Source organism: Mesoplodon bidens (assembly GCF_964165515.1).
Source record: "Mesoplodon bidens genome assembly, chromosome: 17".
NCBI lineage: Eukaryota > Metazoa > Chordata > Mammalia > Artiodactyla > Ziphiidae > Mesoplodon > Mesoplodon bidens.
In genome coordinates this window covers 18691925-18764013 of record NC_138174.1, presented here as the reverse complement: position 1 = coordinate 18764013, position 72089 = coordinate 18691925, and the positions used below count along the sequence as shown (strand labels likewise).

Sequence of the window (72089 nt, the reverse complement as noted above, 5' to 3'; positions counted from 1 at the left end):
TAGTGTTTTTGCTTGGGGAGTGGGTACAGAGGTGGACAGGGGGGTAGGAAAAGTGGAAAGGAAAATCACCTTGTTGGAATAAATGAATGAGTCTTCCCACAGAGAATGAGTTCCTCAGCTTGTGAGGCTTAGGAGGTCTGTGGTGAGCTTTTGCAGCAACCCAAATCATCCTTTCAAAGAAGGCGCACCAGGGTTTAGCTTTCTGGCTTTCAGGGAAGGATTTGTCATGGTAGCCAAGTGTTTTGATTAATTAACTGAAAGCTGGGATTCTATATAAATGCAGATGGTCACACCTCCTCTCACCCACGAACAAAAATGGGGAATCGCTGAGGAAAATGATGTGGAGTTGCAATTACTGGCTGGTGGTGACTTGATCTGAAATGGTGGTCTCTCAGAGTAGGGGGACTCTGTTTGTGTTACTGCCTTGTCACAGTCTAGACATCACAGAAGGTGACCACCTGAGGTGGAGGCTCAGCTTTTGCCACCAAGGCCGGCTCATGACACTGTTTGAAATGGGAACACAGGGTGCCAGTGAGGACTCTAGATCAGAAGGAGAAAACATGTCACCGACTTTCTGATCTCTGTAGATACAGAGGAACACGGATTTATGGAGTTTTCTCGTGTATCAGATTCTGACCTCACTCTTACTGGAAACTGATGTTTATTTTTCTTTTCCATGCAGGGTAAAGTGTGCGGCGGGGCAAGGACTCAGAGAGTGACAGGAATAGATGCAGACTCCCCTCCTCCACCTCATCAGAGAAGTTGAGGGGAAGGCGGGCAGAGCCAGGCTTGGCGGTCACACCTCACTGGGCTGCCATTCACAGCTTGGTGAACTTGGGCGCCAAACCTAACCTCTGGGGCCACTGGACGTCAGTGGACACGGGGCTTGCCTCAGAGGGAGGCTGAGGGACCTCAACAGTATGTGTCAGCAAATTGCTTAGCACAACATACATAATAACTGCTTAACAAACACCAGCTTACACTTGACCATGACTTTGTTCCATTTGGTGTTTATCATTTATTTTCTTTCGACACTTTTCTCCCAGAACCTCAGCAGAGTGCTAAGGTAAGCTGTCCTTTCTTCCTGCCATTCCTCAGGGCCCATGAAAATGGTTTAATTGCTCTTCAAATCAGAAGAAGAAACACATTTTAATGAATACATAACAATGAATCCAGCCTGTATTATACTAATCTTTATACCAGTGTGCTCATCAAATATAATTTTTTTTATGAAGGAAGGAGCCACGAAGGTGAAGGGCCTTGGGTCCTCAAAAGTCGTAATTCAGTCCCGCAGGTTCTAGAACTCACAAGAGTTGGCAGCTTGGGCTGCTTTTTGGCAAAGGCCGGAGGGACCGAGCCAACAAAATATCCCTTGGGGGTATGTAGGAGATATTGTTCATCATTTATGGAAAAGCACAAATCTTTTCCTGGAGAAAGCGCTCAGCGTCCAGATATGCAGAGCAGTTTGCCCGGGTAACTGAATAGGTGGAGTGTGAGGGGACATCTCGTGGTGAGGGCTTGGGGACTCAGCATGGTGGACGACGGGGGCCACGTGCGGGCATTTTTCAAACAGCTGAAGCTTGCATCTTAAATCCTATATGGGTGCTTGCTGATGCCAGCCATTTTTGAAGGAAATCTCTTTATAATGCACCACATTCCCTAGCCATCTCTGGGCATTTGTAACTTTTATCAGTGGTATGTATACACACACATATTAAGTCCAATAGTACTAAGAGATAAAGAGAAATAACAGTGACTCCCTGCTTCACATTTCTGTCTTTCTGGCTCTGCATTCCTGCTCCTTGAAGGCAATCACCTTCAACTCCTCTAAGCCCCTTCTATTTTTCTGGTATTGAACTGAATATTTCTAAGGAATATACACATACAGCTATTTCCCGACTTGTCCGTTTCCGATGGTAGCTATTGTCGTCCTGTTGTGGTAGATGAAGATTTAGCTGCCTGGCATCCCCACCTTATTTCTCCTCTCTGCTCCAGCTGCCAATTAGGTTATATCATAAGCTCTGTTTTTTTTTTAAGTCTATATTTAGAATGTTCATTATTAGTGCTGTGGAAATGTCCAAGCTGGGTCAACCATTACATTCCTTCTTATACAATATTTAGATTGTCCAGAGTTAATATTTGTCTCACTTTGAATATTTGTTTGGTTATCTTTTTGTGCCACGCTTTAATGCTTCCTAAAGAGGCCAAGTAATCTGTAGAATATGATCAAAGACATCAGGCAATTTATCTGTTCCTTTTCTCCCTCTGGAGCCCTGTTGGGAAATGGGGTGATCTCGTGCCATTCGGGTGGCTCCCCTGCTGGCCTGCTGGTGCCCCTCTTTACTGCGCTCCTGTGTGGGAGCCTAGTGTTCTGGGTCTACTGCCTTGTCCTTTCTTCCTTCTGTATTCATTCTTTCCCCTTCTTCTCACATTTGCTCTCTTGATTGGTAGCTTCTTGAGAAAGCAGACATGAGACATAAATATTTTTGACTTACTGTGCACCTGAAAATGTCTCAATTCTACATAGCAATTGATAGATTGAGTTCCTAGAATTTTGAAACATCTCTCTGACATATTCTAGCTTCCAGTGTTGTTGAGAAATCCAAAGTCATTCTGATTCTCAGTTCTTTACATTTGATTGGAAGCTTTCAGGTAGTTCTCTTAACACCAGGGATCCTGAAATGTCATGATGCTGTGCTGTAGGGGTCCTTTTCATTCACTGTATTTCGTGGGCTCCTTTCAACCCAGAGACTTATTTCCTTCAGCCTGGTTAAATGTTCTTGTACTCGTTCCTTGAAATTTCTTTCCCTGTGTTTTCTCAATTCTCCCTTTCTCCCATCTCCTATTAATAAGGTGTTATACCACATGATACCGAATTTTCTTACCCCTTCCCAATTATCTCTTTTTCTTATTGTGCTACTTTCTGTGTCATCATATTAAGTTGATCTAAGTTCTACACAAATAAAAGTCTCTGGATCTCTACAATCTTTTAGCACCTTCTAAAACTGTGCGGACACTTCTTGTCCATCATTGTTTCCTCTTGTGTTCTCTTGATCCTTGTGCATTTATACTTTTAAAATTCCTTGACTATCACTTTGGTAGGGGTTTTCAGAAGAAGGATTTTGGGGAGCAGCGTTGGTGGGGATAGGGACAGAGTGGAGGTTTCAACACTGTGGCTACCGGCTGGTTTTGTTTCTATCTTGTTGCTGATCTCTGTATTCCATAGGACCTAGACACACCATTAGGTTCGGTCACTACCCTCCCCTTCATCCTCAGTTTATAGAGGGAGAGGATATAATGGAAGATTTCTAGATTCGGGTCCTACAAAATCAGCTCAAACTCCAGTTCTGTTCTTCATTAGCAGGGTCAGCTTAATCCAGGCACTAAATCTCACTGCTGCCATGTCCTCCTCTGTGACATGGCTGTCTCACCTCTATGCCAGGTGGTCATTATGAGCATCAGATCAAGAGATATCATGTGCATACAGAGAACACACGAGTGTTTACCAGAGGGGAGAGTGGTAGGAGGAGGGGCAAAATAGGTGAAGGATATTAAGAGGTACAAACTACAAGTATAAAATAAATTAGTTACAAAGACATAATGTACAGTGTAGGGAATATAGTCAATATTTTATAATAACTTTGTATGGAGTGTATTCTATAAAAATAAAGAATTACTATGTTGTACAGCTGAAATTAATACAGTATTGTAAGTCAACTATATTTTTTCCTTAAAAAATTTTTTTTATTAAAGTACAGTTGATTTACAATGTTGTGTTAGTTTCAGGTGTACAGCAAAGTGATTCAGCTATATATAAATATCTACATATACTATACTTTAATAATTAAAAAAAAGAGTGATGTCACGTGTAAGAGTGTTGTTAAACTGTTAAGAATTACGAACGTGTTAGTTAGACTTGACAGTGAACGTAGAGCTGACAGCTAGTTGCTCAGGAGGATCTCATGTTTGGAGGCAGAGTGTGGGGTGTTTTATTTCCTGGCTGCCTCCATGACTCCTTCTGAATACTTGCTACAGACAATGGCTAGACTACTGGGAGCCTTGAACTTGGAAACTCAGTTGCCCTTTGGGGAGGAAACAAGGATGAATCAACATATGCTGCAAAGGACTGACTCCCCCCAAGAGATACAAAGGAGCAGCTGGGGAGACTCTAGCAAGCCTCACCCACTCTCAAGCAAGATGACCAGGTGCCCAGGTGTAGTCACCAGGTGCAGTGATTGGAAGGTGTGTGCTAGAACTGGCTTGTACCTTGTCCAAAGAGAGAATGTGACACCCCAAGGGCAGATCTGCCAAGTAAAGGGAGGTCATGGAGCTAAGTGTTATCGGTGTCTTCAGCACCCTCCAGTGAAGATGCCAGGGGGGGCACGTGCCCATCACATCTGCTTGGCAGCTGTATTTTCTTAGCAGAGATGGCTGTATCACTCCACCTAAGCCTGTCACCGCCAATAGGGCAATTTTCCTTGTCCTAATTTTATGTTGATTACAGAATTCTTCATTCATTCAACAAATATTCATTGAGCATATGCTACGTGATGGGCATTCTTTTAGGTGCTTGGGATGCACTGGTGAAAAAGAAAGGCAAGATGCCTGTCCTCCCAGAGCTTACTTTCTACGAAGGAATAACTTTTTGAGTGATCATTCACAGTGCTAGGGGTTGGAGTGAGAGTAATAAGGGCTCATACTGGCCCCCTAGGGACTCACACTTAGTGGATATGGTTTTCCAATTAGATTTTCCCATAAGGAGAGAATGGTTGATGAGCTAATTCAGATACCCAGTCCCTTTGGTACACTAAATATTAATTACCTGCATTCTGGTCTCTTGTGAGTTTGGTTAGCTTGAGGTGATTTCAAGATTGGGTTTCCAGACACAAAGGACATATGAGAAAAGCCTGGAAAAGGCTGACCCCGTACTGTTGACTTTCCTTAGCTACCCCAGGCCTGGATGTCCCTCCGTAGTTTCTCTCTCGTGTCCCTTTCTCTCTCTAACCTCAACATAGATGTTCGTTAGGTCATCCGTAATCACACTGTCTCTTGCTGAGCACACAGAAGAAAAGATAGAAGAAAAGAGCTTTCATATATTTAATTCTCCAGTATTTCTTGAGATCTATTATATACCAGACACTGTGCCCATCAGATGAACACGGCAGTTTCTCTCCACAGGAGCTCAAAGTCCCGCTGATGACAGGATAGGTAGAAGAAAGCTCTCCTGATGGACGGAGTTGAATTCTAGTCCTGGATCTGCAGCTAACTTGGGAGAGAGACCTCTGCTTCCTGGGCCTTCGTGATCTCACTTGCAATGGAGAAGGTGGACTAGCTGAGCCCCTGACTTTCTGTGTCAGGAAGGTGGGACAGTCTGGAGAGTAACCAAGAGGGAAAACAGTATGCTGTGTGGAAGACAAGGGGAGAAGGGCAAGGATGCGGGGTTTTGCTCTTTCTGTATTTTTCCACCACCAGAAGCTTTCCTCTCTCCTCAGCAGTCCTGAGGAGTCACGGTCGGTCTGCCATGGAGCGCCTCCTGTCTTTGCCAACAGATGGTGGACCAGGTGATGGATAAACTGGGTGACGGATAAACTGAGCAGGGCTTCCAGGCCCTGACAACAAGTTAGGGTTAGGCGGAGGCGAACTGGAGTCTCCGAGGGGGGTTCCCGCCCCTTCCCCAGGCTCGGCTTGCCCTCTCAGCATCTGGATGGAGAAGGGAAACAGCTTCTTCACAATCTGCAGTTTCCCTCCGCTCCTTTACTTCTCTCCTCAAATGCCATTTTCTCAAAGCAGGTGCAGAGAGGAGGGTCCTTTTCCTTGACTTGTAGCCACCCAACAATTAGCCCTCTTCCTGTGCCCGGATCCTCTCGAAACACACAGACACACACACTACACACACACACTACGCATTACACAAACACACACTACACACACTATACACACATACTAGACACCACACACACTACACACACACCCTGCCTTGAACCAACATTTTAGCAAAATGTTATGTTTTCATCATTCATTTCCTCAGTCAGTAACTCTTAAGACCCTACCAAGTGCCAAGCCTGTTCTAGATTCTGGGGATCCATGGTGAACAGAAGAAATCGAAGCTGCCTTCATGGAGCTTACTTTCTGTGGGAGACAGACCATGAACATATAAGCAAATAATATACAATGCAACATCCAGTTGTGGTAAATGCTGTGAGATGAAGTAAAGCAAGGTTGGGGACTAGGGACCAGGGATGCAGGGGAGACTGGCTAAGGTGATGAGGGAAGGCTGTCCCGCCCCCCCCAGGCGATCTGTGTGCCGGGCTCCTTAGGAATGAATCTTCCCAGTTTCCAAACCTGACCTCTTTAAATGCCGAAAAGTTTTTATTCTAACTAGTTTTGACCACAATTATTTTAGATGCATCGTACACCTCTGCCTTATAACACAGGAACCTGGCATAATCGCATCTTTTCTTAAAAAGAAGCAATTACTGGGAACACCGGGTAATGCGCTGGGCTAGGATCTAGGTCAGCAGTTCTCAAAATGTGTCCTGGGTCCGCAGCATGAGCATAACCAGAAGAACGTGTTAGAAAGGCACATTCTCAGGCTCCCCCAGACCGACTGAAGCTGAAATTTTGGGGGTGGGGCCCAGGATCTTCTTTTTTAACCCTCCCCCCAGGTGATTCTGAAGTTCACTCAAGTTTGAGAAGGGCTGATATGGGGATGCCCTCGGGGGCCGCGTTGGGCTGCAGGAGCGGGAGGGAGGGCGGGGCAGCTGGTTCACCTTTTGCGGGAGGAGCTCCTGCCACCTTTCTGTAGGTTCTGTCTCACTGAGGGCTGTCAATGTTTATCCCTCAAGGCTGTCTGCAGAATGCCTCTGTCTAATTTGTATCCCTTCTATTTTGCTGCTTCAGTCTGCTCCGTACTGAGAAAGCAGATCACCAGCCTACTTCATTATGTAGAAAGTAGGAGTCAATTCCAGGGCTGCTGGAGCCTCTTGTTAGTAATTTGATCTTCTGCCTTCCTGACTTTTGGCAGAGTGGAGAGAACGCAGGCTCTGGAGTCAGCCAGGCCTAGATTTCAGTGCACACTCCCACTCACGTGGGGATTCTGTCAGCTGCTGTGTATGTCTATTCCAGTTACATACTCTGGAAATGAAATAACCACAGGATGGGTTTGGGGACTCACTGGACCCACTGTGAGACAGACCTGAGCTAAAATGTCATCAATCACCTGACCTCCATAAGCCTCCACTCTGACTGGAGAACCACAGTGATGTGTTAGGTCTCCTGGAATTAGTGTCAGTTGGGCTTTAGTGTCCAGTGATCCCTGAATGTCTGATTATTTCCTTTTCCCCAGTGCACAGTCACCTGGTAAAAGGCCAAAGGTCCCTTTGGAGAAGGCTGAGATAAAGAGTAACAGTATACATTTTTAGCAGCGTAGTAGGGTCCTTCCTCAAGGGGACCTGACCTTCCCTTTTACTGGTTGAGTGATCTCGGCAAAGTTAGAACAAGAATTGCCTGGCACCAATGGCTGGTGCCAGGTCTGTCTGACAGGCACCAATGACTGGTACCCATTGCCTGGCTCAACAAGGCTGGTTCTTTTCTCCTTGGCTGGGAGATATAGGGGAGGGATTAACTTATGTGATTTTTTTTTTGCATAAGTCACTGGTTTTCTGAAAAATTTGCTCAATCTTTGTTATTTTAAAAAGCAGCTTAGAAATAATTTTGAGGTATAATCACATTCTGTACAATTCACCCATTTAAAGTGCACTATTTAAGGACTTTTAGTATATTCACAAAATTGTGCATCCATCAGCATAATCAATTTCAGAATATTTTCATTACCCTAAAAATAAACTTCACATCCCATAGCCATCACCACCCCCCACCCTGCCCCCATTGCCCCACTTCCTCCAGTCCTAGGCAGTCTATCTAATCTATTTTCTGTCTCTATAGAATTGCCTATTCTGGGCATTTCATATAAATGGAATCATACAACATATGGTCCTTTGTGACTTTCTTCTTTCACTCAGGATGATTTTGAAGTTCATCCATGTTGTATAGCATGTATTAGTACTTCATTTCTTTTTATTCCCAAATAATATTCCATTATATAGATATATCACATTTTATTTATTGATTCATCAGTTGATAAATTTGGGTTGTTTTACTTCGGTTGTTAAGAATGATGCTACTATGAATGTTTGCATACAAGTTTCAGTGTGGATGTGTGTCTTTATGGACTGAATGTTTGTTTCCCCCCAAAATCCATTGGTTGAAGCCCTAACTCCCAAAGTGATAGTATTAGGATGTAGGGCCTTTGGGAGGTAAAGATAATTATGTCATAAGGATGGGGCCCCATTAATGGGATTAGCACCTTTATAAGAAGAGGAAGAGACTATAGCACACTCCCTCTCTCTCTCTTTTTCTCTCTCCACCATGCGAGGACACAGTAAGAAGATACCGTCTATAAACCAGGAAAAGTACTTTCGCCAGAACCCAACCATGCTTGTATCCTGACCTCAGAGTTCCAGCCTCCAGAACACTGGGAAATAGATATGTTTGCTGTTTAGGTCATCCAGGTTATGGTATTTTGTGATAGAAGCCCAAATGAACTAAGATATGTAAACACATATGTAAACACATTTGTCTTGGGCTTATATCTAGAAATGGAGTTGCTAAATCATATGGTAGATGACTCTATTTTTAAACATCTGAGGAGTTGCTGGACTATTTTCCAAAGCAGCTAAACCATTTTACATTCCCATCAATAGTGTAAGAGGAGTCCAGTTTCTCCACATACTTGCCAGCATTTGGTACTGCCTGACTTTTTGATTCTAGCCATGTAGTGGCTGTGAAGTGGTATCTCATTGTGGTGTTTTTGTTTGTTTGTTTGTTTGTTTTTTGCGGTGCGCGGGCCTCTCACTGTTGTGGCCTCTCCCGTTGCGGAGCACAGGCTCCGGATGCGCAGGCTCAGCGGCCATGGCTCACGGGCCCAGCCGCTCCACGGCATGTGGGATCCTCCCGGACCGGGGCACGAACCCGCGTCCCCTGCATCGGCAGGCGGACTCTCAACCACTGCGCCACCAGGGAAGCCCTCATTGTGGTTTTGATTTGCATTTCCCTGATGGCCAATGATGTTGAGCACATTTTCATGTGGTTATTGGCCATTTGTATATCTTCTTTGCAGAAATGTCTATTCAGGTCCTTTTCCTATTTTAAAATGGGCTTATTTTTCTTTTTATTATTGAGTTGTAAGAGTTCTTTATATATTATATATACAAGTCCCTTATCAGATATATGATTTGCAAATCTTTTCTCCCATTCTATAGATTGTCTTTTTACTTTCTTTATGGTGTTTTTTGATGCCCCCAAATTTTAGTTTTGGTGCTGTTATTTTTTAATCTATTTTTTCTAATGTCACTTGTGCTTTTGGTGTCATAGCTAACAAACCATTGCCTAATCCAAGGTCACAAAGATTAACCCCTATGTTTTCCTCTAAGAGTTTTATATTCTTAAGTCTTACACTAGGCCTTTGATCCTTTGAGCTAGTTTTTGTTAGTGATGGTGTGAAGTGAGGGTCTGACTTCACTCTTTTGCATGTGGATATCCATTTGTCCCAGTAGGATTTGTTGAAAAAACCATTTAATTGTTTTGGCATCCTGGTCAAAAATCAGTTGATTGACTCATTTTGTTTTGTTTTAATTTTTCACCCATAACAATTTTGCTGGTGAAGATGCTGATACAAGAAAAAACAAACAGATGAACAAACCGACACGTTGAACAAAGCAAACAGTATTAAACTATTTCTGGATAGCAGAGTACAGCCTCCACCCTATGTTAAGTGCTTCTACTGTCTGTTTTAGTGCACACTGGCCAATTTGCTCATCAGCTTGCTGCTTGGCATCATGTGCTGAAAACATTTTATTCTATCTCAAAACAAAAAGAACAGAGACCCCTGAGAAGTATGCTAGCTCTAGATGACTAGAGAGACCTTAACATCTGCCACAGTAAACCAGCTTTATTTCTTCTAAAACTATGGCTTTTGACCAACCTGGAAGAGTCCACTAAAATTCTAGCTGTAAGATAAAAAGCTGTTGAGGACATCGCTGCCTTTCTTGAACAGTCATGGAATCAGTTCCAAGGCTGCGATTTAAGGAGTTGCTCAGTCCCAGGATCACCTTCCCACTAAACTCCTCAATTCGGGAGACTGCCCACTTATAAGAATGGTGTGGCCTCACTACATACATCAGACATTGCAGAAGCTGTAACTCCAATACCGTCCATTACAAACAGTCAGAGATCTCCTGTTCATAGGGAAGAGAAGAGGGAATGTGTATTCCCTAACTCGGGCCCAGTTCAGCCATGCCAGCCTTGCCCATGGTTTAAGTGCTGTCTGCGTAGCCACAGAGGCAGGGAACAGAGACTTCAAGGAAAAGAGCCACCTTAGGAGAGTTTATCATTCAAAATCCATCCAATGGAGGCACACATCTTCATTGTGTGAGTTGAATCCCATTTAGAAGTGTATTGACAATGGTGCTCACCAATGGCCCAATGAGTCAGCTCCAGTTATAGGAGAGTTTTCTTCAGTCTGGTTGCAGAATTCAACGTCATTTCCATTTGCTCCTCATTGAACACCTAGTACGTGCAAAGCTCTGTATGTGTATTGTGGAGAGGAGGGGATGTAAAGATCACCATAGAAAGGCAGAGTTTTCACTGTAATGGAATTTATAATTCAGCAGGACTTTGACAGAACTGAATGTTAGTGGAACCATGCATTGTTTAAAAAATTACAGACTTTTATTAGACAATAGTTCCTGTGTTTGGGGGTCCACTTCAGATTCCCAGAGGGTCTTCCAGGGTCCACCCTCAGGTTCAGTGATTCACTAGAAGACTCACAGAAATCAGCAAAGCTGTTATAATCATGGTTATGATTTGTTACAGTGAAAGGATATAGACTAAAATCAACAATAGAAAAAGGGTCATAGGATGGATTTTAGGAGAGACCAGGCACAAGTTTCTAGTTGTCCTTTCCCAGTGGGGTCATGTGGACAATTAATTCTGTAGGCAAAAATGTGTGGCAATGCACATGAAGTATCACCAATAAGGGAAGCTCACCTGAGCCTTGGGGTCCAGGGTTTTTATTGGGGTTCTATCACATAGGCATGGCTGACTGCTTGTGTGGTTGACTTAACTCCAGAGATCAACCTGATACCACGTGGCCCAAGGGTCCCCTCATAAGTCACGTTGTTAGCATAAACTATCTGGTGTGGCCAAAGACCCTTAGGTAATCAAAGACAGTTTTATCTGACAGGATATTCCAATGACTTAGAGGTTATCTCCTAGGAGCTGAGCAAGAATGAAAGCTTGCTCTGAAATGGGCAGGGTTTGGACAACCTAGAATTATTGAAATAATCCTTTACTGCACAGTACCCAAATGAATTCTTATTGTTCAAAAAGTTCAGACATGACAGGTAGTTCTAAAGCACTCTTTCCCATGTCAGGAGCATCTTTACAAATTCAGCATGCACCAGAGCACTGCAGCTAGAATCTCTGTTGTCATGTGCACTTGGATTCTTTCTCAGAATAACTTCAAAACCTTGTAGGAAGAGAGATGATGCAAAGCACAGTTAACATTACAATAATCCTCCCACATATTTCCCAAGAACTTTTCAGAAGGACTTGACTCCAAGTACATTCCATTTGGATCCAGAGAAATAATGGGAAAAGCTAAAATAAAAATTTTCTCTCAGGAGAGGAAGACCACTCATAAGAGGCACTTGTCTTCAAGCCAGCTACAAATCTAAAGTGATTTATGCTAGTTCCTCTGGGATCACTGTGGAAGGCTATATGGACTTAGAATACTAAAATCGATAGAATTTGTTTTGAGTCTTGGCTTTGCCACTTCTTAGTGACTATAGTGGGTTGACTTGTGCCCTCACCCATAGATACGTCCAAGTCCTAACCCCTGATACCTGCGAATGTGACCTTATTTGGAAATAAGGTCTTTGTAGATATCATTAAGTTAAGGATCTAGAGATGAGATCATCCTGGACTTAGAGTAAGATGCAAATCCAATGACTGGTGTCTTTCTAAGAGAAAGGCTAGGGAGATTTAACAGGCTTGTGAAGAGGGAGGTAGAGATGGGAGCAATGCATCTACAAGCCAAGCAATGTCTAGGTTGGCTGCTGTCACCGGAAGCTAGGAGGGAAGCAAGGAAGGATCCTTTCCTAGATGCTGCAGAAGCAGCCAACCCTGCTGACATCTTGATTTTGGACCTCTGGCTTCAAAAACTGTGAGAGGATACATTTCTGTTGTCTTAAACCACTAAGTTTGTGGCAATTTTATATGGAGCACTAGGAAACTAAGACAGCAAACTTGTGCTATTTTCTGAATTTATCTAGTCCATTGCTTTCATCTATAAAATGGTAATACCCACCTCCTGAGAGGATTAAATGAGATAACACATACATAAGAGTGAGAATTTTTTCTAATTTGAAATTTCTCTTTTCCTAGAATATTGTAAATGCTTCATCAAGATACTGTACTGCTTTCAGGGGTTCCAGGGTATGGTTTTATATTTTATCAACATGATGACCATGAACTCAATGGAGGATGAACTTCAGAGAGAGATTCTATGAAATCTTGCATGATTTCAGTGCAAAAGGATAAGAAGAGAGAAGTATGAATTAGAATAAGTTAGCTACCTAAGCTCTCCTTTAAGAGATACACATGTCCTTCCACTAAGACAGCTATGGCTGAGTGACTTCATTGCCTCCTGGAAAGGTCAGTTCCAGGGGCTGGGGGTCCCACAATGGGAGGCTGTGTCTAGCAGCGCTCACTGTGCCCGTGCATGGTGGTGAACAGAACCACTGTCTCTTTCCTCTGGGTCCTCTGTGTTGATGCCGTGCTTTGACACAAAATGCCAGAAGGCACTGAGGGGCAAGGACTAGATCCTTAACAGCAAAAATTATCCCCCCATGGAGCAAGAAGTCCTGTTGCTGCAGGAACAGAATTTCCATAACTTACCACTATGGCTCTGCCTGTCCCTCATGTTGGCATGCCAGCATGTCATTGCTTACCCTCAAGTCTAGAAGAGCAGTCTCTGGTGTAGGTGCCAGGAGCCATCTGATGCCATGGCGCCACATAAATTTGTCGTAGTCACTAGAAGGACTCATATTAAAGAAGTCCTAGACCCTCCTTCAGGATAATCAAATCCTGTGCTTATCAGAAAGGGGGGTGGTTAGAAACTTAATTTATTGGAAACTATTCTGTGCTAGGAACAATGTTAGCTGCATTTATGTACATTTTCTCATTTAATCCTCATTTGATTAACTTGGAAAGATCCTAGTTTAAATTGGATCTGGGGGATATGGCCTAAAAATACATTGACCCAAGAATTCAGTCTTCACAGGCCATTGGGAGGAGGATTATCTACCTTAAGACACCTTGTTATGGAATCACAGTTTTGTCCCAACAGAATCATTCATTCATTTTGGCTCACTCATGCAACAAATATTTACTAAGTTCTTTCTGCGTGTCAGCTTTCATGAACAAAACAGGTAGAAATCCCCATTCTGAGGCACTTATATGCTAGCTTGAGGAGAAGACATAATAGATTGGAAAATTATATGATATGTGAAAGGATGCTGTGCAAGATGGAAAAAATAGAGAAGAATAACAAGTTTGGGGAGTGTAGGGGTTGGTAGATTACAATTTTATTTATTTATTTATTTTTTGGCCACAAGGCTCGTGGGATTTTAGTTCTCTGACCAGGGCCCAAACCCTAACCCTAACCAGGGCCCTTGGCTGTGAAAGCGCAGAGTCCTAGTCACTGGACTGCCAGGGAATTCCCAAGTAGATTACAGTTTTAAATGGTGGTCAAGGTACACCTCACTGAGAAAATGACACCTTAGCAAAGACTTGAGACAGGTGAGGGAGAAACCATATGGGTATCTGGGGAGGAGCCTTGTAGGCAGAGGCAGGGGCCCTATGGTGGGAGCATGCTTGGCCTGTACAAGAAACAGTAAGAAGCCATACAGCTAGTGAGGATTAAGGGAGAGGTTAAGGCAGGAAGAGGAGATTGTAGAGGATCTGCAACTGTAAGCACTTCGACACGGAAGATATTAGACGGTTTTGACTGGTAGAGTGATATGATTGGAATCACCTTTAAAAAAAATTTTTTTTTTCTTTTTTGTGGTACTCGGGCATCTCACTGTTGTGGCCTCTCCCGTTGCAGAGCACAGGCTCTGGATGCGCAGGCTCAGCGGCCATGGCTCACGGGCCCAGCCGCTCCGCGGCATGTGGGATCTTCCCAGACCGGGGCACAAACCCGTGTCCCCTGCATCGGCAGGCGGACTCTCAACCACTGCACCACCAGGGAAGCCCTGGAATCACCTTTTAAAAGGATCACTCTTGGGTCTGTGTTGATCTAGACCATAGAGGACTGTATTCACTTCCTTGGGCTGTTTTAACAAAGTGCTACAAACTGGGTGGCTTAAAAGAAAAATCTATTCCTTGCCAGTTCTGGAGGTTAGAAGTCTGAAATCAAGGTGTCAGCAGGGCCATGCTCCCTGGAAGAATCCTTCTCGACCGCTTCCAGCTTCTGGTGGTTGCCAGCCTTCCTTGATGTTCCTTGGCTCGTGGTAGCAAAATTCCAATCTCTGCCTCTGTCTCCACATGGCCTTCTTCCCTATATCTTTGTGTCTCCAAATCTCCCTCTCCTTATTGAGGACAGCAGTCATTGGATGAAGGCCCACCCTAATCCAATATAACCTCATCTTAACTTGATTATATCTGCAAAAACCCTATTTCTAAATAAGGTCACACTCACAAGTACTGGATGTTAGGACTTCAACAAATCTTTTTTGGGGACACAATTCCACCCCTCAGCAAGGGTCAAGGGTGGCAGCAGGGAATCCAGCTAAGAAGCAGTGGCCGCCCAGAGATAAACCCACACACATACGGTCACCTTATCTTTGATAAAGGGGGCAAGAATATACAATGGAGAAAAGACAGTCTGTTCAATAAGTGGTGCTGGGAAAACTGGACAGCTACATGTAAAAGAATGAAATTAGAACACTTCCTAACACCATACACAAAAATAAACTCAAAGGGGATTAAAGACCTAAATGTAAGGCCAGACACTATCAAACTCTTAGAGGAAAACATAGGCAGAACACTCTATGACATAAATCATAGCAAGATCCTTTTGACCCACCTCCTAGAGAAAGGGAAATAAAATAAAAAATAAACAAACGGGACCTAATGAAACTTAAAAGCTTTTGCACAGCAAAGGAAGCCATAAACAAGATGAAAAGACAACCCTCAGAATGGGAGAAAATATTTGCAAATGAAGCAACTGACAAAGGATTAATTTCCAAAAATACAAGCAGCTCTTTCAGCTCAATATCAAAAAAACAAACAACCCAATCCAAAAATAGGCAGAAGACCTAAATAGACATTTCTCCAAAGATATACAGATTGCCAACAAACACAGGAAAGGATGCTCAACATCACTAAACATTAGAGAAATGCAAATGAAAACTACAATGAGGTATCACCTCACACCAGTCAGAGTGACCATCATCAAAAAATCTAGAAACAATAAATGCTGGAGAAGGTGTGGAGAAAAGGGAACCCTCTTGCACTGTTGGTGGGAATGTAAATTGATACAGCCACTATGGAGAACAATATGGAGGTTCCTTAAAAAACTAAAAATAGAACTACCATATGACCCAGCAATCCTACTACTGGGCATATATCCTGAGAAAACCATAATTCAAAAAGAGACATGTACACAATGTTCATTGCAGCACTATTTACAATAGCCAGGACATGGAAGCAACCTAAGTGACAGATGAATGGATAAAGAAGATGTGACACATATATACAATGAAATATTACTCAGCCATAAAAAGAAACAAAATTGAGTTATTTGTAGTGAGGTGGATGGACCTAGAGACTGTCATACAGAGGGAAGTAAGTCAGAAAGAGAAAAACAAATACCGTATGCTGACACATATATATGGAATCTGAAAAAAAAAAAAAGGTTCTGAAGAACCTACGGGCAGGACAGGAATAAAGACGCAGATGTAGAGAATGGACTTGAGGACACAGAGAAGGGGAAGGGTAAACTGGGGCGAAGTGAGAGAGTGGCATGGACTTATATACACTATCAAATATAAAATAGGTAGCTAGTGGGAAGCAGCTGCATAGCACAGGGAGATCAACTTGGTGCTTTGTGACCACCTAGACGGGTGGGATAGGGAGGGTGGGAGGGAGGTGCAAGAGGGAGGGGATATGGGGATATACATATACATATAGCTGATTCACTTTGTTATACAGCAGCAAATAACACAATACTGTAAAGCAATTATACTCCAATAAAGATGTTAAAAAAAAAAAAGCAGCAGTGGCAGCAATTCAGGTGAGAGATGTTAGTGGCTTAGACCTGAGTTGTAATAGAAGAGTAGTGAGAAGTGGCCCGGCCCCGGACGCATTTTGAAATCTGAGTAAAAGTACTTCCTGACATATTGGGAGTCAAAAAGAGAGGCATCAAGGAGGTCTCAAGGTGTTTGACCTGAAAACCTGGAAGGTTAGTGTAGTCATTAATTGAAATGGGGAGGCTGTGGGCATAGCAGACTGGGATATGAAGGCTAGATGTTTGATTTTGAACATGTTTAAGTTGTCTTTCAGACATCCAACTGAAGATGTTGAGTAGAAAATTGAATATAGAAATCTATGGTAATTCAGGGAGAGGTCTGAGCTAGAGATGTAATTGGGAGTCATGGGCATATCGATGGTGAACTCATCTTGGCCATTCTATAGACACTATATCAGAAAAATATTTACATGGACGCTATAACTGGATATCTGGGAGTCTTTCTGATGTTGAAAAAGCATTTGTTAGGCTTCTTAGCATAACCCTCAAAGTCACTTACCCTTTCATAGGAAATGAATATGCCAAAGAAATGTCACTTAAGACAGTAGGTAAAATTTATTGAGCTCCTACTATCTGCCAGATTTATTTCATCAGTTCTTTCATTTAACACTTATAATAACCTTCTGAGATTGGTACTATTTTTGGCCCCAAATTACAGAGGAGAAATCCTAATTTTAGTGTGATTAGGTAACTCACCCAGAGACATCCAGCTTCCAAGTGGCACGGTGGAGATTCAAAGCCACGTTTGTCTGAGGATGAGGTTTGAGAAGCTGGGGGCTGTGTTATTTAACCTCACAAGTGTCTGTATTCATTTTGTAGCACTGTCCAAGGAAAGGACCTCTCATTTGGAGTACATTTCTCAAACTACCTCCAACTTCTTCTAGTTTTACATCAGGCCCAGCCATCACAACTCTGGTTATTATACTTAACTAATGATTACCCTCAACCCCTCATTTCTGACAGTATGTCTGCATTTCCCATAGGTGAGTTTAAACCATTTTCTGTTCAGGAAGGAATGCTAACCAAGCTGTGACATCAGGGCCTGTCAGCCTCCAGCTGGAGGAGATAACTATGGCTGCTTGGACCCAAACAGCCAGAGAAGAATAGCCTCCAGCCTGGTCACACTGCCTGTCACACTGCCTGTCCCCAAGGTGTTTCCACAACCCCAGGGCAGCCGTCAGAGCTGCAGGACAGGGGCAAATTAGCATCTCTAATAGATAAGCTGATGTTCAACCAGGGAATGAAATGCAACTCTCCCCTTTTTGTAGCTCCCCCCTCCGAATCTTTGGAGTCTTCTACCTTCCTTTGGAGAATGGGAGGAAATATCTTTTTCTCATGAACACTATATTAGTCAAAAAGCCAAGGATTCCTTTACTTCCCAGGCTTCTTCTTAGAGTCCGTGGGTATGGGATGGGGTGAGGGAGGGAAAGTAGGATTAGCTCTGAACTGGGGCCTCTTGCCCTTGGTAAAGAACTAACGTCAACTGAGGGCTGCTCCCTGAATGTGGGGTGTTTAATGTTTCTGGCTAATTCCAGGACCACAGGAAAAATCTCACTTGATGTCCTATTACATGTAATTGCACATTTAAATAGTTTAGTGTGGAATTTACCCAAGTTATTTTTCAGCAATAAAGGACAACCTTATTACGATCCATGTGCTTGTTACAAAGTCCAGCATCCATCCTTCCCTTCCTCCCTGCCAGCAGAACTGGGATTTTATTCACGAAGAAGTCCTCCTCTTTCTTCTCTCTCTCTCTCCCTCCATTATTTTTCTGGATTTTTTTTTGTTTTTATTTTTTGCTTGTTTGTTTTTTGCGGTACGCAGGCCTCTCATCGTTGTGGCCTCTCCCGTTGTGGAGCACAGGCTCCGGACGCGCAGGCTCAGCGGCCATGGCTCACGGGCCCAGCCACTCTGCGGCATGTGGGATCTTCCCAGACCGGGGCACGAACCCGTGTCCCCTGCATCGGCAGGCGGACTCTCAACCACTGCGCCACCAGGGAAGCCCCTCTGGATCTTTTAAGAATAAGACACAGACATGGTAGCCCTGTACTCCTTACATTTCATTGTGTATTTTCTAAACACAAGGGATTTCCTTACATAACCACAGTATAATCATCAAAACCCAGAAGTGGACATTGATAAAATATTATTCTCTAATCTACAAACGTTATACATATTTTGTCAGTTGGCCCAATAGTATACTTTATGGTAAAATAAAATCCAAGATCCCGTGCTGCATTCTGTTGCCACATCTCTTTAGTTTGTCTTTGGATTTCATGACATCGACGTTTCTTTTTTTTTCTTTTTCTTTTTCCTTTTTTGGCTGCACCCCACGGCATGTGGGATCTTAGTTCCCTGACCAGGGGTCGAACCTGTGTCCCCTGCAGTGGAAGTCTTAACCACTGGACTGCCAGGGAAGTCCCGACATCAACGTTTCTTAAGGATAACAGGGCAGGGAGTTTGCAGACAGTCCCTCGATCTAAGTCTGGCTGATGTTCCCTGATGGTCAGGTTCAGCTTCACACTGCTCAGCACTTCCCATCAGGACACACCTGAGGCCGAGGCCGATTCCTGGCAGAGAATTCAATTTCTAACATGAGCTTGACTGACTCACGGCCCCTTGCCTCTGCTGCTTTGTGACCACACTCAGGATTTGCCAGAGTCGTGCCTCTGTGCTGACTACCTTGAAGGTCATTTCTCTCCTCCCCACCCCCTAACTCAGCAAGCTGGTCATCAGCGTGGAGTGGAGGGCAGATGCTCAAGACTCAGCTAATAAAACCAGATCTATTTCTACTCATTTAATTTTGGGGAGAAGTTTCTGCAAATATGGACAGTCCTCCCACCTCCCACTCACTATTCCTGGTGTCCCACAGCCCTGCTCAGAGTTCAGAAGATGACCCAAGAGTAGTTCACCTGCTAAACTCAGGCTTCTGGGGATTGTTCCCGAATAATGTTCAAGACAGGATTTTAGTGCCCATCTTTCATTTTTAGGAGGCGAAAAGTCACAGTCAGAGTTGATTGGCTGACTTTTTCATTTCTAAAGCACACACTGTCCTTCTGATCAGGTACCTTCATCTAGATCTGCCAGAAATGGACTTTATGTGCATGTGCTCGGAAGTCAGCTACAGTCTTCCGAGACTAACCCTTGCTCCTCTTGAGGAGGAATTTTCCCAATACCAGCTTCTGTGCACTTGGCTTTCCTAGGTGAGGAAGGGGCTCTGAGGTGCTCTACTGAACTCACACAGAGTTCTGGGCGATGAGAGCCAGTCATAATGTTTCCTTTTCTTTCTTCTGAAAATCTCAATAAAAGAAACAGACACCCCAAGTGGCTTCACACCTTCTGTGTAGGATGTGGTCTAGTGCATCCTCTGCAGAGTAATCTCTCTCTCTCTGCACCAGGGTCTCCCCAAGAGTGGAGGGGTGACACTGGGTTGTGAGGTGCTGATGGCACCATCTGTGGGTTGCCGCGGTGCCCAGGAGAGTCCCTCCTACTCAGCGTGTCCTCGGTTGCCTTTACAGACAAGGTACCGTGGAGCAGACATCAGCGATAGGAAGTGCTCTAGCCAGCGCACACAGCCGAGAAGGTGGGGATAAGAAGGGAATCTGGCTTTTGTGGTTGAGATTGGACCCATGATAAATGTCTCCAGTGCCCCTCCAGGAAGGTGACAAAGTGGGGAGTTTCATTTTATTTTTCTTGGCAGCCAAAAGTGTCATTTCCTACTAGTCACACTTGATACTGCTATATTCAATAGTGGGTTTTGGGCTTCCCTTGTGGCGCAGTGGTTGAGAGTCCGCCGGCTGAGGCAGGGGACACGGGTTCGTGCCCTGGTCCGGGAAGATCCCACATGCCACGGAGCGGCCGGCTGGGCCCGTGAGCCGTAGCCGCTGAGCCTGCGCATCCAGAGCCTGTGCTCCGCAACGGGAGAGGCCACAGCAGTGAGAGGCCCGCGTAACGCAAAAAAAAAAAAAAAAAAGAAAAAGGGAATAGTGGGTTTTGACTCATGGTTTTCAAAGGGGCTACAGCTATAGTTTCTTAAATAATGGCTAAGTGAGTTTTAAGAATGATAAATTCACCTCTAAGCATATTCATAGGCCAAAAAGAAAAATAGAGAATAGTATTAATATGACTATCCTTATGCTAATAAGGATAACCCTCGCTTAGAGATGCCCTCGCTTACATGGTGGAGGGTCTTTTTTTTTTTTTTTTTTTTGGCCATGCCACGGGCTTGTGGGATCTTAGTTCCCCAACCAGGGATCAAACCCATGCTCCCTGCAGTGGAGGCACAGAGTCCTAACCACTGGACTACCAGGGAATCCCCACAGTGGAGGGTCTTAAGGGAGGGGTTGGGATGCTGTACGTTCCACTTAGCTTGAGGCTCCATTCTGCACGTGGAGCTCACAGACCTCATCTCTTGAGAGCATTTTTTTTTTGCATTTTATTATTTTTAAAAATTGAGACCTTTCACACACCATAACACTCACCATTTAAAAGTATGCAATTCAGTGGCACTTAGTAAGCTTACAAGGCTGTACAACCATCACAGATGTATCCAAATATGTATATACCACATTTTGTTTATCCATTCAACAGCTGATGGACACTGAGCTGTTTGTAGTTTTAGCCATTATGACTAATGCTGCTATGAACATTTGGGCACGAGTTTCATCTCTCTTGGGTATAGTCAAGAAGTGGAGGGTTTCCCTGGTGGCGCAGTGGTTGCGAGTCCACCTGTCGATGCGGGGGACACGGGTTCGTGCCCCGGTCCGGGAGGATCCCACATGCCACGGAGCAGCTGGGCCCGTGAGCCATGGCCGCTGAGCCTGCGCGTCCGGAGCCTGTGCTCCGCAACGGGAGAGGCCACAACAGTGAGAGGCCCACGTAATGCAAAAAAAAAAAAAAAAAAAGAAGTGGAATTGCTGGTCATAGGATAATTCTATATTTCATTTAATAAGGAAATTGTTTTTCACAATAGCTGCACCATCAACAATATCTGAGAGTTCTGATCTCCTGACCAACAGTTATTATTGTGTGTGTGTGTATGTGTTTGTATGTGTGTGTGTGACTCCAGTGTGAAGTGACATCTCACTACGGTTGTGAGCATTTTTAAAACAATATTCTCAGACACCTTAGGACCATGATTTGCATCTAGGAGTTCCCCTAGCCCATAGTCTATCAGATAAGCTTCACCATTTACTCATTCAGCCAAGGTTTACTCCAACTGCTGTGCACCCAGCACTTCTGAGAACACAAAGCAGGGAGAACAGGCAAACCTGCCCAGCTTTGGGAACTTATGTTCGGTAAAGACACTGAAGAAACAGATGAAACAATGCGCAAAATGGCTGCATGTTGGTGTAGGCTTCTGAAGGATGTGAACAAGGAATGAGGAAAAGAATAAGCATGTGTGTGGGTGCGAGGTGTACTAGGGTTCTCCAGAGAAACAGAACCAATAGGATGTGTGTATATATAGAGAGATTTATTTAAGGAATTGACTAATCAACTGTGAAGGCTTGGTGAGTCCAGAATCTGATGGGGGGCCAACAGACTGAAGACTCAGGAAACAGCTGCGTTCTGAGTCCACGGGCCGTCTGCTGTAGAGCCAGGAGGAGCTGATGTTGCAGATGAAATCCCAAGGCCATCTGCTGGCAGAATTCCCTCTTGCTCCTGGGAGGTCAGCCTTTGGCTCTATTCAGGCCTTTAACTGATTGGTTGAGGCCCACCCACATTAGGGAAGGCAGTCTGCCCTAGTCAAAGTCCACTGATCTAAAGGTATGGCTCCTCCAAAAACACCCTCACAGAACACATCCAAAATAGTGCTTGACCACACCTGAGGACCATGGCCCACCATCACCTGTCACAGGGGCTATATCCACAGTAGACAGGCGATTGGGCAGTCTACTCTGGGCAGGTGAAATTTAAACTGAGCTCTAAAGGATGAGGAGAAATCAAGCAGGGAAAGGGACATTCCAGGCAGAGGAAACTGGCCTTAGTGTCACCTTCCCTCAAGTTGTATTTTTCTTCCTTCTTTCACCTGCCATCAAGGTCAGTAAATAACAGAAGGGGAATATCAGCTGGTCCTTCAGTGGAACCAGGGTTGTGGCATCGAGTGACACGGGATCAATCCCTTTTCTGTCCCAAAGCTAATCAGCTGGGTTCCAAAGCAAAGACTTTTGTCCACTTCCCAAGCTGGACACCAAGGCAGGTTTCTAAGGAAAACAGTGGGAAAAAAGACAAAGCTCAAAAGTTCTAGAGAAGATGATTGAGACTTTGATGACTCGACTTAGTCATTTCCTTGGAAAATGTCTAAAATTAGAGATTATAGTTAATGGACAGGATCCAACCCATTTCTAAAAAAGGCAGAGGCTGTCCTCACAGTGAGGCATCCCCAGATCCAGACCATCCGAATGAGAGAGGGTGGCACCCCTCCGTCCCCCCTACCCCCGACCCCCGACCCCGCTGCCTTTGGTGCCTCCTTCGCGGCTCCTGAGCCTCTGGTTTAGGACGCACCTGACTCTGAATTTGCCTTTCTCCATTCTCCTGAGGTTTCAGAGCTCAAGGAAAACAAAACGAAACAAAACCCTACCAAAAACGTTTCCCATCTTCCGTGCAGCTCAGACTTGACCATGCACAGTCCTCGCCCTGCAGTGGAGAACAGCGTGCCTGGACATGCTGGGTTCTTCTCGGCCAACCATCAGGCTTCAGGCAGGACAGGCTGGTTTCTCCTTGACCAACTTTGTAGTCTGAAGTTTCCAGGTTTCCTTCACGCCCTTGAGTGAGGGGCGGCTGGGCAGCGTCCATGCTAACTAAAGATGAGTAATTTTTTGCATTTCAGGTATATCTATAGAGCAAAAATGTGTGTCTTTTTCCTTTGGTTCCTGCTCTAAGAGTCTCTCTCTCTCTCTCTCTCTCTCTCTCTCTCTCTCTCTCTCTCTTCCTATCAAGGCTCTGCCCTCTCCTGCTTTCAGGCTAGGGGTTGACTATCTGAGCAAGTAACTCAACTTTCACAAGTAAATTTATTCACCACCCAGACTATAACTCTTTCAAAAACTGGCCCTAAAGCCAGAGGAGCTTGTATAGTTTGAAAGTGCTTGTGTGAATAATTTAAATTCTGGCAAAGGGACTTCTCTGGTGGTGCAGTGGTTAAGATTCCGCCTGCCAATGCAGGGGACACAGGTTCGAGCCCTGGTCCGGGAAGGTCCCACATGCCGTGGAGCAACTAAGCCGTGCGCCACAGCTACTGAGCCTGCGCTCTAGAGCCTGGAAACCACAACTACTGAAGCCCACGTGCCACAACTACTGAAGCCCACGCACCTAGAGCCCTGTGCTCTGCAACAAGAGAAGCCACCGCCAATGAGAAGCCTGCACACCGCAACGAAGAGTAGCTCCCGCTCACCACAACTAGAGAAAGCCAGTGTGCAGCAACGAAGACCCAACGCAGCCAAAAATAAATTAATTGATTAATAAATTATAAAGTAAATAAATTCTGGCAAAAAGTTTAGGTATGTGGATGGGTCATGGGGAATTAATTCTTTCCTTGAATGTTAACTCTTTCTAAGGATAAAATAAAACCCCAAAGGAGGTCATGAGATCTCTTTTACCTTTCCTGAAATAAAAGTAATAACTGCTAACCTATGCAGCACTTACTGTGTGTCAGTCACTGTTCTCAGATTCTGCAAAGATTAACCCACTCAATCCTCACATAGCCTCAGGAGGTAGAAACAATTATCCAGGAGGAGATTAAGAAACTTGCCCAAAGGAAATGGTGAAAACCCAGGGAGTTGTTCAGGGACGGCTGCAGAAAATTTTAAAATAAGTATCAAAATATTATAAAGTTTGCCCTCCTGCGCCAGGAAATAGACTTGAGAGGGTGCCTCCCACCCTTGTCATGGTGGCCCCAGATGAAGGCTTTCTGAACCTGCCAGGTCCTAAGGTGGGAGGCCTTGGTCCCTTTCCTGCATCTGGTTTCAGGAAGAGCTACTAAGACATGTAGCATCATCTCATCTGCAGCAAGCAAATCTTACTTAAAGTGTCAGCAGATAGGTTAAGAGGTCCCCAGAGAAAGAGAACCAGGCATGGCTTTCTTGACAGAAGAGAAGCCATTTTTGGCCTAAGCCGTTTTGTGATCCAAACCTGGCCACAGTTCTTATGCTTGAATGGGTCTTAGTAATGAATGACCCTAAGGGAACAAAAGAATGCAGAAACAAATGACTGTTATAAGGCAATAGAAGTAACACTAGCAAAGATAACATATCTGTTGTGAAGACTCCCAGTTCTGTTTCAATGGTAAAGATTAGCCTGCAGCTCTCAGCCATCAGATCAAGTGGAACCTAAGGGAGGTTGATGTTGACCCTCTCTGACCCTCATGACTTCAATCAACTAAAGCTTGGGCTCTGTCGACGGCCCAAGCCCCTTCATGAATATGCGTGGACGCTTAGCTTAAAACTTCCTCAATTTTGCTGTTGGGAACGACTGCTTTGGGAAAGATCCCCTGTGTTCTCCTTCCTTGCTGCAAGTAAGAAAGGCTTCCTTCTCCTGCTCTTTGGCTTGGTTGTGGCCTTTGGTTCTACACCCACCAAGAGGCAACTCAGTTTTCTGGTAACAGAAGTAGTGCCTGGAGCAAAGTGTCTCCAGCTATAATGTGCAGAAGGGTCCTCTGGGATGCAGAGACCATGCAGGCGCTCACTCAGCAGAGCAGAGGGGAGCCTGGGTCCTGTCGTCCTCACAAGCTCCCAGCTGGTGAAGCTGCTGCTAGCCCACCAGACTGAGAAGCCAGGACCCAGGGGAGCTGCTTCTTGATTATGCTTGTCAACTGCAGGGTTTCAGCTAAGAGAAATTTTCTACTAGATTAGTCCTTCTGCATTTGAACCCATACTCAACCTAGTTCCTACTTATTGTCTCTGTTTTTACTCACAGGGGTAGACAATTTTTTGGTTTGGGAGAGTGTTGGTTGAATTGTGTCTACCTCCAAAGTCACCTGTTGAAGCCCTAACACCCAGTGCCTCTGAATATGACTATATTTGGAGATAGGGTCATTAAAGCTGTGATTAAGTTAAAATGAGGTCATTAGGGCTTCCCTGGTGGCACAGTGTTTGAGAGTGCGCCTGCCGATGCAGGGGACACGGGTTTGTGCCCCGGTCCGGGAAGATCCCACATGCCGTGGAGTGGCTGGGCCCGTGAGCCATGGCCGCTGAGCCTGTGCATCTGGAGCCTGTGCTCCGCAACGGGAGAGGCCACAACAGTGAGAGGCCTATGTACCACAAAAAAAAAAAAAAAAAAAAAAAAAAATTAGGTCATTAGGATGGGCCCTAATCCTATCTGACTGATGTCCCTATCAGAAGAGGAAATTTGGATGCACAGAGAGACAGCACAGTGGCACTCACATAGAGGAAGGACCACGTGAGTCCACAGTGAGAAGTAGAGAGGCCTCAGGACAAACCAAGCTGGTCAACACCTTGATCTTGGACTTCCAGCCTCCAGAACTATGAGAAAATAAATTTTTGTCATTTAAGCCATCGTCTGTGGTATTCTGTTATAGCAACCCTAGGAAACAAGTACAGTGGGTACCAATTATCTGAACTCCCCTCCCGTGTCAGAGGAATTAGCTGCTGGGAATCAGGGTTCCACCTCCCAGTAAGCAAGCTGAAAAGACAGGTGGGTGCTTCTCCTGCTTCTTCAGCAGCTACTGGGGCGGGGGTGGTACATGGCCCAAGTTTGACCCATTGTGGCGTGAGGTGTGCGAACATGCAATGGCAGCTTGGAATCTGCTCGGGTGGAGGTAGTATCTCCCTTTGAGGAGGATCTCTCTTTTTTTTTTTAAGATTTTTTTTTTTTTTTTTTTTTTGCGGTACGCGGGCCTCTCACTGTTGTGGCCTCTCCCGTTGCGGAGCACAGGCTCTGGACATGCAAGCTCAGTGGCCATGGCTCACGGGCCCAGCCACTCCACGGCATGTGGGATCTTCCCGGACCAGGGCACAAACCCGTGTCCCCTGCATCAGCAGGAGGACTCTCAACCACCGTGCCACCAGGGATGCCCAAGAATTTTTATTTCATGTCGACCATTTCTAAAGTCTTTATTGAATTCGCTACAACATTGCCCCTGTTTCATGCTTTGGTTTCCTGGCTGCCAGGCAGTTGGGATCCCAGCTCCCCACCAGGGATCGAACCCTCATTCCCTGCACTGGAAGGCGAAGTCCCAACCACTGGACCACCAGGGAAGTCCCAAAAGCCAGATCTCTCGTTAAATCCCACCTCCTACTCCAATGCCCCTTAGTCACCAGTTTTGAAATCAGAACTTCTACTACAAAACAATATTAATTAATTAACTGATTTATTTTTTAAATTAATCAAGACATTGCTATAGAACTTTGAACGAATCTCTTAATCTCCCCAAAGCCTGTTTCTTTATCTATGAGAAGAGAGTAATGAGACCAACTTTACAGGGTGATTTGAATTTAGCAGGATCCTAAGTTCCATTCACCACTAGGGGTCAGAAAATGTTGAGCATATTTGGAAACCTGGTAGGACAGGCTTGGCTCTAGGACTCTTGTTTCTATCTTAATGGACTCCTGGGGGAGAAGGTCATTCAGGTCAGAGATCATGAAGGATATCAGTGGGGTAAAGCATCGTCCCCCATGTCCTGTGCTGCAGCCAACCAGTGACTCCTGGGGAACGCCAAACCCACGTGTGATGAGCAGCTAGCCTGGCCAAGTAACTTCTGAAAAGATTTATTTGTTTGCTTGGTGGTTATAGCCAAAGACCCCATGAGGCCTTAGGAGACGTTGGGATAAATAAAAAGGCCTAAAAACGTCTGGGTTAGAAACATAGGTTTGAGAAAAGGAAATGACATTGAATGTTGGAAAAATATTTTTGGGCTATAAGTGCTATTCTCAGACTCCTGGGAAAGATTGAAATGCCACATGTGAAGCATTTACCACTAGATTGATCAACAAACATGAGGGTGTATTAAAAGAAATAGTGCTGCTGAAAAAGGTGAGATAACCTGTCATTTTCAACCTGTAATTTTCCTTCAATCTCAACTTTCTATAATCATGGTAATTTTTTGTTGCCTTCCTGTTTAGATAAACCCCTCTGTACAAACATACACAAGGCTTTGGTCGTCAAATTGAGCCAAATCTGTGGTTTAAGATGTTAAGGCTCCTAGAAGAGAAATCTATGTGCACTGCCCACTGTTGATAAAATATCCAGGGTATTTGACAGCAGTATTGGAGTAAGGAGGGTTGGGAAGGAAAAGGAGATTGGAAGGGGCAGGTTCAAGACCGTTTGTCAAGATGTAGAACTCCAATTAATTTCAGAGCCTGGTGGAAGTGGGCAGAGATTATTTCTTTATTCTTAGCCCCATCCAACACATTTTCTTGTCTTGTTCCTCAATACATAATTCAATTTAAAAAATTAAAGTGAAGATTTTGCTCATCCATCTTCATCAGCAAACAAGATACCTAGCCTCCTACTTTACTGAAAAGTCACAGAAAGCCTTTAAGGGAAATCAGAGTTGTCCAGGATGGTAACATAAGAGGCTCTGAGCTCCCCTCCTCCCTTAAATAGTAATTCTTTATATTAAACTTTGCCTGTTCAAATTCTATCTCCAGACTGGACACTGAATGATACACATCCTAATAGCTCACTGTTAGGACATCATAGGATGTGACCCTCATCCTTGTGGTCCAAGGCAGCATCTCCATTCAAGACATCAAAACAGAGGAAATGATAAAGAAGAGACAAAAAGTGGTCCCTTGACACTTCTATTCACATCTGATTGGCCAGAACTAAGTCACAAGGCCACAGTTAGCTGCAAGGGAAACTGAGAAATGTAGTTTTTATCGTGGTTGAACAGGTGCCCAGAAAAAATTCCATTCCTATGGAAGAAAGTGAAATTGAATGCTGGAGACAAACAGCAGTCCCTACTACATGAGTTAGAAGTGAAATCAAGGAATCAAGGCTAATTGCCTGATTTTTGCCTGAGCAAAAAATATAGATGGTGGTGCCATTTATAAGGATGGGTAAGACTGGGAGTCCAGCAGGTTTTGGGGTAGGGATCGATGGAGAAAGAATCAAAGATCCTGTTTTGCCATGTCAAAATTAATATTCTCTTTAAAAATTTAAGTCATTGACCACAAAAAGCTGGAACTCAGGGGAGTCTTAGCATATAGATGGCATTTAAAGCTCTACGATTGGATGGGATCGCCTAGGGAATGAGTATAAAAGGAGATGTGAATAGAGTACACAGCCAGATGCTCCAACATTTAGAGGCTTGGTAGAGAAGGGGAGACAGCAAAGGCAGCTAAGAGGGAGTAGCCATTGATATTTGATGATATTAAGTGTTCATTCTTTTTTTAGGTGTGATAATGATGGTGTGGTTATGTTTCTTACCAAAAGTCCTTATTTAGAGAAACATACTGAAATATTTATGAATGACATAATATGTCTAGGACTTGCAAATAATTTGGGAGGAGGAAGGGGGTAGGAGATAGGTGAAACAAAACTGGTCATGAATAGAAGCTGAGCAGTAAGACCATGGGAGTTCATTACACTCTTCTGTCTACTTTTGTACATATTTAAAACTTTCTATAATAAAAAAGTAAAAAAAAAAAAAGGGGGTGGGTGGGTGGGTGGGAAGTAACCACACAAGTAAGATGACAACCATGATAAGAATATTGTGGTGTCTTCGCAATGAGAAGCCCGCGCACCGCGATGAAGAATAGCCCCCGCTCGTAGAGCTTCCCTGGTGGCGCAGTGGTTGAGAGTCCGCCTGCCGATGCAGGGGATTCAGGTTCGTGCCCCGGTCCGGGAGGATCCCACATGCCGCGGAGCGGCTGGGCCCGTGAGCCATGGCCGCTGAGCTTGCGCCTCCGGAGCCTGTGCTCCGCAAAGGGAGAGGCCACAACAGTGAGAGGCCCGCATACCGCAAAAAAAAAAGAAAAAGAAAAGAAAAAAAAGAATAGTCCCCGCTCGCCGCAACTAGAGAAAGCCCGCATGCAGGAACGAAGACCCAACACAGCCAAAAATAAATAAATAAAATTTAAGAATATTGTGGTGTCTTGAAACCTAGTGAGAATGTGTCCGTGAAGGTGGCAGTGGTCAATGGGCAGTGCTGCTGAGGGCAAGGAAGATGCAGACAGAGAGCTGACCACTGGATTTGATAAGACAGCTGTCACTGCTGATCTTGTTAAGAGTGATTCAGTGGATGGATGAGCACAACAGCCTGGCTGGAAGGGGGGTTGTGCAAGAGAATGGAGGATGAAGTAGTAGAATAATAAAAAGATAGACAATGACTTTGCTCTAAAGGAGAACAGAGAAATGAAGGAATAGCCAGAAAGGCGTGGGGTCACGGAATTCGTTTAAGAGGTCGTATTAAGACCTATCACTATGGTGATTGGAACGCTGAAGAAATTGATGCTGTAGGAGAAAGAGCTTGAGTAGGGAGAGATGGCTGGATGGAGAGCACAGGAGAGAGGCTGGCTTTGGAGAGGAGTGGTAATCTTCACTCCTTTGTATCAGTCGAGAAAGCAAAATGTGTGGGTCCCAACACAGGTGTGGGTTTGGTCGTAGGAAGATGAGGTAGTTCTCATCTAATTGTACATATTTACTCAGTAGAGTATGCAAGCTGAAAGTGAGGGGAAAAGTTTCTTGGAGGTTTGAAGAGGGAGGAGAAGATGCCAAATAATATGCTCCAAGAGAGCAGACTGGATTTACCAGGGAAATGTAGGGTCCGGTTAAGAGCTGTCATCAATTTTTAAAAAAAGCAGTAGGGTGTTTGATTTCCTTTATTTAATTTTGGCTGCTGGAGTGCAGGCATGAAGTAGGCAGACAGCTGAGCTGCACTAGGGCTAGAGTTTTGCCAGGTGACTTCAGCGGCAAGAGAGAGATAGGAGACCAAGGGTGTTTGTAGGAGAGGGACTAGAATGCTGGACTCTGAGCTGGGGAAAGAGGGAACGGAGAGGGTAGCTCTTTGTATGATGTGTGCATACGTGTGTGCGTGTGTGTGTCCACCTGTGTACTGGGTGTCAGAGTGCCTTGTGATTTTGAAGTGTAGCTGGAAAGGGAGAACTCGAGTGAGTGAGTCAGGAGGTGAGGAGGTGGTGGCCAAGCATGAGCAGGTTGGTTGAAATACAGGATTTGGAGAATGTGTGGTTAATGGTGTAGACGGAGCTGAGGCTGCGCCCTGGGGGTGGCTGCGATGGGGTGGAGAAAGTGACCGCTGGAGCCAAGAAGCCAAGAGGCTGGAGTTCTGGTCCTTTCCTCTCCCACCAGGCATCAAGCAGATGGCTCTACATCCCATCAGACCTTGGGAATTGTTGACTAAATGTTGGGCCAGAGGCCAGGTACAGAGGGGAAGTGGGAGCAAGGATGGGTTTAGTAATGAGTGTGGAGGTGTGTAGAGAAGTGAAGCAATAGACGGAAGAGCAGTTTCTAAATCATCTCCTGTCCCCTTGGCTCTGTCTAGAGTGCTGCCATTTGTGGGAGTTTAATAGCCTCTAATGGAGCAATCTGAGGTCCACGGGAAGACATATTTAACTCAATTCAATGTGACCAACTTTACTAGGCACTTACTGTGTTTAGAATGGCAGGCTCTACACTGAGAATACCTAGGGAAGCTTATACTCTAGTTGGAGAGAGGGCATGAATCATGCATTAAAATGTCAGGCAGCTTCTGGTAAGTGCCAAACTGTAAATAAATAGCCTTACCTACTCTAGACAGTGAAGTAAATTCCTTGAGAGGTTTGTTTGAAATTGTAGAGTCTCTGGAAGGCCTGCTTTAATGCAGTGTGGGACGGAGGTTGAAGGGGCCACAAATCAGAAACTTTCAAACTGAGAGAGTTGGATCGTTTGCTTGGTAATTGTCCACACCGCCCCCTTCAAAAATGCTCTGAATCTGTATTCCTCAGAGAGAACAGGTTTTTTTCCTTAATATCCTTATTGGAGTATAATTGCTTTACATTGTTGTGTTAGTTGCTGCTGTACAACAAGGTGAATCAGCTATACGTATACATATATCCCCATATCTCCTCCCTCTTGCGTCTCACTCCCACCCTCCCTATCCCACCCAGTTTCAATTTCATTGCTTGTGATTGGTCTGTTCATGTTTTCTATTTCTTCCTGGTTTAGTCTTGGAAGGTTGTACTCTCTCAGAATTTGTCCATTTCTTCCAGGTTGTCCATTTTATTGGCATATAGTTGCTTGTAGTAGTCTCTCATGATCCTTTGCATTTCTGCGGTGTCAGTTGTTACTTCCCCTTTTTCATTTCTAATTCTATTAATTTGAGTCTTCTCCCTTTTTTTTCCTGATAAGTCTGGCTAATGGTTTATCAATTTTGTTTATCTTCTCAAAGAATCAGCTTTTAGTTTTATTGATCTTTGCTATTGTTTCCTTCATTTCTTTTTCATTTATTTCTGATCTGATCTTTATGATTTCTTTCCTTCTGCTAACTTTGGGGATTTTTTTTTGTTCTTCTTTCTCTAATTGCTTTAGGTGTAAGGTTAGGTTGTTTATTTGATATTTTTCTTGTTTCTTGAGGTAGGATTGTATTGCTATAAAATTCCCTCTTAGAACTGCTTTTGCTGCAGCCCATATGTTTTGGGTCATCGTGTTTTCATTGTCATTTGTTTCCAGGTATTTTTTGAGATCCTCTTTGATTTCTTCAGTGATCGCTTGGTGTTTTGTAGCGTATTGTTTAGCCTCCATGTGTTTGTATTTTTTACAGTTTTTTTCCTGTAATTGATATCTAGTCTCATAGGGTTGAGGTCAGAAAAGATGCTTGATATGATTTCAATTTTCTTAAATTTACTGAGGCTTGATTTGTCACCCAAGATATTATCTATCATGGAGAATGTTCTGTGTGCACTTGAGAAGAAAGTGTATTTTGTTCTTTTTGGATGGAATGTCCTATAAATATCAATTAAGTCCATCTGTTCTAATGTATCATTTAAAGCTTGTGTTTCCTTATTTATTTTCTGTTTGAATGATCTGTCCATTGGTGTAAGTGGGGTGTTAAAGTACCCTACTATTATTGTGTTACTGTTGATTTCCCCTTTTATGGCTGTTAGCATTTGCCTTATGTATTGAGGTGCTCCTATGTTGGATGCATATATATTTACCATTGTTGTATCTTCTTCTTGGATTGATCCCTTGATCATTATAGTGTCCTTCCTTGTCTCTTGTAACAATCTTTATTTTAAAGTATATTTTGTCTGATATGAGTATTGCTACTCTAGCTTTCTTTTGATTTCAATTTGCATGGAATATCTTTTTCCGTCCTCTCACTTTCAGTCTGTATATGTCCCTAGGTCTGAAGTGGGTCTCTTGTAGACAGCATATATTTGGCTCTTGTTTTTGTATCCATTCAGCCAGTCTGTGTCTTTTGGTTGGGGCATTTAATCCATTTACATTTAAGGTAATCATTGATAAGTATGTTCCTATTACCATTTTCTTAATTGTTTTGGGTTTGTTTTCGTAAGTCTTTTCCTTCTCTTGTGTTTCCTGCCTAGAGAAGTTCCTTTAGCATTTGTTGTAAAGCTGGTTTGGTGGTGCTGAATTCTCTTAACTTTTGCTTGTCTGTAAAGCTTTTGATTTATCTGTCAAATCTGAATGAGATCCTTGCTGGGTAGAGTAATCTTGGTTGTAGGTTTTCCCCCTTTCATCACTTTTAATATCTTGCCACTCCCTTCTGGACTGTAGAGTTTCTGCTGAAAGATCAGCTGTTAACCTTATGGGGATTCCCTTCTATGTTATTCGCTCCTTTTCACTTGCTGTTTTTAATATTTTTTCTTTGTGTTTAACTTTTGTTAGTTTGATTATTATGTGTCTTGCCATGTTTCTCCTTGGGTTTATCCTATATGGGATACTCTGTGCTTCCTGGAGTTGATTGACTATTTCCTTTCCCATGTTGGGGAAGTCTTCAACTATGATCTCTTCAAATATTTTCTCAGAACTTTTCTTTTTTTCTTCTTCTTCTGGGATGCCTGTGATTTGAATGTTGGTGCATTTAATGTTGTTCCAGAGGTCTCTGAGACTGTCCTCTATTCTTTTCATTCTTTTTTCTTTATTCTGCTCTGTGGCACTTATTTCCACCATTCTATCTTCCAGCTCACTTATCCGTTCTTCTGCCTCAGTTATTCTGCTATTTATTCCTTCTAGAGTATTTTTAATTTCTTAGTTTAATTTTTAGTTTCTTAGCTATGTGTTGTTCATTACTGTTTGTTTGCTCTTTAGTTCTTCTAGGTCCTTGTTAAGCGTTTCTTGTATTTTCTCTATTCTATTTCCAAGATATTGGATCATCTTTACTATTAGTACTCTGAATTCTTTTTCAGGCAGTTTGCCTATTTCCTCTTCATTTATTTGGTCTTGTGGGTTTTTATCTTTCTCCTTTACCTGTAAGATATTTCTCTGTCTTCTCATTTTGTCTTACTTACAGTATCTGTGGTCTCCTTTCCCTAGGCTGCAGGGTCATAGTTCCTCTTGCTTCTGTTCTCTGCCCCCGGTGGTGGGGTTGGTCCAGCATCTTGTGAAAGCTTCCTGATGGGAGGGAATGGTGACTGCATTCTGGTGGGTGGAACTGAGTCTTTTCCCTCTGATGAGTAGGGCCGTGTCAGGTGGTGTGTTTTGGGGTGTCTGCAAGCTTAGTATGGCTTTAGGTAGTCTGTGTGCTGATGGGTGGGTTTGTGTTCCTGTCTTGTTTGTTGTTTGGTGTGAGGCGTTCAGTGCTAGGAGCTGCTGGCAGTTGGGTGGAGCTGGGTCTTGGAGTCAGATAGAGGCCTCCATGAGAGCTCTCAGTGATTAATCTTCCCTGGGGCCAGGAATTCTCTAGTGGTCCAGCATCCTGGACTCGGTGCTCCCACTCCAGAGCCTCAGGCCCGACTTCTGGTCAAGGCACCAAGACCCCACAAGTCTCTCGTCCTGGCAATAAAGGGGATTAAAAAAAAAAAAAGACTAACAAAACCCCAGACAAATGATAAAAAGTAAAATCAAACACACAGAAACAGAAACAAGGAAACACGCACACACACAAAAGAAACAAAAACAGAACAAAATTAATCAAATAGCAATAGAACAGCCAGACAAACAAAAGAACCCAAGAACAAAATCAAACAATTAAGCAGAAAGCTGACAAAAACTCAGAACCGAAAAACAAAACCAAAGCAGAGTGCCAATTGAAGAATGAAACAAAGAAACAAAACAAACTGACAAAAATCATTTTTAAAAAAAGAAAAAGAAAGAGAAAGGGGAAAGAAGACAGAAAAACAGAAAAGCAACGTAGAAACAGAAATATTAAAAAATAAAATAGAAAATATATTTTTAATAAAGGCAAACAAAACTCAGGAAAAATGGTAAAATCAAACAAACAAAAACAGAAACAAGGAAACACACACACATGTAAAAGAAACAAAAATAGAGCCAAATAAAACAAAAAACAAGACAATAACCAGACAAATAGAAGAACTCAAAAATGAAATCAAACAATTAGGATTAAAACTAACAAAAACACATAACCTAAAAACAAAACCAAAGCAGTGTGCCAATTGAAGAATAAAGCAAGGAAACAGAACAAACTGATAAAAATGATTTAAAAAATAAAAATAAAATAAAAAGGGAAAAAACAGGACAACAGAAAAACAAAGTAGAAATGAAAATATAAATATATATAAATGTATATATAAAAGAAAAAGAGGACAAAAAAGGGAAAAGAACAGAGAACAACAGAAAAACAGTAAAAATAGAAAGTATAAAAAAATAAAAAATGAAAATATGTATAAAACACAGAGATCCCAAAAGACTAAATTAAAAATAAAAAACCTAAAACGACAACAATAAACAAAAGAAGAAACCAAAAAAAAAGCTAGAACAAACAATAGAATGAATCAAAACATAATAAAATTAGTAGTAATAATTATGTTTCCCTGGGGTCTCTGCTGTAAGTGTCCTTGCACACGCTGTGAGCCACAGCCCACCTCCACCTCCCCAAGAGGCTCTCCTCTGCCTCTGGGCTGGTCTCTGGACCTGCTGTGGGCTGGGGGACCACTCAGACTCTGATCTAGCCCAATTCCTGCGTGTGCTGCCCCCAAAGTCCACAGCTGCCAGAGCTAGACCATTTTCGTTTGTGGGAACACTCATTGTCTGCTCAGATATTCCATAGATGCAGGGTCTACCTAGCTGATCATGGGGATATAATCTGCAGCTTGTACAGATGATGGAAAGATTTTCGATCTTGTTCCTTAGTCACCTCATCCCTGGGGTTCAGCTTTGGTTTTATCCCCACCTCTGTGTGTGGTCCACCCACAGGAGTCTGGTCCTGAGGCCTCCTTGGAGCTCTTGGGTCTGCCCCGTGAGGACAAGGAAAAACGGTAGCCTTACATCAAGTTCCTTAATGCACCCTACTAGGTTCCTGGGGTCTCATCTTTCCAGGTTCCTAATTATTTAACAGAAGAGTCAAAACAGAAGAGTCTTTCTATAAGCACCAGAGGAAGGAATTTATAAACACTGACATTCCTGGAGCGTGAGAAATTCAGATTTCAGAATGCCTTCTCCACTGCACACTTCTCATCTGTTTATCTGCGGACCCACTCCTTTACCAAACCTGCCTCTCTCCATGCCACCAGGATGGAGCCCAGGCTCCTTTCCTTCCACAGAATTGCCCCCTCCCCATCAGTGCAGAGGGTAGTGCTAATTGTACCCTGGGCTCTCATCAACAGGAGCCTTATGGCTCATCTACAAGAAGCAAAGTGAATTGGCTCATCTGGGCAGTTCCAAGGGCTTGGTACTTGGACCTCCCTAATGACTTGGATGAAATAATACAATTTCCTGGGCTCTGCAGAATTCTGAAGTCTCCAGCTATTAGAGCAACTGCAAAGTACCGTTTCGGTACTTAAATGCCTGATGCATTTTGTGTTTTTATTTTCTTGGGCCATCTATTCTGTTGAGCATGCCCAGTTTCCTTTTAGTTTGGCATACCCAAGAGGCCCTTGCTGCCCCCATCCTCAAGCTGTTAAGATGGAGAGAAGCCTGATAAACTGAGGAAACACTGGTGCCAAATGAATATGAGTGTCACATAAATACTTGGCAAGGCTATGGGGAGCTATTTGTTCTGTTAGTAAGTAGGAATTCCCTAATATGGGCAGGAGGGGTTTATATTAGCCAAAGGAACTATGGTTGGTATCCCTGGCATTTGCTAATGGTAGGAGGATGCATAATTACTCAACATCTCTGAAATGTAGCATCCTCATCATTTAGGTATTATCAGATGGGACCGTATCAGAGTGTCACTGCAATCACTACATGAGAAAAAAAGAAACAGGGAAGGTTTGCACAGGTGATGGAAGAGCTGAGAGACCAAAAGAGGGACTAAGGTAACAGAGATTAGTACAGCGAGAGGCTATGGCCGCCATGGGCTTCATGGACAGAGGGAGAACATGGCCTTCCCCAAACTCGGGGTTCACTTAGCAGAATTTGGGCTCATGGCAGGTTGGGGGCAGGAGCTGGAGCCACAGAGGAGACACAGATGCCATCGGAAATGCCACCCGAGGATCAGACGGGAAGAAATTCTCTCTTTCTTCCATTAGTGCCAAATCAAGCCAGAAGCTTGGTGGACCTGGGAGTCTGAGCTGTGCAGCTTTTAACGGAGAGCCCTCCCCACCCACACCACTGAGAGCAAGAACAGGGGAGAGGCAGGAACAGAGCTGGGGGTAAACGTGCCCAGACCCCGGGCTGCCCAGTGGGCTCTGGACCCTCCATGATAGAGGGACCAAGTGAAATGGTCTGGCTCCTAGGTCTTCATCTGGGGTGACAGTTTGTTTCCAACCTATCTCTTCCTCTCTTGTCCTTGTCCCCAGTCTTTCCCATAGCTCTATTTCCCAAATGTCCCTGAGGTGTTCTGCTCAAGCTGGGTCATTCTTCTGTCTACAGATGGGAAAGGAGGAAAGACAGCAAGGCCATGGCACCATCAGGTCAACACCTGCTGTTTAAATGCCTGCACGTGCAGCCTCTGAGCCAGCCAAGCACAGAGGGAGGTCGGGCAACCCTGTGCCCCTTCTGCTCATGCACTCTGCCCAGAGCTGGGAGGAAGTGGGCTCTTTCGGATCCCCAGGTGCTCTGGCCCTGAGCCTGGTCTTGGGGTGTGATATCAGGGGAGACACCTATATTAGTTCTTAAGGCCCTGGCCTCAAACTCAGACTCAAGCCAGGGAAGTTGGAGAACAGAACATTCTTTAGGATTTTCTGGTGGCTCATTTGTCATTTATCTCGAGAGCCCGCCCATTATCTGCCATGTTGAATTTCATGTTTACAAGCTGTCTCCTTACATTCTATTATTGAAACTAACCCAGAGCCATCCACAGCGGTCTGTCTCCCCAAATTTGGGAAAAGCTTCATGCATCAGGGGAAAAAAAATCACAATGAATGCAGTTTATTCTCCCAACTACAGTGCATCCTGTTGATGGATTAGAATTCAATCATTAAAAGGTTTATGCTGGGACTTCCCTGGAGGCCCAGTGGCTAAGACTCTGAGCTCCCAATGCAGAGGACCAGGGGTTCAATCCCTTGTCAGGGAACTAGATCCCACATGAATGCTGCAAATAAGAGTTCGCATGCCACAACTAAGAGTTCGCATGCCTCAACTAAAGATCCCACATGCCGCAACTAAGACCTGGTGCAACCAAAATAAATAGATAAATATAAAGTAAAATAAAATACAATGTTTATGCTGACGTGGGAAAATCTGTTAAAGTGTATGTGGGAAAAATCAGGATGCAAATTTTATGGCAAACAAAGGAAGCAACAAATGAGCAAACAGCATAGAAAAACGTCTAGAAGGGAGTGCACTAAAATGCTGTGTTTTGGCAATTGGTAGTATGATTGACTTTTGTGGAAAGAAACTAAGTTTAGTTTAGAAATTCGTTGTGTTCAGTAACTGGTTGTAATTATCTTTGTATCCTCCTTCCTCCCCCTTCCCCCATGGAGGGGTCCCAGTGTGCTTCTAAGACCACACAACCAGCCTGCAGGCATCAGACCAGTCTATCTCTTGACTCTGTTGGAGGTTCCTACCTGGCCACCTGCCACCTCAGGCAAAGATGAGAATGAAGAAGGCACTCAGCTGCTGGGGACTGAAGCCTCAGAGGACAGGGAGAGAGCCTTGAGAGCTGCAAGCTGGACTCATGACACCATCGTTGGGATTTGGAAGAAACCAGAAGGGAATGATGAGCAATTACAGATTTAAAACTAAACAAGCAAGTTCAGATTCTCTTACGTACCAGCATTTTGTTCAGGCTCTAATTCTGTGGACCCTTTCCAGAATACTATGTTCTAAGGCAGCGGTCCCCAACCTTTTTGGCACAAGGGACTGGTTTTGTGGAAGACAGTTTTTCCATGGACTGGGGTGGGGGTGGGGGATGGTTCAGGGGGTAACGCGAGTGATGGGGAGCGGTGGGGAGCGATGGGGAGTGGTGGGGAGCGATGGGGAGCGGTGGGGAGCAGTGGGGAGCGGTGGGGAGCGATGGGGAGCGGTGAGGAGTGGTGGGGAGTGATGGGGAGCGATGGGGAGCGGTAGATGAAGCTTCACTCCCTTGCCTGCCACTCACCTCCTGCTGTGCCACCCAGTACCCAAGAGGGCGAGGCCTGGTGCTCGTCCGTGGCCAGGGGCGTTGGGGACCCCTGTTCTTAGGCACTAATTTATCCTAAGTGACTTGACTATTTGTTTCCCCTAAAAGGCCTAGGATGGGCAGGAAGAGATTTCCAGAGTCTGAAGCAGAGGAGCCTGAACAGGAGGGGAAGGGTTCTGATAAGGGAGTGAAGAGTGGGAGGGCTTCTCCATGGTTACACCCTCCACAGAGAAAGCTCTGGGTAACTCCACTGTACAAATCCTACAAAGGGAAATGGACCTGCTCCTTCCCCAAGGCTGTCAGCTGGTCCCCTTAAGGTCTAGACCTGGAGTCTCCTGACTCTCATTCTCAAGCAATATTCTGCAAGAGAAATTCACTGCCTGTTAGAATTCTCAACTTGGCAACCCATCACCAATTTGCTCAACGTATTAAAAAAGCACCTCTGGGACTTCCCTGGTGGCACAGTGGTTAAGAATTCAGCTGCCAATGCAGGGGACACGGGTTCGAGCCCTTGTCCAGGAAGATCCCACATGCTGCGGAGCAACTAAGCCCATGCACCACAACTACTGAACCTGTGCTCTAGAGCCTGCGAGCCACAGTTGCTGAGCCCATGTGCCACAACTACTGAAGCCCACATTCTTAGAGCCCATGCTCCGCAACAGGAGAAGCCACTGCAATGAGAAGCCCACGCACCGCAACGATGCCACAACTTGAGAAAGCCTGCCCGCAGCAACAAAGACCCAACACACCCAAATAAATAGATAAAATAAATAAATTAAATTAAATTAAAAAGCACTTCATAAAGGAGTAAGTGTGTATGTGTTGAGGAGGTGTATATGTCACATGACCAACATACAGTACAGTTCTCCTCCATTTCCTCCTGCCTTCTGATGGGACTGGACTAGGGTGGCCATTAATGCTCACTCCAGCCTCAGCATCTCTCCAGGAAACTGACAGTGCTTGGAAAGCTACGTTGTTCCTCTGGAGGAAGAATTAAACATGGGAGATTAAAAATCAAAATATTAAAACAAAAGAGTTTTTATTTTAATAAAAATAAAATAAGTCCTCTGTGGTTTAAACCCACTGGATGGTTCATGGCAACCGAATCACTTTCTCCTTAAATTTTAGGTCCTCACGGTTGGAGAAGGTAGGTGTATGAGTTCCCTAGGACTGCCGTACAAGTTGCCATAAACTTGATGGCTTAAAACAACAGAAATTCCTTCTCTCACTGTTCTGGAAGCCAGATTTCTGAAATCAAGGTGTTGAGAGACCACCATCTGGAGGCTCTAGGGGAACCCTTCCTTGCTTTTTCCAGCTTCTAGTGGCTTCAGGTACTCCTTGGCTTATGGCTACCCCACTCTGTCCACCTAAGGCAGCCTTCTCTGTGGGGCTCTGTCAAAAGTCCCTCGGCGGGCTTCCCTGGTGGCGCAGTGGTTGGGAGTCCGCCTGCCGATGCAGGGGACGCGGGTTCATGCCCCGGTCCGGGAGGATCCCACGTGCCGCGTGCCACGGGGCGGCTGGGCCCGTGGGCCGTGGCTGCTGGTCCTGCGCGTCCGGAGCCTGTGCTCCGCGACGGGAGAGGCCACGGTGGTGAGAGGCCCGCGTACCGCAAAAAAAAAAAAAAAAAAAACTCGATTGTAGAACAGCAAGAATGGAAACATGTAGACAGCTAGATAGGCTGCTACTACAGCATTCTTTTTTTTTTTTTTTTTTGCGGTACGCGGGCCTCTCACCGCCGTGGCCTCTCCCATCGTGGAGCACAGGCTCCGGACGCGCAGGCTCAGCGGCCACGACTCACGGGACCAGCCACTCCGCGGCATGTGGGATCTTCCCGGACTGGGGCACGAACCCATGTCCCCTGCATCGGCAGGCAGACTCTCAACCACTGCGCCACCAGGGAAGCCCTCATTTTTTTTATACTTCCAATTTTTTACAAAAATATTTTTACTTTAAAAAATAGTGGTAACATATACATAACACAAACTTTACCATCTTAACCATTTTTGAGAGTGCAGCTCAGTGGCATTAAGTATATTCATATTGTTGTGCACCCATCACCACTGTCTCTAGAACTTTTTCCGTCTTACAAGACTGAAACTCTGTACCCATTAAATAACAACTCCTCATTTCTGCCTTCCTTCAGCCCCAGGCAACCACCGTTCTACTTTCTGTCTCTTTAGATATTACATGTAAGTGGAATCATACAGTACCTATCTTCTTATGACTGGCATATTTCACATAGCATAATGTCCTCAAAGTTCATCTGTGTTGTAGCATGTGTCAGAATTTCCTTCCTTCTAAAGGTTGAATAATATTACACTATGTATATATCACATTTTGTTTATCCATTCATCCATCAATGGACACTTGGGTTGCTTCCACCTTTTGGCTACTGTGAACACTAGTATGGAAATATCTCTTCAAGACCCTGCTTTCAATTCTCTGGTGTATATACTTAGAAGTAGGATTGCTGGATCATATGATAATTCTACTTTTTAAAAATAAATGTATTTATTTATTTATTTTTGGCTGCTTTGGGTCTTTGTTGCTGCTCGCAGGCTTTCTCTAGTTGCGGCGAGAGGGGGTTACTCTTCGTTGCGGTGCAAGGGCTCCTCACTGCAGTGGCTTCTCTTATTGTGGAGCACGGACTCTAGGCGCGCAGGCTTCAGTAGTTCCGGTGCATGGGCTCAGTTGCTCTGCGGCTTGTGGGACCTTCCCAGACCAGGGATCGAACCCGGGTCCCCAGCATTGGCAGGTGGGTTCTCAACCACTGCGCCACCAGGGAAGTCCCTAATAATTCTATTTTTAATTGCCGAGAAACTGCCATATTGTTTTTCATAGTGGCTGCACCATTTTACATTCTGGTCAGCAGTGCACAAGGGTTCAATTTCTCCACATCCTTGCCAACACTTGTTTTTTTGTTTTTGTTTTTGCTTTTATAATAGCCATCCTAATGGATTTTTTTTTTTTTTTTTTTTTTTGCGGTACCCGGGCCTCTCACTGTTGTGGCCTCTCCCGTTGCGGAGCACAGGCTCCAGACGCGCAGGCTCAGCGGCCATGGCTCACGAGCCCAGTCGCTCTGCAGCATATGGGATCTTCCCGGACCGGGGCACGAACCCGTGTCCCCTGCATCGGCAGGCGGACTCTCAACCACTGTGTCACCAGGGAAGCCATAGATTTTTTTTTTAAACATCTTTATTGGAGTATAATTGCTTTACAATATTGTGTTGGTTTCTGCTGTATAACAAATCAGCTATATGTATACATATATCCCCATATCCCCTCCCTCTTGTGTCTCACTCCCACCCTCCCTATCCCACCCCTCTAGGTGGTCACAAAGCACCGAGCTAATCTCCCTGTGCTATGCGGCTGCTTCCCACTAGCTTTCTATTTTACGTTTGGTAGTGTATATATGTCCATGACACTCTCACTTCGTCCCAGCTTACCCTTCCCCCACCCCCATGTCCTCAAGTCCTTTCTCTATGTCTGCGTCTTTATTCCTGCCCTGTCCCTAGGTTCCTCAGAACTATTTTTTTTTTTAGATTCCATATATATGTGTCAGCATACGGTATTTGTTTTTCTCTTTCTGACTTATTTCACTCTGTATGACAGACTCTAGGTCCATCCACCTCACTACAAATAATTCAATTTCGTTTCTTTTTATAGCTGAGTAATATTCCATTGTATATATGTGCCACATATTCTTTATCCTTTCATCTGTCAATGGACACTTAGGCTGCTTCCATGTCCTGACTATTGTAAATAGTGCTGCAATGAACATTGTGGTACATGACTCTTTTGGAATCATGGTTTTCTCAGGGTATATGCGCAGTAGTGGGATTGCTGGGTTGTATGGTAGTTCTATTTTTAGTTTTTTAAGGAACCTCCATACAGTTCTCCATAGTGTCCATATCAATTTGCATTCCCACCAACACTGCAAGAGGGTTCCCTTTTCTCCACAACCTCTCCAGCATTTATTGTTGGTAGATTTTTTGATGATGGCCATTCTGACCGGTGTGAGGTGATACCTTAATGTGGTTTTGATTTGCATTTCTCTAATGATTAGTGGTGTTGAGCATCCTTTCATGTGTTTGTTGGCAATCTGTATATCTTCTCTGCAGAAATGTCTATTTAGGTCTTCTGCCCATTTTTGGATTAGGTTGTTTGTTCATCCTAATGGATTTGAAGTGGTGTCTCATTTTTCTTTTGATTTGCATTCTCCTAATGATTAGTGATGTTGAGCACCTTTTCAAGTGCTTATTGACCCTTTGTATATCTTTTTGGGAGAAATGTCTATTCAAGTCCTATGCCCATTTTTAAATTGAATTGGGTTTTTTTGTTGCTTTTGAGTTAAAGGAGTTCTATATATATTCTGGATATTAATCCATTATCAGATGCGTGATTTGCAAATATTTTTCTCCCATTCTGTAATTTGCCCTTTTACTCTGTTGAGAGAGTCCTTTGATGCACAAAAGTTTTAAATTTGAATGAAGTCCAAAGCCTGTGCCTTTGGTGTCATATCCAAGAAATCATTGACAAATCCCTGAAGATTTCCCCTTGCTTTCTTCTAAGCTTTATAGTTGTAGCTCTTATATTTAGGTCTTTGATCCATTTTGAGATAATTTTTGTATATGATGTTAGGGAAGGGTCCAACTTAATTTTTTATGTGTGGATATCCAGTTTTCCCAGCACCATTTGTTGAAAAGATTGTCCTTGCCAATAAATGGTCTTGGCACTCTTGTCAAAAATTACTGGACTATATGTGTGAGGATTTGTTTCTGAGCTCTCTACTGTTCATCATTAAGCTATATATCTGTCTTTATGCTAAGCCTAAACTTTTTTTTATTACTGTAATTTTGTAGTAAGTTTTGAAATCAGGAAGTGTTCATCCTCCAGTTTTGTTCTTACCTTTCAACATTGTTTTGGCTATTTGGGGGTCCCTTTAGATTCCACATTGTCAAAAGTTCAGAAATAGCTGAAGCAAAACCAGTGAATCCCTGATGTAAAAGTTTATTGTGCACATACTGAAAAGATACTTTGCAAACTGGGAGTATTCAAACCAAAACATGGAATGAGGCTCAGAAGTATATTGTTATAAAGCAGCTTATATAGGGAGAAAGCAGTGACTGTTTATTCTTCACAGCAGTTGGTTATAATATTAGAATTTTCAGTGATTACCTCATATCAACCTTCAGAAATAGTTCGGGTTTTGCTTATGATTTCCAGATACATGAGCAAGAAACGACCCAGGTAGTGTTAGCCTTGCAAGTAAACTAAATTAAGCTTTAGTTGTGTAACTAAACTGGTTTTGTCTGCCCAGGGAATTTTCAAGGCTGATCTCCATTTGTTTTTGATTTTACCAATTCCTCTTTTTGGTCATTCTTTCAGCAGCCTGAGAGTATCACCAACTAGTATAAGGTTATTCTCATTTACCCCTCACTGATGGATAATCAGGCAAAAGAATGGCATATTCACTGTGTCCATTAGTTGAGTCATCAGGCCAGAAGGCCATGTAGTCACCATCTTCATTGTTTATGCAGTTATTGTTGATTTCACCCAGTAGTCTGATCACAATGGATACCACTTGGTGTGAGAGTGGCTGCTGACAGGCAATAAAAACCCTTGAGAGTATGCAATGCCCTAGAGAGGTTAATATGATGACTATAAGGAAAATTTTGGGGTGGCCAAAAAGTTTGTTCAGGGTTTTCTGTATGATTGTACGGAAAAACCCAAATGAACTTTTTGGCCAACCCAAGGATTGGAAAATTCCCTGGTGCAGAGATCCCCAGGAGACAAGATTTAAACAATTAAATAACTCAAATGGGTTATAGTCAGATTCAGGTTTTACCTCTAAATCAATCTACACTTTTTTTGGATAATGTGTAATTGGGTTTCAATTTTTAAAAATTATTTACATAGACAAAACATGATGTATTAGCAAACATATCCTTATATCCTCATGGTTACAAGATGAACACGAGGATGTTTTAAGTCAGGAGATGTTATTGCAGGTGAGCTTCCACCTAAGTTACGCTTCTATATGGTGTGAGCAATCAGGTAATTTAATGAGAGGCATTTCCATGGAAACAAAAGAAAAACAGAGGTTAATAGCAAATTACAAATTCCGTTTCTGAGTAAATTAAAAATTCAGTCTCTGAGGGGTGAGATAGAGAGGGTGGGAGGGAGATGCAAGAGGGAGGGGATATGGGGATATATGTATATGTATAGCTGATTCACTTTGTTATAAAGCAGAACGTAACACACCATTGTAAAGCAATTATACTCCAATAAAGATGTTAAAAAAAAAATTCAGTCTCTGAGTTTGGAGAGCAGCCAGTTGGGAAAATTTCCAGATGTCAAGTTTGAGCATCTTCAGGGGGAGGGAGGGCAAGCAGTGGCAATCAGATAGATTTTCCTGGTTTCACTTTCCTGTGAAAGTCTCGGGTGATTTTTCTGAGTGGTCACATAGCAACAGGCACGAAATTGACCCCACATGAGCTGTTGTGACGATTTCTCTTGTTTACTTTAACTCGTCCGCTTTAGCTTGCATGGCTTTGGAAAAGGACAGTTTTAGTGTCCAAGCCAAAATAGTGGGAAAAAATCAGAAATATTTGTTTGGAAAGTTCAAACCAAATATTGGAGGAAACTAGAAGAATTCAGTTTCAATTCCAGTTAACAAGTAGAAAACAAAACCTGAAAGACAATTAACAGCCCTAGAATCTGATATCCACAAAGGTGTATTACTAAAATACAATTTTTCTCTATAATCATTCCCCTTTTTTATCAAAGCTAATCACAAGATTAATTTGTTTGAAAATTAAGTCTAGTTTCAATAAACTTCGCCTGATTATTTATATAAGTGCAGCAAGAATAGTGACTGACTATATATATATATATTTTTTTAACTGTCTTTTTTTTAATTAATTAATTTATTTTTGGCCTCTTTGGGTCTTCGTTGCTGTGCACGGGCTTTCTCTAGTTGCAGTGAGCAGGGGCTACTCTTTGTTGAGGTGCATGGGCTTCTCACTGCAGTGGCTTCCCTTTTTGCAGAGCACGGGCTCTAGGCAGGCAGGCTTCAGTAGTTGTGGCATGTAGGCTCAGTAGTTGTGGCTTGTGGGCTCTAGAACGCAGGCTCAGTAGTTGTGGCACACGTACTTAGTTGCTCTGCAGCATGTGGGATCTTCCCGGACCAGGGCTCGAACCCGTGTACCTTGCATTGGCAGACAGATTCTTAACCACTACACCACCAGGGAAGTCTAGTGACTGACTATATTGACTATTTTAAATCTCTGCTGGAACTTTTCTTTTTTTTTTTTTTTGCGGTACGCGGGCCTCTCACTGTTGTGGCCTCTCCTGTTGCGGAGCACAGGCTCTGGACACGCAGGCTCAGCAGCCATGGCTCACGGGCCCAGCCGCTCCACGGCATGTGGGATCTTCCCAGACCGGGGCACGAACCCGTGTCCCCTGCATCGGCAAGCGGACTCTCAACCACTGCGCCACCAGGGAAGCCCTGCTGGAACTTTTCATAAGGAATCTCAGCTTGAACTTTCAAAAGCCTCTCAAGGACAGGAAGCCAAGACAAGGACCTGTCTAACTGTGTCCTATTATAAAGAGATTAGATTTTTATTGAACATAGACAAATACGTACATTGTCATGAAAAATAAGAATATTTACTACGAAATTCAGAAATTCTGGAGGGATCAGGCAGAGAGAAAAAGATACATGTTTTAACCTTTGCTGCCAAGATATACTCTACCAAACTGTTGTTAGTTATAGATAGATAGCTTTAAAGAGGAGAAATGGGGGTTCTTTGAATCTCAAAAGGAAAACATTAAAGCAGCAGTGTGTTAAATGAAGTCATAAAAATTATAATCATCCTCATCAGTTCATTTATTATCCTGTAATTAATTCTTGTTTATCTTGATCTTTTGTTAGCAGTTTTATGAATTCATCAGTTTTCCATCAGAGTTTTAGAAATTCTTATTCAGTTCAGTGTTATGATCTTAAAGTTATCAGAAACCTGCATTCTGAAGTACTTGTCAGGGTCTTCTCCATGAATTTCTTTGAAGATAAAGCATTTTTTTTGCAAGAGAGAAAGAAAGAAAGGGAAGCAAAGAGGCAGCAATCCAAGGGATAGAATAAGAACCGAGAGAGAGAAGCGAGAACTGGCAGTGGTTAACTGCACAAAACAAATTGAGGAAGGAAGTTGAGGACTGAGGAAGGACCTTTAATGTGAGCAGTGAGGATGCCATTGATAACTTTTGCCAGCATTTTCAGCAGAATGGGTAAGGCCTCCACCCATGTGTAAGTAAGCTGAAAAAACAAGTGGGGAATGGAAATTGCGTTAAATAGCTCTGAAGTGCTGTACTTATAAGGTGGTGCTGATGTTACTGTTGTGTGGAAACAAAAACATTTAGGAGAACTAAAAGCCACTTAAAACCCCGGAGTCTAGCCCATCACATCCCCTTGATATGTTGTGAAACATGCTGATAAAAACAGTCATTAGAGGGGCAGGGCTAATGCAGGTTTCTTCCTTTAGATGTAGTCCCTAAGTGGAAATCTTACCCTGTTCATCTTGAGAAGGAAGCCAGCACCAGCACTCACACCGAAGTTCTATAAAGTACAGATGACTTTCTGACCAGAGCTCCTTATTCTCTTGCTATTGGCTGACACTGTTCATAATACAATTTGCTGTTTCACTTTTCTTTTAAATGAGCAAGCTGAATTACTTGGAGGAGGAAGACAAAAGAGCTAGAGACAGAGCCAACGCAGCTGAAAGAAAGAAAACTCAGGTGAGCATTTTACTCTTTGCTTTGTTAACTCATTGTTAAGAATTATGCTTTGCTTATTACTTCATAGTAAGAAGAATAATTTTTAAAAAGTAAGTTTATTCTACTATAAACTTTTTTCTACCAGATACATGATATTTTTTTAAATATTGGGAAACTACAAAGAAGTAGAAGGAAGCAAAAACCACAGCTTCTATTGATATTTTCAGGGTAGTTCTTTCCATTCTTTTTTGGGTGTCTGCTTATGATTTTAGTTGATTTTCATAGTTGTGTTCATACACAATGGATACATTTATATTCCTTTTTTATCCATTAGAGCATACATTTTCCCACATTGCTGTAAATACTTCATAATCATAATTTAAAATTGCTACATAGTATTGCATTGAGGAGATTTACTGTACTTTACCCAAGCATTCCCCTATTTGGGGCCATAAAGCATTTTTCCTATTTTTATAGAGTGGGTCATTTGATTACATAAGATATATATTTTTTCCATTCAGAGTCTTGTTTTTTGAGGAGAGGAGGTTAGATTTGAGAATGTAGATTTCAGCAGCTTTACTGAGAGGCACAATGAGAGGGAAAGGGTTTGTGGGAGCGTGTGTTTATAATCTGCTTATAACCTTTGGGACCACAATCAGTGGTTCTCAACTCTGGCTGTACATTCTGTCAGAATCACCTGATTCTAATCACCTGGGGAGATTAGAAAATTACCTTTAGAATAATTGAAAATTAACTTCTGGTGATGAGCCAGTCATCTGTAGGTTTTTTGTTTTAGTTTAGTTTGCTTTTGGTTTTGTTTGTTTGTTTGTTGTGGTATGCGGGCCTCTCACTGTTGTGGCCTCTCCCGTTGCGGAGCATAGGCTCCGGACGCGCAGGCTCAGCGGCCATGGCTCACGGGCCCAGCCGCTCCACGGCATGTGGGATCTTCCCAGACCGGGGCACGAACCCATGTCCCCTGCATCGGCAGGCTGACTCTCAACCACTGCGCCACCAGGGAAGCCCTTGTTTGTTTTTTTTTAACTTTCAAAACTTTCTCAGGTGGTTCTAATGGGTGGCAAGCGTGATAACAGCCGACCTAGGTTATTTGAACTATTTTCCTGTCTCTGATCCATACCTGAGAGTAATACATTGTAAGGGAAAGGGAGATACACTATCAGGCAAGCTGCCCAAATCTTCCTTTCAATACTGTATAAATAATGCAAAAGTAATTTGGGTGAAACGTCAAACTTCTAGCAATTTCTGTTTTCCACCTCAATCCCATAAACCCTTGAGACGAGAATCTACTTGAGAGTTCCAATTTACTAATGCTTTAAAGAGATGGGTCTGTTTCCAGTGCACTGGTGGTTAGAAGTTAGAGAGGTGGAAGCTCCAGAATGTTCTCAAAGTATCAGAATTAAGCCCAGCGTCTGTTAGTGTTCCGCCAAGGTGTCAGCCTTCCTTTCATTTGCAAACTCTTCAAGGATCAATGAATGACAAGGTGGGCATTTCATAGCTGGCCACTGCCATTAAATTTTATTAATAGGTATAAATTTCATTAATATTAAAAAGCAAAGACGGATGGGATTGAATTGGGGAGCAGCAGGTGGATGACCCTGCCTTTCCAGGAGCATAGACCTGGCACTTACCTTCTCTGGACCCTGTATCCCTGGAAGAAAAGTGGACAGAATTTCCGAACCAGAGCTGTTGCTTTGCTTTCTCCAGTCAGGAATTGAGAATAGAACAAAGGCAGCTAAACCAAGTTGAAGCCTCCACTGCTGCTCTCCTAGCCTACAGAAGGGATGTACTTCTTTTGTTCAACCTAACTTGATCAAGAGCATGTTAGTGAAATCTCTTCTTGTTTTGACTTGATGGAGGAGAATATCTGTTTAGCACCTTCTTTGATGAACATAAACATCACAGAGTACTTCACTGTTTACAAAACCCCTTTACATGCAGTAGTTCATTTCATCCACAGAATAGCCTTGAGTGCTGGAGTGTGTAATTCTTATGTTAAAATAAGAAAGTGAGACCAAGAGAACACAGGATCTTTCCTAGGGTAGAACCAGAGTTGGCCCAATCTGGTTCAGTTCAGGGCACATACATGGCCCTTTCCTTACAGGTTGAGTAATGGTTATTGTAAAAAATTTGTTCAAATTTTGTTATGTCTATATAATTGAATATTCTTTTAGCTGTTTACATGACATTGATGCTTACTAGTTGGCACAGAAAAATGATCATGATTTAGTGATAAGAAAAAAAGCAAGGTACAAAACTGCATTAAAATATGCACTCATTTTTGTTTAAAAATATGTATATTTGAAGAAAGATGAAAGGAAGCAAAGGCACAAACATTTATATATGTCTGGTTGGTGGTGAAGCTTGTAATTTAAGTTTATTTCGGCTTGTATTACCTTGTTTTTGTTTGTTTTAACCACATTCACTGATTGTGTAATAAAAATGTAAAGTAAATTAAATAGAATCGTTCTTGTCTTTCTGGTTGGCTCTTCTCCAGATGAAATGGTCCCAGCTCCTTTCCTTGGCCATAAAGAAGCCAGTCATTTAATTCTTGATGAGTTTTGTTCATACTTGTCATGAATCTTCCTGTTATTGTTAGCTCGCATCGACTGAAAACTTACCAAGTGTCACGCACCAAGTTAATCATTTTACAGCTATTTTCCTCAGCAATACTCACTCCCGTCCTCCCTCTACAGAGGAGGGTCTTGAAGTACAGGAATAAGAGGGACCAAGAGGCAGAGCTGAGGGTCGAACCTGGGTCCCATCGAACTTAAAACACATGTTTTCATTCACCATACCATCTTTCCTGCCTATCCACCTGGGGTCATCAAGGGTACCCTCATCACATAAGCAACACCCGTTTTGGAAGAAAGGTGATATATTTTTGTGGTGTATTCATTTCCATGTGTCAGGATCCCCTTGGGCATTTGAGTACCTTGCGTGTGCTCTAGACTCAGGGACTCCTCCTGCTTTTCTAGTTTGTCATGCACACCAGACATCTGAGGCGTGCTAATCCCCCAAGGCTAAGCCTGGAAGGTGAAAGCCTAACAAGGGATTGTGAAATTACCCAGTGAGCTCTGGTTAACACAGAAGCCAAGCTGGGTAATGCAGAGAAAGGCAAGAATTGGCCTGGGTTGATCAGCTCTGCTGTAGAGGCTTATCAAATCCCTAACAGAACCCCCAGCGCTATATCTATGCTGTTCTCAGGGAGCTTCCCACTGCCTTCTTTGTGTTGGAATTACTTACGTGTGAGTCTCATTCCTTCTACTGGATGAAGAATGCCTGAGGATGGAGTCCTTGCAGGCAACCCGGTACATGGGCTCCATTAAGAATAAATGGGGGCTTCCCTGGTGGCTCAGTGGTTGAGAGTCCGCCTGCCGATGCAGGGGATGTGGGTTCGTGCCCCGGTCCGGGAAGATCCCACATGCCGCGGAGCGGCTGGGCCCGTGAGCCATGGCCGCTGAGCCTGTGCGTCCGGAGCCTGTGCTCCACAATGGGAGAGGCCACAACAGTGAGAGGCCCGCGTACCGCAAAAAAAAAAAAAAAAAGATCTGATATTTTGACCAGACCAACAGTCTCCAGATTATCAGTTTCCACCCATGCTGATTTTTGTCCCGATGGCAGCTCTGGCAATACACTTCTTCTTGAGGTGCTTCTTCCTCCATCTGCCCATGTGCATTTGGGGTGGTGGATGTCATTTTACCACACACTCTGTGGTCTGAGCAAAGTTCTCCTTTTAGTGGGAGAAGGCCACAGCTACTGTGCCTGCATGTTCAGCCTCACCCCACACGGGGCCTGACAGGCAATATTTCAAGCGGGCCCAGCAGCCTGAGGCGGGGTCCAGGCAAGGAAGGCTTTGGTGGGTTCTCAGGCATCAGGGAAAGTGCTAGAAGGAGAGAGAGGCAGGTGTCAGCTAAAGGGCACATGTAGCTCGGCAGCAGTTAGAAATCGCTAAAAGCTGACAACCCAATAACTGTGATTTCAAGAAAAGATTCTAATTAGGAAGCTTAATACCATAGAGTGTGTCTGGTCTTTAGAAATAAAATAGAAAACCAAGATCGTGAAATTCAGAAGTTATTTGGGAGGGTTCTGAACTTCATCTGAAATTTCTAGAATTTAGTCAGGAAGCCGGGCTGAAAGACTGATTAATCACCAATATCCCCCCTCCTACTGGCCCAATCCTGGTGGGTTCCTGAGGAATCTGGGGAGAAATGGTGAAGGGGGGCTGGACAGTTTCCTTGTGAAAGAAGCCAGTGAGAGGAGGCGATTACAAGCGGGAAACTGCTCAGAGCACTCGGTCCCCCAAGGGATCCTCTGCCTGGTGGGACTATTCCCGCCCTGGCTGCAAGGACTCACTCAGCTCTTCCCCTTGATGGAAAACAGACCAGGCCCAAAGACTGTTCCTCAGGGCTTCAAGCTACCCAGGAACCCCCAGAAATCTTAGGAAGAACACACTGACTTTTCTGTCTGCCGAGCTCTGGGGCAAGTCTGTCACAGTTAGGTTGGGATCTGGGAGGAGAGGTTGGGCCCTACGAGCTTTGCAACTTCCAAATGTGGACTCCTAGCCAGAGGACAGATATGAGACAATGAAACTCTACTTAGGCCATAGGCCCTGGAGGGGAAACTTCATGGTCATCCTGCAGGGAGAATTATCAGGCCCAGGACCCTGGCTGAGGAGTCCCTCTGGGGCCCAGAGCTGTTAAAGAGATCTTTGCAGCACAGAGAAAGTAAATTGGGGAATTTGCTCCTGGGGGACTTCCAAAGTCATAAATGCTATTGAACACCTACTGGTTTACAGCAGATCTGCAAACACCCCTTTCAACAATGGGCTGACTTCACAGCTATGAGGTGTGGGGAAGTAAAAGGCATTCAGAAGGCAAAGGAGCTTTAGGCTGGTGGTGTGAGACGTGACTTGCACTTTGAGGCATTTTGGGAGAGACAGGGTGGAAGATCAGAGTAGCAAATGCTCTGAGGTGCTGACTGCATGGAAACAGGGCCCCATGTTGTTCACACCCCTGCTTCCTATTTATTCTGGAAGCCTGGAGACCAGCTCAGTTCCTCATTCAGAAGATGTTGTAATCTCAGATCTTTTCATTTGTATTTCTGTTTTGGTCTCCAAGCATTTAATTCACTTTATCCCTTGAAAACATTCTAAAAGTGCAAGACTGTTCCTGGGAGGCTAAAGAAGTCTCCGAAGCTTTACGCTTCCAGCAGGACATTTGGAGCCTGTTACAACTGAGGGCTGAGCCAGCAGTGTTGGATTTCAAAAACGAGGCACTCACTGATACTTCTCTGTTTTGTGGAGCATATTAGTTTTGCACTCCAGGGCCTCTGGGATTTGAGGTTCTAGAATCTTCCAATCCAGAGGGTGGAATCCTCTCTGCACAACTTCAGGGGGCTAAGTCTGTGAGCCTTTGCAATAATCACAGCTAATGATGCTGAAAGCTCAGCCTCTGTGCATTGGTGCTGCATCAAATCTCGGAGACGGAGTTTTGGGTGAAGTAGAAAAGAATAGCTTTATTGCTTTGCCAGGCAACGGGGGGCACAGTGGACTCCTGCAATTGAAACTGTGTGTCCCAACCCAGGAGGATTTGATGAGTTTTAGAGCACACGATTCAAGGATGGGTCTGCTGAACAAGATTAGCCTGTGTGCAGCACCTACACTCCTAATCTGGTCTCAGGTGATCTTCTTTTTTTTTTTTTTTTTTTGGCCATACCAATGTGGCATGTGGGATCTTAGGTCCCCCGACCAGGGATCAAACTGTGCCCCCTGCATTGGGGGCACAGAGTCTTAACCACTGGACTGCTAGGCAAGCTCCTCAGGTAATCTTCTCAATGAGCTTCTCTGGTTTCTTTAATCTGGCCTCAGGTGGTCTTCTCTGGTATGAAGAATGCTGACATTTTCCATTTGTTGGGTTTTAATTCTATGAAGAGCTTAAAGACACTGTTATGTGCATCACTTGAGGCAGAACCAGGATGCTGTCCCAAGGCTGCACTATTGTTTCTTGGCTGCCCCTCCCTTGACTTTGCATCCCTTACCTTCCCGGATTAGCAACTGTTTGAATCTGCCCTTTGGATCTCAGGGAAGGTCATAGAGGTTGGAGTCTGTTCCCTACAAGAAAAGGGGGACAGAAAGGCTTCTGTGCCAGGTTTCACTAACATATGCTGCTTTCTCCTCTGGTTCAGGCTCTGCCACTCACATGTTTTCTTGCTTAATCCTCATAACAACTCAGAGAAGTAAGGACTATTGTCTTCATTACCTCCATTTTACTGATAAGGAATGGAGGCAGGGAGATAAAAGCAGCTGTCCAAGGTCACAGAGAGCTGGTGAGTGAAAGAATCAGGATTCAAACCAGAGTTTGTCTTCTTACCTGCTACTCTACTACTGCTTCCCTGCAGCAGAGAGGAACACTTGTCATTCCTTTCCCCATTTTAATCATTAAATCATCTCTCAGCCTTTGCTTTTATATTTTTACAAATGCTCTGAGATCCTTTTCACCTCTTTAATCATATGCCTAAGCCCACACTTGGAGATTTAATCATAGTAGTAAACGTCATTGTGTGCTCACCCTGTGCAAAATACTTCACATTCATTATGCCGCTTACAGATAAGGAAAGTGAGACTCTGAGAAGATGAGTTATTTGTGCAAGATTCCTGAGTTTGAAAGGGGCAGAGTTGGCTCTATGACCTTACACCAACATTTCTATGAACTTCAAAAAGAATGTTCTGGGCTTCCCTGGTGGCGCAGTGGTTGGGAGTCTGCCTGCCGGTGCAGGGGACACGGGTTCGAGCCCTGGTCTGGGAGGATCCCACATGCCGCGGAGCAACTGGGTCCGTGAGCCACAACTACTGAGCCCGCGCGTCTGGAGCCTGTGCTCCGCAATGGGAGGGGCCGTGATAGTGAGAGGCCCGCACACCGCGATGAAGAGTGGCCCCTGCTCACCGCAACTGGAGAAAGCCCTCGCACAGAAACAAGACCCAACACAGCCAAAAATAAACAACAACAAAAAAAGAATGTTCTATTTGCCATTGCACAGTATGCGGTAGCTCTGGGAGCTAAAATCCAAGTTATTCTCTAAAGTTATTAGGGAAGATACAGAGCATTATTGTGGAGAGAGTTGTGATTTGCAGGTTGGGTTATTAAAACAGACGCTTCCCACTATGGAGAACTTCAAACCCACGAGGACATGGCGGTTGGACGTAGACATAAGTGAGGAGGAGAAGGAGACTAATGGGGCTGTGAATTCACCTGGACCATCAGATTCTGTAATCTGTGTCTAACACATGCACTTTATGAGCCTGCTATGGTAAGTCATTTGTCTAGTGATTAAGGGTTGACCAAGTTCCCTCAAATATGTGTTTGGCGTAGTAAGGTACATGCAAACTCAGTAGAGGACAGTCCCTTCCTCTTGCAAGTCTCATACTCTGGAGAGGCCAGTGTAATGTCTGCCTAAGATGTATCTATCAAAGCACATGAAGAATTAATTTCAGGCCACTGTAGTTGATTTACAAGTGCTGCAGGAGTGATAAAAAAGAGAGAGACCCGTGAGAAGTGTCAGTTGGGTAAGGTGACATGCAGGAGGTGATACAGGTGTTGAAGAAGAGGATTTGGCTTGACTAGAGTTGGGCACCCTGCAGATCGGGGAGGAGGGGGATAGAGAAGAGGGGAAAGGCAGAGATAAAAGAGAGCAGGGTGAATGGCACAGGTACGTGCCCGAAGAAGTGCAAATCCAGGTTTCCGCTGCCTGGCGTTAAGAAACAGCAAAATAATAGCACTAATGTCAGCTTTACAGTTTTCAAAGTGCTTTTACATCCATTATTGCATTTGCTCCTCTCAGAGCTCTTTTCTGATATGGAGTCCAGGGGCAGCATTACCCTCATTTTACAGACACACTTCCCCAAAGAAGCTAAGGGATGTGTTAGCCAAGGCCATGTGTACCTAGAAACTGGCAGACCAGGACCCAGACTTCTGTGCTTTTCCCACCGTCTGTCACTTTGTGGCAGGCTCCACTAGCTGAATCTCGTTTATGAAAATACAGGTATTGCTGGGACAAGGGGTGCAAAGTCTTAGAGCTAGAAAGTGGGACGGTTGGGAGTCAAATCACGTCTACTGGACTTCAGATTCGGTGTACATTCTACTCTAGCCCTGTTCAGGTGTCTGATGTTGAAAAGATAGGACAAGAAATGAACAGAAGACATTGAAGTCATTTGTAGGAGATGGGCTGAAAGTAAGGAGGTGTCTCAAGAGAAAAGAATGCATCTTCCCTCCCTGACTTCCTCCAAAAACAAACCCTTCACAGAAGCTGAGCTGAGATGTTCTCTCTCTCCTCTAAGAAAGTGCTCACCTTCTCAACCCCTGCTCCCTTATCAGCTTCCTGGCCTTGGGGTTCCGCCCCACGCCCTCTGAACACTGATAAGCTTACTGCTAAATCTCCTGACACTTGACACTTTTTATCCCCACTGACCACTACCCCCTCCTTGAAGTTGCATTCTTTATTTTTTTTTTTTTTTTGCGGTACGCGGGCCTCACACTGTTGTGGCCTCTCCCATTGCAGAGCACAGGCTCCGGACGCGCAGGCTCAGCGGCCATGGCTCACGGGCCCAGCCGCTCCGCGGCATGTGGGACCTTCCCGGACCGGGGCACGAACCCGTGTCCCCTGCATCGGCAGGCGGACTCTCAACCACTGCGCCACCAGGGAAGCCCTTTTTTTTTTTTTAACCTGGGCCCTCAGCAGTGGAAGCATGGAGCCCTAACTACTGGACCACCAGGGAATTACCAGAAGTTGCCTTCTTGATTCGTGTCTTATCATTCGGCCAGTCTTTCTGAATCGTCTTTCCAGCCTCCCATTCTCTCTGCCTGTCCCTTAATTGTTGATGTTCCCCGAGGTTCTGTTCTTGACCCTCTTTCCTTCTCTGCTCTTAAACCCCTGCAGGAGCTCGTCCACTCTTCTGGCTTCAGGTACCAAGTGCTGATGGCCCCTAAATTCATCAGGCTGTAGACTGCAATGGGACAGTTCTTGCATGTGTTTTGTCGACTTAAAAAAAAAAAAAAAGGTACAATGTAAGAGTTGCAAGCTAAGTTTTAGTTGGGGCAAAATGAGGACTGCAGCCCGGGAGACAGCATTTCAGATAGCTCTGAGAAACTGCTCCAAAGAGGTGGCGGGAATACACGCAATCAAGCACGTATTTTTGCAAAAGTTCTCATCAGGGTTTCTGCTAGTCACGAGGAGCAGATGTCATCATGAAGGAATTTAGTGCTTTTCTGGATACGAGGAGATGCAAGAATTGGGCTCATAAAATCAGCTCCTGAAAATATCTAACTATCTGAAGACCTGTTCTGCCAATTTTTCTCAGAGCACCGAGCGCCTCATTCCTGATCTCCACGCTGAATTCCTTTCAGGGGGTGTTGAAGTTCAGCAGCTGCAGTGGCACCTGATTTAATCCTTGTAGAGGTAGATGGCAAGTGCCAATTTGTAGTTGACAGTTTCATAAATGCTTCAAATTCAAAATGCCCCAACTTGAACTCATTTTACCACCCCAAACAGCAACTTCCTCTTACTCCTCTTCTGTTCTTTTTATCAATGTAATGTACCATTCTCCCCCTCAAAATACATGAGAGGGTCCTTGACCATCCCCACCTCCAGCTGCCCCATAATTAGTCCATCCCCAACTCCAGTCAACTCTCACTCCTTTCTACTCTCAATCTCATCCAGATATGTTCACCCCCTCTTTCCTGGACAATCACAAGAGCATCCCCACGTGTCTCTCAGGACCTAGGCTTGCCTTCTTCCAAAAGGTCCTCCATCCGCTGCCAAAATCACACCTTTAAAATGCAGATCTGCTCCCCACAATTCACTGCCCTCAAGATAAAACCCAAACTCCCCAGTGTGGATGTAAGTCATTCTCAAACTACCCTCTGCCTGCCTTGTCCTTCCTTTCATGCCTCACCTAGACTATCATATTTGCAGTTCCACAAACTGTGTCACTGCGTCTTAGGGCCTCAGTCTTTAGGCTCTGCTGCCAGTCACAGGCTTGTACCTGAGAACCAAAGGTAAGCACACCTGTGGACTTACAGTCCTGGTCAGTGCTGATGATGGGGGCAGGATGTGTGACAAGGTCTATCCTGGCAAGGCATCAAAATATATATATTTTTCTAAGTATAAATAAAAATAACTTCTGTGAGGTTTTGAACAGTTGCAGCTTTGTAGTGACCATGAAAACATTCTAATCATCCACATGAGCTCTTCAGCCTTATTAGACTTTGGTCACGCAGCATGTTTAGTTTTCTTCATAACTGAAATCTGGAATCTCCATCTGCTGCTGCTTTGCATTGTTTCTTCTTTGTTGTTTTATTATCAGTAAAGCTGCAGGAGACAAAGCCTCAATTCTTTCTTTTTTCCAAGACCGCTTTCAGTCCGGGAAGCTGTGCTCTCCCTCTAAGGCAGTGCAAATTACGCTGTCAATTTATTTCCTAATTTTCCTTGAATTTACCTCTTCATATATTTCTCAGCTTCCTGTCACATACTTAATTGGTCTGGCTGATTTGTACAGACACTTCTAACAGGCCATTTCTTTTTCTTTTCTTTTCTTTTTTTTTTTTTAACAGTCTAGTGAAAGTTTGCAGTGTGGTGTAGTCAAGTGTATTTTTTATGGGCGGAAAAGAACAATCAAAGTGTTTTAAAGATTTCTCAAGAGAAAGTGGCGAGCTTAATGGAATTTTGGATCTGAGCTGGCCCTGCTTTTAGCCTGTGGCTGTTAGCTAAATGAGCCTTCTAGGAAGGGTGTTTGTGTATTTTCTTTCTTTAGCTTTCCAAGGATTAAGATGCTCTTGGAATCCAAGTCCCAGCTTCTGTAGTTATCCTCTTCCTACAAGTGGGGCTGTTTGATAGCCTTGGACCACTCCCACTCCCATCCCCCTCCAGCCCCTCCAGGGCCCAGAACCAATCCCAATCTGAGGCAGAGGAATTGAAGTAACTCTGGGACTCAGTGTTACCCTTGAGGTAGATCTGATCCTGATCTGGTGCCTCGATTCTAAAATTGGGCATCTCTCTTTTTCCCGAGATTTGGTCCCCACCTCAACAGGGGAAAAGGGCCTCTGTCTTGGCGTCCCTGGCCTGCGTCTCTGTGCCCAAAGTATTGTCCAGCACTGAGGTTCTCCAGAGCTCAGGGCCTGCCTGCAATGGCCAACCCTCCTCTCAGATCCAGAGTCGTCTTCTTCCATCATGTCCTGGAAGTACAAGGGCCTTGCTGCTTGCAGACCGACCTTCCCTCGTGAGTTCTGCCTTCCTCCCCAGTTGCTCAAGAAGTCCCTGTGGCTAGGGTCTGTTGTTGGTCCCCCCATATCCCTCAATTCCCTTGTGGAGCAACTGTTACCATTTTTTTCATGACCTCTTGTCTGTGCTCATACCTGCTGGATCCCATGCTCTGCCTGGGATAAGGACTTTCCCCAGCATCTGTAGCTGTCCTTGCACGCTTGCCACCCCCAGTGAAGGAGGAGTGCAGGGCGGGGTCCCAGGTTGCCCTTCTCATTGCAATTTACAGGCTCTGTTGGTCTTGAGATGGGAGAAGTGGTTTTAAGGTCTTCATGGTCAAAAAGTTTAAGGACGTGATTGCTTTCAAGTCTATTTCTACTTTTTCAGACCCTTTCCTGATATAAGCTTTTCCTAAGATTATATCCGAATCCTGGCTCCGAAGTCAGGGCTGTGTGGACAAGACTGTCCATTTCCAAAAAGGCCGTTTGTAATGGAACACATCATGAGAATTCCTCTGGCTGGTCATGTATCAGGCTTAGCTCCCTTGCCTGTCTCTTTGTCCTCTGAGCTCTGTGTTAACCCTGGTTCCAGTGCTCTCCCGATCCAGAGCTGACACATAATTGTGACACCTAATCCAACTCCACGTTGGCTTCATGGACTTGGTTTGTGCATGCTGCCTGTACTATTTCTAGCATTTCAACTCTGTACTACCCGATTTGGGGTTTGATCCCTCTTTCTTGGCCCCGCCAACCAATAGAATCTCTAATTCTCTCTAAAGCTGAGCTAAGACAAAATCTCCAAGCTTCTCTTTTTGCTGTATTCCCTTTCCCAAGTCAGGCCTACAGACTTCCAGCCTCCATGTGATTATTTCTCTGAACTGTATCTCCAAGCCCAGCTAATGACCTCACCATTCTCCCTGCAACCCAAGCTAGAAACCTCAGACTTGCTGGTGAGACAGATCAAAAGGGGAGGGAGAGCCATCATCCATGCAGTCAGAACTAAGGTCCTGGAGTCATCTCAGAAATAGGATGTGACATATCAGCTTTGCATAGGAGAAATTTCATCTGGCCAGTCTACTCCTAGGTCTCAAAAAATCAATTTACACAAACCAGACTCATAGGGGTCTAAATTTTCACCCACAATTCTTTCTTTCTTTCTTTCTTTCTTTCTTTCTTTCTTTATTTTTGGCTGAGTTGGGTCTTCGTTGCTGCACGTGGGCTTTCTCTAGTTGCGGTAAGCGGGGGCTATTCTTCGTTGTGGTGTGCAGGCTTCTCAGCGCGGTGGCTTCTCTTTTGTTGTGGAGCACAGACTCTAGGCATGTAGGCTTCAATAGTTGTGGATGCGGGCTCAATAGTTGTAGCACGTGGGCTGTAGAGCACAGGCTCAGTAGTAGTGGCACATGGGCTTAGTTGCTCCACGGCATATGGGATCTTCCTGGACCAGGGCTCGAACCTGTGTCCCCTGCATTGGCAGGTGGATTCTTAACCACTGTGCCACCAGGGAATTCCTTTACCCAGAATTCTGATTTGTATATTTACAAAGGGCGATTTCACTTTACTGGAATCTTCCATTCACGATCCACAGTCCACACTTCCAGACAGGCCTGACTAAGCTGATGGGTCATCAGAAGGTTCTCTGGTAGACTGAGAGCAAAGGAGTGGAGAAGGCTTGAGATATTTTCATAATAAAAAGGTCAGAATAATCTGAGTAATCAGTGTTTCTGTAGAGTATACCTTTGTAGTAAACACCAAGAGGAGTGTACTTTTTACTTTTCATATGAATGTGAGAATTGAGGTCATCAACTCTTCCCTGTGGTCAGTGGGATAACAAACGTTGAAGCTAGATCATTCCTGTGCTGATTCATGTGAGTGGAGAAGCTAGGGAGCACTTACTCGGTGCCAAGTACCCTGTAAGACTCTCTCTATCTCTCATGTAATCCTGACAACAACTCTATGAAACATATGTTACATATCCCTACTGTGGGTTGAATTATGTCCCCTGAAAGATATGTCCAAGTTCTCACCCCAGGTTCCAAATAAGCACTGTGGTCTTATTTGGAAATAGGATCTTTGCAGGTGTAATTAGTTAAGATGAGGTCATATTGGATTAAGGTAGGTCCTAGGCCCAGTGTGACTAGTGTTCTTATAAGAAGAGAAGATACAGACACAGACACACAGTAGGAAGATGATGGACAGATACAGAAGGAAAATACCATGTGACAGAGTCACGTGGAGTATGCATCTACAAGCCAAGGAATACCATGGACTGGGGGTAACCACCAGAGGCTGGAAGAGGCAAAGAATTCTTCCTTAGAGCCTTCAAAAGAAGCCTGGTCCTGCTGACACCTTGATTTCAGACTTACTGGCCTCCAGAACTTGAGAAAATACATTTATGTTGTTTTATGCCCCCCAGTTTGTGGTACTTCGTTAAGGCAGCCCTAGAAAACGAATACAATCTCCGTTTTTACAAACAACATAATGGATGCCCAGAAATGCTCATTTCCCCAGTGGGAAATGCTTAGAACCCCTTGACTTCAGATACTTGAACCTTTGTTGACTGATCTGGCCCATTAAGTAGGGATCCTCTTCCTTTTCTATCAAAACCATTTTCTAGATAAATTACATAATAACATCAGCATTTCACAGGGAAGATTTTGTAGAACATTTGTGGGATATTAGATTGTGTTAGTGTGCAAAAAAATTTTCAGAGTCAAAAAGTGGAGGCATACTCTATATTAAGAAGACTTTTTTTTTCTTCTAGGACCTCTTAGAGCCTTTAACATGAGTCATGAATCCCCAAGAGAGGGACACTAAAGCTTGCTGTGTTTCTCAGGCTGATCTGAACACAGAAGCCTCTTCTTACACAAAGCATCTCGTGGAATTTGTAGTTTATGGAAAATAATTTGGGAAGTGCTGAATTAAAGAAAAAACTTTTTTTTTTACATTATTTACATGCCAACCGTGTTTTCTGAGTTGCACTTCCACACGGGTCTCTGAAGGAGAATTGAAAAACATATTTACTGCATCAGAAGTGTATTTACAAACCATATATTTGGGTAGGTTAATTTAACTAATGTTTTACCATACTTCTTTTAGTTTTTAGATCATTATGTGAATTCTCAGAGTCAGTGTCTTCTAGTCAAAGGCCTATAGGAACAAACCTGTAGTTGAACACAGTTGGGTTTATTGATTTGTGGTATCAATGCAGAATGCACACCATGGGAAATTAGGACATCTCAGAAAGAGAGTGTTAGGAAGGAATTATTATAGGATTTGTGCTTGGGTAATTTGGGGGTTAGATTCAAAAAAGCAGGATTTTGAAGAAATGAAAATGGTTATTAGTTCTTAGACTCTGAAAAACAGGGATCCAGACTATCATACCCAAACAAAGAAAATACCCCCCACACACACAATCTACCTGTTTTTTCCTAGACATCCAGAAGGTTCCCCCTACCTCTGCAGTCATGGGCTGTTCTGTAGTGTTTATCTAGGTGAGGCAAGAAATGTCTAGTATAAATTTCTCTTTGGCTAGCAAAGAAGAAATTAAGAGCCATGTGATTATCCATGACAACTCTGCCTAATGAATTTACATTTAAACCAAGGCTTGGTCAAAGATAAACAAAGCTGCACACTACTTAAAGTGGTAAGACAGATTTTATTCAGTAATATACTATTGCAATAGGGAAAAGAGGCCAATATGAACTGAACTCAGAGGCAACTGGATGTTTTAAAGGGAGAGAATGAAGGAAAGGAGAGGGGAGTGAGCAGGGGCTCAGTAGAGCCAGGGAATTAAAAAATTATAGAAAGTAAGGCTTGGTGGCACAGTGGTTAAGAATCCGTCTGCCAATGCAGGGGCACGGGTTCGAGCCTGGGTCCAGGAAAATCCCACATGCTGCAGAGCAACTAAGCCCACATGCCACAACTACTGAGCCTGCGCTCTAGAGCCCATGCGCTGCAACAAGAGAAGCCACCGCACTGAGAAACCCGCGCACCACAATGAAGAGTAGCCCCTGCTCCCCACAGCTAGAGAAAGCCTGCACACGGCAACCAAGACCCAACACAGCCAAAAAGAAATAAATTAAATAAATAAAAATTTTAAAAAATTACAGAAAGTAGGAAGGGAAGCTTGATCCAAGTGAAAAGCATCTGGGTTTGCTAACTGGCACTTATAGAAGTTAGTCTGTAACCTCTTTCCACGGAGGCTGGAGGCAGAGGCCCTGTGTCCAGGTGTGGGCTGGAACAGACAGAAAATTCTTTCAGCAGGCTTGAGTTTTCTCAGGCTATGTAAGAAGGGGAGGGTATGGTCATCCTAGAGATGCAGCCTTGAGCTGTTAAAAACCATATTAGCACTTTTATGTTAGCTGTCATTCAAGTCTGTGTAGGCCAAGGTTGACACCTGGTTGAGAAGAGGACTCAGAAGAGCTTGGCTAGAGTTTGATCAAGAAGAGAATCTTTGTCAGCTTCCAGAGCAGAAGCTGTGCAATTGATGACTTTCTCCAGGGTCAGAGACAAGCTTTGGATGATCCTCATTTGGGTACTGGGCAAAAGTCCCCCCAGTTTGAGGATTCAGCTTCAACCAAATAAATTAATGTTTATTCTGCATTCCAGAAATTTATCGTGAAATGTAATGAAGCATACAGTAAAGACATAGTAAAAGTATAAGCATACAGTAAAAGTGTAAGCATATAGTAAAATATAGTCAATATGTTTTGACTCACGTTTCAAAGAAAAGCTAGTATTTCTCTCTGTTTCATTAAAACCTAGAAAAATGTAAGCAGGAAGTAACTTTCTGTATCTGTTTCTTTCTAATTCAGCATGGAGAGAAAACCTGTGTCCTTACCTCCGTCCACCTCCATATCAGAAATGGAGCCCAACGGCAACTTCAGCAATCACAATGGCAACAGGAACTGTACAATTGAAACCTTCAAGAGAGAATTTTACCCCATCGTGTACCTGGTAATATTTATCTGGGGAGCCTTGGGGAATGGCTTTTCCATATATGTTTTCCTGCAACCTTATAAGAAGTCCACATCTGTGAATGTTTTCATGCTAAATCTGGCCATTTCCGATCTCTTGTTCACAACCACACTGCCCTTCAGGGTTGACTATTATCTCAGAGGCTCCAATTGGATATTTGGGGACCTAACCTGCAGAATTATGTCTTTTTCTATGTATGTCAACATGTACAGCAGCATTTATTTCCTGGCTGTGTTGAGTGTTGTGCGTTTCCTGGCAACTGTTCACCCCTTCCGGCTCCTTCATGCCACTAGCATCAAGAATGCCTGGATTTTATGTGGGGTCATATGGATCTTTATCATGGCTTCCTCAACAGTGCTTCTGAAAAATGGCTCTGAGCTGAAGGGCAATGTCACATTGTGCTTGGAGCTGAATCCCAATAAATTTATTAAACTGAAGACCATGAACCACATTGCCTTGGTGGTGGGCTTTCTGCTGCCATTCTGCACGCTCAGCATCTGTTACCTGCTGATCATTCGAGCTTTGTTAAAGGCGGAGGTCCCAGAATCAGGGCTGCGTCCTTCTCACAGGAAAGCACTAACCACCATCGTCATTGCCTTGATCATCTTCCTCCTGTGCTTCCTGCCCTATCATATACTGAGAACCCTCCACTTGGTCGAGTGGAAAGTGGATAAATGCAAAGAGAGTCTGCATAAAGCTGTGGCCATCACACTGGCTTTGGCAGCGGCCAACAGCTGCTTCAACCCTGTGCTCTATTACTTTGCTGGCGAGAATTTTAAGGACAGACTAAAGTCTACACTCAGGAAATATCATTCACAGCAAACAAAGTGCAGCTTTCTTGTGTGTGTGTGTGGTTAAAAAAGGAAACAAGAGTGTAAGGGGTTATTAGGTGAGGCTGTTCCTGTGTCCTTGGGTCCACCTTCATTCACACGTAGTCTCCAAATGACTGTGTATTTATACCATTTCCAACAAAGGTCAATTCCCAAGATTTAATTGACCATGACTTTTGTTAATAAGACCTACTTCAAAATGTTCATTAAGTGTATCTTCAGTGTTTGAGTCTAAATAGAGAGGATAGCAGAAAAAATCCCTATTAGAGTCTTGCAACTTGAAATGTCAGACTGGGAAAAAATGCTGAGCACGGTGACTGCTGCTTCTCATCAGATCCTGTACCAGAACTCTGGCCCACTAGGCATTCTAAATTCTTAATTTTAAGACCACCCCAACATTCCTAGCTTCTCCAGCTCCTCTTCCCTCTTCAATCCCCTGAGACATAACCAGTTAACAAAGCTACTGGAGGCCCCAGAGCAGATAAGAAAAGCATCCTTAGAATTCAGGAGAAAGACTTAGACTGTGAAGAGGAAGTCTGTCCTCTAGCAAAGCAGAGTCAAGGTCCCCAACAAGAACAGTGGGACAAAAACAGGGAGAAGAGAGAAAGGGGAAAAAAGAATTTCATTTTGCACTAAGAGAGGGTCTCTAGCACACTGAAGGCAAAGGGCATGCCTCTCTCTTGTCATGGGGTGAGGAAAACAGGAAGAGTAGGAGGAAGACCTGGGGCACTGCCCTAGCAGGTGGAGAGATTATGTGTGGAATAGGAGAGGAGGGGATCCATTTTACTCTTGAGATTTGGGCTCGGGCTGTTCACTGCAGTTCCCATCCTGCAGGTTAATCCATTTGGATGGGAGCCAGAACAGAGGAGGTGGTGCTAAGGGTTTGGCTGGGCACTCAGAGAGAGGGTGGCTTGGAAGGCAAGTTGCAAAGACTGTGGTACCCCTGAAATTCCATTAACATTTTGGCAGAACATGAGTAGGGTGGCTTTCTTTTGAGAGAGTGTAGCAAAGCACTGGATTGTGGGAGGGAGGTCCTTTCTGTCCAGTGGAACAAGGCTAAGGAGACTACCTACTGCTACCACCATGACCACTGTACTGCCAACAACTGAGTACCCTCTCTGTGCTGGGCAGACTGCACAAGGCACTTCCCATCCATTAATTCCATTTAACCCTCACACCAAAGCCCTTCATCTTCATTTTACAGATGAAATCAAGGAACTTGTTCAAGTTCACACAACTTCGCAAGAGCTTTAAAAACCTCTGTGCAGAGAGGTTGGCTGGGTGCTTTCCCTTCCATTCCCCTTGCAGACCTCCATAAGGATTAGTTGAAAGTCTGAGTAAGAGTTCTCTTCCCCCATCAGGTACCTACTGCTTCTCACTCTCATGAGAAGACTGAAGTTTTCTCTTTGGAGTGTTGTTGACCTCAAGATAGAGTAAAGGGTGGGAGAGTGGTGTTCTGAAGCTAGCAAGGGACTGAAGGAAAGTCTTCATAGAGAACAAGAGCCCCAGAGCCATTCCCTCACTCAGCTGCAAGAATGCTGACAGACTCATACCTTGTCAAGACAGAAGCCTGGAGGCTCCTCCTATGGGGAAACTGCCCGACTCAAGGAAAAAGACCAACAGACACAGACTTTTGGGGATTCCCCCAACACAAAAGCTGGTGCCGGCCCTATTACTTACCCTACAGGCAGCCCACACTGCAACTAATCGCTTCTACTCATAGAGAGCATCTAATCAACCTGTTAGAGCCTCACTCTAATTATGAACAGTCAATGACAGCCACACATCAGAGGAAAGGGCCTGAACATGAGAAACCAACAATAAATGAGAGGGTAGATAGAGATATTTTCAGTATGAAAGGTCTCAACATTTTTATCACCCTCATACATTTTATTAGAAACCTACTGGAGAATTTGCTTCTCTAAAATAAGAGATTAACCAGGATAAGGGAAAACATGACATCTAGCAAACAAGGAGTAAGATGAAGAAAATTCCCAGCACGTTTGTGCATAGCAGAAAAACAAGAAACTAATTGATCTGCACACCTTGGAGGGATTTGTATTTTTCTTGGATAGCGTGGGATGAACTAGTAAAAATACATAGGAAGATAAGTGAAAAGACAATGTAATTATTAAATGCTAAGAAAAAAGAAATTGTTTAAGAAAGGAAATATAACCATAGTACACTACATGGCTCAGCTGTGAACAATATTTACATAGAGAATGTAAATAGCAAAATACCGTGATATCACTTTTTTCAGGAAATGAGGGGGAGAGGATGTGTATGAGGGGGAAGGGGTATAATAAATCTATGTTCCTATATTTTATCACAGAAAATTTGTAATAGCTAAAGCTAAAGAATGACAAATATCTGTATAAAAATGTTACTTAACAATAGAGGATAAAGCCCAGAAGAAACAGTGAAAAACATTGACAGGGATTGCCTTTGGAGAGAAGTTGGGTGTGGGAAGATAAGGTGGGGGTTTCCTTTTTCCTCTTAATAACTATTTAACTGTCTAACTTGTGAATATGTATTGCTGAAATAAAATAAAAATTAAGTTGAAAATTAATTTTAAAATTCAAATTAATTCTGCCAAAAAAAAAAAAAAACAAGACGAGGAGGAAGAAAAGAAAGGTGACCAGAAATGGAAATTGTGCACTGAGAGAAGAAAGGAAAGTAGAAAAGGACTACATTTGGATTTGGGACCCTGAGGGAAGCCCACCCAGCCCTGCCATGGAAAGGGAGCTCCCTTCTTGGGTGAGGGGAGTCACTTTCTGAGGTGAGGGGTGATTTGGTATGTCAGGATTTTTTAGCTGTAAGTAACAAAATACCCAACTCCAAGCGGCTTAAACAACCACTATACTGCATAACTGAACCATACAAAGGGAAGTTGGACTTCAGGCCCTATTCAACCAGGATTTCTGCGAGCCTTTCTCTCCAAGTGTTGTCTTGGTCCCATGGCTGAATCACCTCATGGAAACAAGCTGATTGCAAGCAGCCTGAGGCTACATGTTTCCTTACTTGTATCCAGGAGAAGAAACAGGGTATCTCCTGCCCAAGCCATCTAACAAAAGTCACAGGGTTCCTTTTGATCAGACCTACTCAGATTGCACACCAGCTCCTAATAGACCAAGGAAGAAGAGATTACTCTGACTGAATGGGGATGATCAGAGTCTACACCTAAAGCGGAGTTGTGGGTAGAAGATCAAAATGGTGGGTAGGAAGATGCAAAATTCACTTCCCCCCACAAACACATCAAAAATACATCTACATGTGGAACAATTCTTATTGAAAACAAAGTGGATTGGCAAGAAGACTCCTGCACGACCAAGGCTGTAAGAAAGATCCACATGGAATCAGGTAGGAAGGGAAGAGAAGCTATTGGGTCAGGACCTGTGCTCCTGGGAAGGGACTCAGCAGAGAAGGGAGATTACATAGGTAGAGACCCTCCCTGGGGAGTGAGCAGTAAGAGCCACACATTGGGCACCCTTACCAGGGGTTTGACACCAGGAAGACGAGTCCCCTCAGCTGGTTGGAGGGCCAGTGGGACTAAAAGGAGGGCTATGGGAAGCCTGGACTCCACTCATGAGGAGCATGGACACGGTTACTTACTTCCAAAACAAGGTGGAGAGGGTGACCGGTTTTCCGCAACCGCCCCAGCACGTGTCCCAGCCTGAACCAAGCAACTGCTCCAGCCCCTCTTGCTTCAAGATGCAGCTCCACTTTGGGGCAAGGGCTACTGTGGCCAAGGAGAAAGCTCAGCTATGAGACACAAAAGCAGCTCAAACCCAAAATGGTGTCTGAGCAAGACTGGGGCAATCATTACTGGTGCGTATACAGGCAGCATATCAGAAGCAGTTCTGATCTCTGTCTGGGTCCAGACCTCCACAATCCATGCTCTGACCCATGCAAAGCACCCACACTGATCCCACCTGACCTGCAGTACAGCTCCACACCAGGGTAAGGGTGGCAAAGGCCAAGGGAGAGCTCAGCTGTGAGGGACAAAGGAGGCTGAGATTCCAAGCAGTATCTGAGCAGGGTGGGGAGGCAGCTACTACTGGGGCTTACACAGACAGCACATCAGAAGCAGTCTGGGTCTCTGACCCTAGCCAGATGCCACAGCCCACGTTGCAAGCCATTCTGAATGCTCTCACCAGCCCTCTTGCTCCAGCACTGCTTCCTGCTGGGGCGGGGTGCTGGTGCTGGGAGGGGGGAGAGCACACCCTTACAGGGAAGAGAGCCTGCTTGGATCCGACCCTCAGGTCTTCTGCTCCAGCAACTTGGGACCCACCCCCACCCCCAATAGGGCAGTGACAGCCACAGAGCAGAGAAGAAGCCCCTGCTCACACCCGGCTCCGGCTCTCCCCCCTCCATCTCCAGCTCCACCTCCTACCAAGATGATAGCTGCCAGCACACCCTGAGGAAAGATGGGACTTGTGTTCAGATCCAGCTCTCCCACCAAAGCCACTGGCACATGCAGTATGTACAGGGATGCTCCAACACAAGGACACCCCCTTAAGACCACAATAGGTAACTGTTTCATCTAATTTCATAGAGACAGAGAAAGTTAAGCAAAATGAGAAGAGAGAGGAATTTGTTTCAATTGAAAGAGCAAGTGAAACCCCCTGAAGAAAACAACTAATGAAACAGAAATAAACAATTTATCAGATAAAGAGTTCAAAGCGTTAGTAAGAAGAATGCTAACTGAATTAGCAAAGAGAATAGATGAAACCAGTGAGAATTTTAACAAGGAAACAGGACATATAAAAAAGAACCAGTCAGAACTGAAGAATACAATAATTGAAATGAAAAACACACTAGAAGGAATTAAGAGCAGACTAGGTGATACAGAAGAAGGAATGGATAGGTCAGCTGGAAGATAGAATAATATAAATCACCCAATCAGGACAGCAAAAAGAAAAACAGGACTTCCCTGGTGGTACAGTGGTTGGGAGTCCGCCTGCCGATGCAGGGGACACGGGTTCGTGCCCCGGTCCGGGAGGATCCCACATGCTGCGGGGCGGCTGGGCCCGTGAGCCATGGCCGCTGAGCCTGCGCCTCTGGAGCCTGTGCTCTGCGACGGGAGAGGCCACAACAGTGAGAGGCCCGCGTACCACAAAAAAAAAAAAGAAAAGAAAAACAAATTTAAAAAATGAGAACAGTTTAAGTGATCTCTGGGACAACACCAAATGTACCAAAATTCGCATTATAAGGGTCACAGAAGGAGATGAGAGAAAGGGGTTGAAAATGTATTTGATGAAATTATGGCTGAAAAATTCCCCAAACTGAAGAAGGAAACAGATATCCAGGTACAGGAAGTACAGAGGGTCCCAAGCAAGATGGTCCCAAACAGACCCACACCAAGACATATCATAATTAAAACGGCAAAAGTTAAAGATAAAGAGAGAGTTCTACAGGCAGCAAGAAAAAAACAAAGAGTCATGTACAAGGAAACTCCCAGAAGGCTATCAGCTGATTTTTCTGTAGAAACTTTGCAGGCCAGAAGGGAGTAGAATGATATATTTAAAATGCTGAAAGGGAAAATCCTGCAAGCTAGGATACTCTACCCAGCAACAGAAGGAGAGGTAAATAACTTCTCAGACAAGCAAAAACTAAAAGAGTTCATCAATACTAAACCTACCCTAAAAGAAATGTTATAGGGTCTTCTCGACATGGAAACCACAAATCAAACAAATGTATTTAACGAAACAGAAACAGACTCACAGATATAGAGAACAAACTAGTGGTTACCAGTGGGGAGAGGGAAGTGGGGAGGGGCAGGATAGAAGTAGGGGATTAAGAAGTACAAACTATTATGCAGAAAATAAATAATCAACAAGGATATATTATACAGCATAGGGAAATATAGTCATTATTTTGTAATAAATTTAAATGGAGTGTAATCATATAATTGATAAAAATATTGAATGACTATGCTGTACAACTGAAACTAATATAATATTATAAATCAACTATACTTCAATAAAAATAAATAGATAGATAGATGGATGGATAAATAAATAAAGTGGAGGTTGGAGTTAAACCCATTGAAATCTCAGCTGCAGAGGGTGTGAAATAGGGCTTGCAGAGGCCACATATTCTGCATTGCAGGTGAGGTGGAAAGAGAAGCACCAGTTAGCCAGGCATCTATAATGGGCATGGCCTGGACCCATTCAACAGGCCCAGCAACTGAAGAGGGTAGGAGGAGTGATGCACTCAAAGAAGGATGAAAGATAAAATATGTGTTTGTAGCATAGAGTCCTAGAGATTTTCAAATGGCAATTAGAAATCTCAATAACTTTCATAGGGTCAGAGAGCCCAGATAAAGCTGGGAATTCTGGGTGGGAGCAACCAAGGTCCTTGGGATGAGCAGTAATGAAGGGGTTGTGAGTTATCAGTGTCTTTAAGTCTATGGTGTGTATGTGTGTGGGGGTGGGTCTATGAGAAAGAGGAACTTCATGATTTACTTTTCCTTCTTCCAAGACTTCTTTTTCCCAGCTGGGTGAAGAACCTTGGGAACAAGGAGAAGAAATTGTCCTTGAGGAGTTAAACCAAAAGGGACTCTTGTTTACCAAAGTGAAAGCCAAAAGCATCTGGTGTTTTAAATATAGTTCTTTTTGTCTGAGAGATTAAGTATCCCCTCAAGCAAGTATTTACTTTTGTAGAATTATGATACTGGAACTGTGCTTTTTCAGTGGGACCTAAGAGGCAAATGCCATTCTATTTTGTAACTATTTTAAATGACCAGTTCTCTGTTTTGGATTTAATTAAGCTGATTAGTAATTTATTCTGGAGTAGAGATGATATCAAACTGGCCAAAAATGGGTTAGGAGGGAGATCAGTAAGGGAGATGGCTTTCTACAGATAATTCATTTTTCTTCTTGGAAAAGAGGTTGAAAATAGAGACCCTGTTGGCAGAGAATGGGAGTGGGGAGAGGGTAATCCAGGGGATAGCATTACTATGGGCCCCTATTCTTTAGACTTTTATCAGTGAAAAAATTTTGAGGCTCATGTTGACTTTCCTCCAGAGAGGTTTTGTACTTATTTTCTGCCAGGATCTTGGTTGCATTACAATCCTGTGACCATATTAGATTAAATTCATTACTTGATTTCTTTTCTTTTTTCTTTTTTACACCACACAGATAGTGAAAATTCTGGCCATAATTCCCCAAGAATCAGCTTGTGATTAAAATTTTCCACCTGCACCTGAA

General features: G+C 44.0%; 1 protein-coding gene across 1 annotated transcript; it reads left to right on the top strand.

Annotated features, from left to right (window-relative positions):
• The first annotated feature begins 47707 nt into the window (after positions 1 to 47707).
• CYSLTR2 (cysteinyl leukotriene receptor 2) lies at positions 47708 to 67123 on the top strand. Its single transcript, XM_081214595.1, has 2 exons — positions 47708 to 47825; positions 63886 to 67123. The coding sequence occupies exon 2, from the start codon at positions 63887 to 63889 to the stop codon at positions 64904 to 64906; it is 1020 nt and encodes a 339-aa protein (XP_081070721.1). The 5' UTR covers positions 47708 to 47825; position 63886; the 3' UTR covers positions 64907 to 67123.
• The last annotated feature ends 4966 nt before the right edge of the window (positions 67124 to 72089 follow it).

Coding starts and splice junctions, on each gene's coding strand:
- CYSLTR2 (XM_081214595.1), top strand. CDS start 63,887: ATGGAGAGAAAACCTGTGTCCTTACCTCCGTCCACCTCCATATCAGAA.